Source organism: Cajanus cajan, chromosome 8 (genome assembly GCF_000230855.2).
Source record: "Cajanus cajan strain Asha chromosome 8, NIPB_CcT2T_4, whole genome shotgun sequence".
Taxonomy (NCBI): domain Eukaryota; kingdom Viridiplantae; phylum Streptophyta; class Magnoliopsida; order Fabales; family Fabaceae; genus Cajanus; species Cajanus cajan.
The window spans coordinates 7,258,880-7,330,968 of NC_138524.1; the positions used below are offsets into that span (position 1 = coordinate 7,258,880).

The following is a 72,089-nucleotide window of genomic DNA, read 5'->3' on the forward strand; positions in this document are numbered from 1 at the left end:
AGTAAACAAGGACATGAAAATCAGAATGTATATTATTTCCAGTGACCATCAAAGGAAAGGCATACCACCGAGTATAGTGCTCAATGTGGTACAAGATCATTCATTTCCCCTTAGCTCAGGTATGATTCCTGACCAAAACGCTTGAGGGGTTAACCTAGGTTGTATATTTTTTTGTGTAGTGATCGTGCTCAGATCTGAACCTATGACTTCATGCATACTACTTCGACCTCCTACCACTAAGTCCTACTTTGCATAATATGGTATTGCTCAAGCTGTTCCTTTGTTGGGTCCGTGAAGTATGTTTTTACAATGGTCACCATGCATGCTCACTATTCCATTAATGGGTACAGTCACCAGGCATGCTCACTATTGGGGGACAGGTTTGGAGGGTAGCTCACCCATTTTTCACCAAAATAAAAAGGTAAAAAAAAAAGGCATGCAATCATATGCATAGTACTCCCTCCGTTTTTTATTCATAGTCGTTTAGGATTTTGTACGGGACTTAAGAAAATGATTGATATTTTAGTTTTCAAAAATATTTATTACTTATTTTCCTATTCTACCCTCTATTTTTTTATAGTATTTCGTTGGAAACATATTGTCCTTTTAAATGCAACATTAACTTCACATTGATGATTGGAGAAAAATAGGTAGACATTAGAAATAAATAGACACGTTGTTCAGTAAACATACATTAATTATCAAGGATAAAAATGAGGAAAAAAAAATTAATAAGTCATTAATTTTAGTAAAATGACAATGAAAAAAAAACGACAAATTCTGATAAAAGGACTATGAATAAAAAACGGAGGGAGTAGTAATAACTTTTTCATAACTGTTTATTCTAGAGATTCAGTAAGCACTTTAAATGTATCATTTTACATATGATTAAAGCTTCCAATTTTCTAATATCTTAAAAAAAAAAAAATCAGTACAATGAGACTCTTGACTTATCTCAAATGGGAGTCTTATAGAAGTATTGAATGGGAAAAAGTCACGAGCAAACAAATTAATCAGCTAGCTTCAGAAAAATGTCTACCCATTGAGAGGCATCATTACGCTACCTATAAATCCCAATTTTGATACTTTTAACCAGGTGCAAACCTGAATGGAAATTCACAGCTCTTCTAAAGATAATAAATAATGTGCCACTGAAATATGGAAGAAGGTAATACAAACAAATCCTTGCATAACCGTAACAACACTTGTTTATAGCTAATTACACTAGTCATTCAAATTCTAAGCTACAACAATTTGACAAAAACAAAGATTAAATCAATAAGCAATCATGGATTCTACAGTAAAGAATAAAACAGATAAAGAGATGTGACATACCCATGCAACTAGATTTTGTTCTTTGGGAGGTTTTGTATGGTCAATAGCTTTCCGGCCTGTAATGAGCTCCAAAAGAACAACCCCGAAACTGTAAATATCTGACTTGAATGTCAACTGACCTGTCATTGCATAATCTGGGGCACAATACCCATATGTGCCCATAACCCTTGTTGAAACATGGGTCTTATCACCACTTGGGCCTACTTTTGCCAAGCCGAAATCAGACAACTTAGGATGATATCCCTCTCCTAACAAAATGTTAGAGCATTTCAAGTCACGATATATTACAGGAGGCTTCATTTTATCATGCAAGTACTCCAAACCCCTAGCTGCGCCAGCTGCTATTTTCATTCTTGTGTTCCAATCAAGAGGTTTTACGCCAGGCCGAAGATCTATGACAATGGGGAAGAAGAGATGAAATGAGCCATGATGATTGATAAAGAATGCTGCAGACAATATATGAAAAATTAAGATGATAGAAATGATAGTAGGTACCAAGCAAATGGTTCTCCAGAGATCCTAATGGCATGTACTCATAAACTAATAGCCTCTGCTCTCCCTCAGCACAAAATCCAATCAACTTTACAAGATTAGGGTGGTCTGCCAAACTCAATGTCAACACTTCAACAACAAATTCCCGAATCCCTTGAAGTCCATTAGGGTCAAGTTGCTTTATAGCTACAACCTACACAGCGACTATCAAATATTAGTCTCACCAGTAACCACCTATGAAGCACCGACTCCAACATGGTCACAGATCTCCAATATATATATTAATATTAATATATATATATATATATATATATAATCAAACTGAAAAAAATCTAATTTGAGAACTAAAATTTATATTTATTCACCTCCTAAAAGCAAAGTTGTTAATCTTTACAATTTTCATATGATAATGACCTTCACATATATAATATTTAGAGAGATCATTTCACAATGCAATCTTTACAAGAAAAGAATCCCAAGATAAGAAGATGAATTATATCTCTTAAAACATAATGCAACTAGTTAAGTCATGTCAAAATGAGTCTCACAAAAAAATGCTAAGCGTCTCGAAATATTTATAAGTTGACTCTTCTTTAAAAAAATTTATTAATAGGAGGGTCAAAGAAAAGTGCTTTGCCAAGAGTAGGTATTGGCCCAATCTCTTGTCTCGTGTCCAAATTATGTCCGAGAGGTGTCTAAATCAGATTTTTTTAATTGTGACACCGTGGAAGGGTGTGTTTAGCCAAGAGTAGGTGTTGGTTCAATCTTTTGGCTCATGTCCAAATTGTGTAAGAGAGGTGTCCAAAATGGATCAACATAAAGTGTGGGCATCCAAAAAGTGTCGGTCTAAAGTGTCGATATACAAAAAGTAGTGTTGGTGTCTGAAATGTGTAAGCCACACCAACATGCGGCTCTGCAGATGTGTCTATGCTTCATGGCTCACCACAATTCAAAAGAAACAATAAACATGCAAACTAACATGACTATTCAGACTTATTAGGGCATAACTGAGCAACACATTGACCAGAGCAGGATCATGTTCAAATGCATCAATAATTTCAAATTTTGCTAGTTTTATTCAACAAACCTGGTCTATTCTATCCAGGTGTCCCTTGTAAACCTTGCCAAAGCCTCCTTCACCCAAAAAGCAATCCAACCTAAAGTTTCCTGTAGCAGTTTCAAGTTCGTTAAAACTGAATGTCTGTGCCCGGTTGCCATTATCTTTTCCATCCTCAGAAACCCCCTCTCTCAAATTTAAATTCTTCACGTCCAGAGCAAGTTGATCGCCTTTAGAATCATCTTCTTTATTCCCATTCACTTTGAAATCAACCTTAACGCTATCTATAACACATACAAAACACACACAAGGCAAAGGGGATACACATCAATAAAAAGTAACATAGACAAAATTATTTTAATCCCAGGATACTACAGAACCAAAACAACTGCGCAAAATGACAAACACAACTTCGATCGCGGATCCAACAATTCCAACATCACAGCCAACCAAAACAAAAAAAGAAATTGAATATGGTTAATTTCAATCTCAAGCCACCAAAAATAGAGCGTCCATATTCAAACGCATACAGCATCAAAAATCGCCGGACGAGACGTGACAAGCCGCATACCAAAATTAATTACAATATCGAAAACAAACCAAACAAAACAAAATCCATTTCTTTTTCCTTACGCGTATGCCCGGACCAAAATTCCTGGAAAACACTCTTTCAAAACGGACACAGAAGCATTCGATGACCCCACGTCCCACCCCGAAAAAAAAAAAACGAACTTTGATTTGTTTTTGACATACCCACCACGAAATCTTTACATAAAAACGCAAATCACTAAGAAAACGCAACAATCAGCATGATCACACAAAATGGGTCAGAAAACAATACGAGTGTGTTTGTGTGCGATAGTGAAATGCATTATTAGAGTAAAAAGGTTCAAAATTTAACCTGGGGCAGTGAAGTTGGAGGGTTTCGCGTTGTTCGGGGTGTCGCTATAGTCTTCTTCGGTTACCAATTGTTTCCTCGATGCCCCAAGGCAACAAAAGCAACCCATGTTTTTTCTTTCTCTGCCTAAGCTCCACCGAGAAAACAGAGCCCAGAACAGAGACCCCCTCAGGGAGAAGGAACGAAACACAAGAAAATAAAAAAAATAAAAAAATAATAATAATAATAAAAGAAAGGAGAAAAAGGAAAATAAAAATAGAAAAGAAAAGAGTGACACAAAGTCACACAAACTGTGTGAGAAAGAGAGAGAAAGAGCGAGAGAGGGGTTTCTGATGTGTTTGGGCATTCTCGGTGCGTTAATATATTCTTGGTCAATATGAGGTGGAAATTAATTGTGAACAAATGTTCCATAGTCACCAACAAGCCACAATAAGGACAAAGGAAGAAAGGGATATTTCTGTCATTTTACACACAGGGGAAAGTGACTGTAATCACATGCGCTTGTGTTCACCTGAGGCCTAATTGTACCCGCCCAGTGGCCCCTTTGGTATTTTCCAATGCTTATTAGATTTGTTTTGGATTTTGAAAAGACTCATGATTTGTATTTAAGTGTGATATTTAAAACTGGAAATTGAAAAAAGTTGATTTCATTTAATTCACATTTCATCTAAAATATAAATAAGATATTATTTGTGAATTTCATTAGTTCCACTTAAGAAATATTATATTAGTCATAGTTATATCTGATATAAGATAAAATCATTAAAATAAAAAATAATTCATGTTATTTTTAATTAATTTATCATAATTTTAAATTTTATTATAAATATATTTCCTTTAGACCTATATATATATATAAGTAAAAAAATACTTTAATCTTTTAAATTTAAATATAAATAATTTTTAATCAAGTTAACTTTATTTAATATTCTTTATCCAAAAATAACTCATAGGTAACAAATGAGAACATTGTTATGATAAATTTGATTAAGAATATTTTTGTAAATATAGTGTATAAAATTATGAAAATTAAATATATTTAATATCTTTCTTAATCTGTGTGAGATTAATTTTTTTTCCATTACTATATTTAATGTTAACTATAAATAAATGTATAGAAAATATATTTAACAATAAGTGAAGGGTATGAAAAAAAATTACTTTAAGTAATTTAATATCTAATAATTGTTACTTATAATTAAGATAAAAAAAACTAAAATTTATTATCTATAATTAGGATTAATGATAATATTTATACTAAATTATATTTTAAGTTAATATTTATTTTTAGGATTCAATTTAGTTTTGTTATTTTTAAAAAAATATTCAATGTCATTATTTCATCTAAATTGACATTATTGATGTTAATAAAATTAGATAAAAGGACAGCATTAAACTTTTTTTTTTAAATTAAAGAATTAAATTAAAGATCTTAAAAATAATGTAGTCAAATTAAATATGGTAAATGATTCAATTTAGTTATTTAATTTTTAAACAATATTTAATATTATCCTTTCGTTGAATTTTATTATCATCATTAATATCAATTTGGATAGAATAATAATATTAAATATTTTTTAAGAATCATATAACTAAATTGAACTATTTAAAAATAATAAACTAAATTAAATTTTTAAAAAATATAATTTAGTCTAATATTTATCTGAAAAATAATTTTATTTATGTCGAACTAACTTTATTCAGTAAAGATCTAAAACAATCACGACATGTGTTGTATAAAATATATTTTTTTTTTTTACATTTCAAAATGAATTTAAACTACATTAATCTCTAAACCAAGGAGACACCAACTACCTTCAAAAGTTCACAAGAAAAAGAAAAGAAAAAAGAAGGAAAGAAAAAGCTACCTATAACTATTAACTCTAACCTTTAATGATAAAAAAATGTTAACTCTAACCATTAAAGTTAAATCTAGGCATTAAGAAACAGTAATGACTTTTCTGAAAACATATTTATTATACTTTTATGTTTTTAATATAATAAATGTTTTATCTCTTTAATAAATATTTAAGATTTTTATATGCCTAAGATGAATCTTGAAGTTTTTTTTTGTTGAAAAGTTTAAAAATATTAATAAATAATTAATAAATTTAATTTAATTCGTTTGAAATAAAACAATTTCTTAAAATAAAGTGACAATAGTTATTGTGTAACATTTTTTAAATTTTATAATTTATTGAATGGATTTTTTTATTATTATCTCGCTTTACATTTTTTTAAAAATATATATATATAAACATGCAAGAATGAAAACAAGTCAGATTATTTATTGAGAATTCACAATCCAACACGCATTAAATTCAAAACAAATCAGAAAGGTATAGACCCAAATAAAAGTACAATTATTTACAAAATGAGTTAAGTGAAGATTATTTTAATTTATTGTAAAGTCAAGTTTTAAACTGAGATAATAAGTTATGTAGAGTAAAATTTTACTATTTTTTTCGATAAAAAATCATTATATATAATAAATTTGTTAATTTTTATAATATAAATATTTTAGAAGCTATACGATTCATAATTGTTTCGCACTACATTTTTATTTTATATACATATAGTACACAATCACTAAACCATTTTTAATTGTTGAAAAGTCTTTCTAACTTAACAAAATATATTTAAATAAATAATAATATATGCACTTATGTTGTGATTTTTAACTTTATTATTTATTAAATTTATATTAATTATGAAAAAGAGTTACTTCATATCTTTCTATTTAAAAAAAATAAAAAAAATAAAAATTTATTTAAAAGATGAGATATTTGAAAACTCAACACAGTTAAAATAGAAAAAAAAAAAGAAAATAAATAAATACTATATTCATTTTTGCTTATAAAGTTCAATTTAGAAGAATTATTTATTTCTTTATATATAACTCAGATCATATTATCTCATATATTAATTATTTATAGATTGAAATATCTTAAACTAAAGTATATTATCTTAATTTAGTATGATGCATTAATTATAATTTTTTTAAAGAATATATATTTTAATTGATTAATAGAAAGAAAAGTATTAATTAGAAGAGAGAAATATTATAAGATATGTATTTTTAATTGATTAAAAAAATGAGTATTAATTAAAAAGAGAAGTAGTATGAGAATAATTTTTTAAAAATATAAATAAAATAAATTTATTGTTATCAATTAAATTAATTATTTATATTAATTTAATTAAATTAATTATTAAGTCTTGATAATTATAAAAACAAAATAATTCAAAATTTGTATTAAAAAAATCTCTTTCTTAATAATATAGATACCATATATTTATTATCTCACTATATGACAGTGGTCTGTAAAACAAACAAAAAAATAATAGTATTTTAAACTTATTTAAAATGTTTTAAGTAGAAATCACGTTTTAGGAGTGTTATCGAGTTTGAAGTGTTGCATAAATCAAAACTATTAAGTACGTTTTGAAATGAAATATGAATATTAGTTGGCAACGGTGCGAGCTGGTTCGCAACGTTTAGATATCTTTGTCGTTTCATGAACCCGCCGGTGGCACATAAATCACTTTCTTTCAACGCTTTGACCAAATATCTGTCCGCTTTTCTATAAAAATAATACACTAATAATAATAATAATATTGAAAAAATAATGGGAAAGGTCAACCTCTCGAACAATGCAATAATCGGGCCCACACAGTGACGTAATAAAGTGGGACCCACTTGCTTACGCGTATTCTACTAACATGCCTTCAAATTTTCGTTCCAACATGTACCAAAAATTAAAGAAAAAAAATATAAAAAAACTCTGTTTAGACGGTGATCCACGCGTTCCGTATCCACCGCCGTAACTCCTGACCACGATGGCGAGTCAACCAATCAGGGAGGGGATGTGTTTGGGGATGGCCGCACTGGATCATTGCTCATCAACTATCGTTATTTTTTCTTTTTAGTATTATCTATTACCTATTATAAAGGAATTATTGAGATATATAATTATATTTAGTTTTATTTTTAGTGGTATGAATAATTATATCTAATCTTTTAATATTTATTTATATATAATTATTAATTATATTAAAAGAAGTATTTATTAACTTTCTTAAAAATCAATCTCTTTTAATATTTCGGTGTATTAACTTTTTTTTTTTGGTCAATTTCTATCGAAGTCATTTTTTTTATCAAATTTAAAGCGTAGAGGATTGTAATGCACTATCTTTGCACCATTGTTTACTCATTTTTTATTTATTTATAAGAATGACCAAATATTTATAGTATAGTTTTTCTATTACATAAAATAAAAAGAGTATAAAAGTTCCGTGTTGTATAAAAATAATGTGTTAAAATAAGTATAATTTGAATTTTTTATATAGTATTATTAATTATTTTGTGATTTATACTTCTAATAATATATTTTAAAAAATATGTCGATCATTTTTTTAAATTATATACAGTTATTTTTATAAGATGATTTTTTTTTTACTTTTATTAATTTATTTTATCTATGTAAAAAAAATTAAAACAATTTTGACTCTGAGACGATGGAAATATCAGCACTTCGAATTTGACCTTGTTGGCTTCTTCTATGCCATTTTGGTTTTGAACCATCCATGTTTGACGTAGCCATTTAATATAGGTTTCAACAAATAACCAATTATATTGTCCAAAAAAAAAAAACAAATAACCAATTATACGAAAGTTATGAAAACCATTAAAATAATCTCAATTATGAATAAAAAATAAATGAATTAATTTAGAATGCTTAGCTTATTATACATGTTAAAAGTAAAATAGAAGTTAATAATTCCTTACTTTTTAAAGAACACAAATAAAATAGGATACGTTTTTTTTTTATAAAGAGACTAATAATAGCTAGTGATAGGCATATTATCATTAAAGAAAAAGTTTTAATCATTTTTATAATGTTCTCTTACTAATTTTTCTTATTTGTTAAATACAAATTCAAGTAAAATAAAAAAATAAATAAAAGAGTGGGTGACTATTCTGCTCCATTCTTATTATCATGTGAAAGAGGATAGTAATTTTTCTATATATATATATATTATCTTTATTTCCTTAGCAATTAAGGGTGTAACATAACTCCAAGCGTGTGGTTCAGCGGTAGGAGTTGATCCATGCTTAAGCAAGGTCAGGAGTTCGAATCATGCCTTGTGTATGCAGCCGCGTTAAATATCCCACCCTTTAGTTACTGCTGTCGGCCCTGGATACTCCAGGGACGAACCAAAAAAAAAAATTAAAGGTGTTTATAAAAAATAATTAAAGAATATCTTAAGTAGAATTCACAAAGGAATTATGTTGAGCTGTTTTGGTTCATTTTATCATAAAGTAAATAAATTAGTCTCCGTTGAAACCAGAGAAAAAACAGTTTACAACTGGTCTTAAAATTTAATTTGTAAAATTTGGATTTAAAATTGCTAAGCTATAACTTTTTTTTCCTTTCAAATTAAAATGGATTTTAAATCTATTTTGAAATAGATTAAACTGATTAAAGCCCTTTTCTTTTATGAAATATTTTGATTTTAAAAATGAGTTTGGTTTAATCTTTTATAAAACCAAACCATGCAACTTTAACCCTATTGCCAAATGGTGTCTGATGAATACTTTAAAATGCAGTAACAAAAATTGGTGCTGATTGTGAAGATCAGTATGAAGGAAAAACCACACCTTAGTTGTTCATACCAAGTTTTATTTTTCCTCTGAGCTATGACATGATTCATTTATGAACTACGTACCAAAATAATGCATAGGGAAAAAGACAAACAAACCAGATCGATGCAGTTACTTGAACCAATCGAAGAAAAGAAAGGCAAGAAATGTAGTCATGCATGCTGAATTGGAAAAATAAAGAATATAAATAGCTGTTTCATTTAATTATTCAAAGTGTTGATTGCACAACACATTCATCTTTTCATAGTATTTGAAGTGTGACAAGTGTCAAATTCTGTAACGTTAATTCGTGCATGGTCGGCGTGCCAAGACAACACATATCTAGAAAGTTCCACTACCCAAACATTAACCATAAAAATACAGCCACATCGAGAAAATCTTTGGCTTAGATAAATTTCAAATAATGGAAAACGATAGGTAAAATAAATAAATATGGGAAAGTTTAATTAGTCTACACAGTACACTTGTACGAACAACAAAGCAAACCATGTATTATTAATTTATTATTATTATCTGAGTTAATGATTGGTATTATATTGTTTTAGCTTAATCATAATCTTGCATATGATTTTTGAGTATATAATCATATTAAATATTTAAAATAAGAATTTTATCATCTATTAATTTTATTCAGTTCAAATAAGATTATATCTAATAAATTTTTTTTATTATCTATAAACATATATATACACATATATAATATTTCAAATATAATAATAATTATTATTATTAAAATGATAAAATTGTGTAAAGTAGTGATTTAATTTATAATTAATATTTTAGTATATGCAATGTACATGTTATTTATTTATTATATATACCTAAAATTTAAAATAAATTATATAAATAAATAATATGTTTGAATATATAAATTATATTTAAAATTTAAACAAGTATAGCTTTTAAATATATAAATTATATTTTAGATTGATGATAAATAATTTAAATTGTAACATAATATTATTTTTATTTATTGATAATTTATTTATAAAATATTAAAATTTAATTCATAAATAATTATGATAAGTAAAAATTAAATTATATATTTCATTAAAGAAAAGTAAATACTCTCCTACTAAATAGTTTTTGATATTTTATATATAAAAGTTAATTTTTAATAAAACTTAAGTAGTATAGATAGCTATTAAAATAAATTAATGTGTTAAAAATGTTTGATAACATTATTTTTTCTCAAGTAATTATATATAAGAATTTTATTTTGAAAGTATTCATTTGATAAGAAAATTAGGAGTTAAGTAGGGCTTTTTGAAAGCGACAGCCGAAATAGATAGATGATTAGGTTTGTGTTGAACCATTTTTTTTCTAAGATTGCAATATTTTTCTGTGTATGTATGATGATTACTAAAAGACATAGAATATGACATGATACAAAACACACGTGTCACTAAATTGAAGGTAATGTCTTTTGAGCTGAGATTAATGGTGAGGGATAAACGGTAAGAAAATGAAAAGATAATGTCATCACTTTGAAGAAAGGAGGGTATCAATTTCTTTTGATGATATCTTAAACCTTATTACTATATTTTTGGTTTATGGACGGTCTTACATACGAAGATCACACACATTAACGCATATAGCTACTTCTAGAATATTCGAATATAAAAAAGGATCTCTATGATTTTTTGTATTTTTTATTTACTTTTTGGTTGAAAATTATTTTTGAAAACAATTTCACATTATTTAATAATTAATTCATTGTCCAAAATCTATTAAACTTTGAAAATATTTTTTAAAACAAATAATTTCAAAACTAAAAACAAAAATAGTTGAAAAAATATTTTTTTTCACCATCTTCTTTTATTTTGTTCGAATACTTTGCTAAAATGCTATGGAACTACAACTTTCTAAAAAAAACAAAAAAAAAATAGAGGGCATTGCTTTGAAATTTACTCAAAAAAACAAATTTTTAAAAAGAAAAATTATTTTTAAAATAATAAATAAACAAGGAATAAATCTTTATTTTTCCACGTATAAAGCTCGGACCATTTTCTACAAAAATATTTTTCTAAACTAACTTACGAATCATAGAAAAAAGACGGTCATCATTATATCATAACATATTATGTATAAAATAGTATATGAATAAGCTGGATGTTTAATTAAATAAAAATTAACACGTGATATCCGACAGAATTTGAGTTTAGTCAGTAGTTTCTTGTAACATAACAAAATATGTTTCAATTTTTTTTTTTTACTAAATGATATATTCCCATTTAATGTCTATTCGTATTTTTAGAGAATGTAAGAAAAAATAAATATTTTATGATATGTTCTAATAACAAAAAAAATTGTTTCTACTAGCTTATATCAATGTTTTGAAAAATTAAACCAATAATATTTACGTTAGAAAAATAACTGTCGCAATCAACCTGATTTGATATGGTAGATGTAAGTAAATTATGTCTCTTATATCAACAAAGTTTTGTCTTCTAATAATTTATGCATGGTAAAAAATTAATTATAATAATATGTTTAAAATTTTTAACAATCTATTAATTATGTTGAACTATCATATTTCATTGTCAAAAAGTACTTTTATATGAAAAGAAATATTGTAAAACAAAAAAACTTGTTTAATATTAGACAATCATATCTAATTGTCAAAAAAAATATTTTTCTATGATGACTTGTGAGAGATATTGTGAACTTTCATATTCTAACATTTATCTTAAACACACACATATAAATATTTTAAATATTATATATGTGAATTAATTGACGCAAATTGTTAATTTCAACTTAATTAGTGATATTGAATATGAGGGTTGAATATGTTGTTCTTTAAATGTTTGAAAAAATAATTTTGTTGTTTATAGTAATCCTATTTGATCCTAGCAAAATTACCTTTAATAAAGAATACCTATATGTTCATAAAAAAAAATAAAGATTTTATTCTTATACCTTTTTTTATTATAATTATTAAAATATAAAATAAATATTATTATAATCATACAATTTAAATAAAAGTTAAAATTATACAGTTAATTAAAGTATAATTTATTTACTAAATATCTTATTTTCAAGTCCCATTCTTTATTATTTTGTATATTATTATTTGAATTAAAATATAGTTAATACGCATAAGATTTATTATATGATATGTAAGTATTTTTTTAAAAGGTAAGAGAAGTTCGTAGTGTTTTATTTTTCCTTTTCTTTTTTTCTTATCAATTAAAATGGATAGAGTTAGGTTTAAACTTTTTATCTCCACTTTTTTTTTTAACTCACCTCGTCTTTGACTAAGTAGAGGCGAAAGAGTTGAACCTACTTATTTTTTCTTCTTCTCTATTTTAGTCTCTAATTCAAATAAAAAAATAATCATTTATAAAATATTAATATTTAATATTTTAAGGATTTTGAAAATATAAATATTTAAAATTAACAGAATATAATAATTTTTCTTATATGTAAAATATTCATAATACTTTATAAATGTTGGTAATTTAGTGGAATTTCCACTTTTGAAAAGAGAATTGTATTTTAAAACATGCTTTCTTAGGCTATGTCCATCAAGAGTTGTCCTATGAAAAAACTAGTAGCACTTTAATTATATCTCATACATAAACAAATTAGCCATCTTATAAATCTCTCAATAATTGATCATCAATTAGTGTCATAGTAGAATTGCTCTCCAAACGACAATTGATTTTTACTCGAGTTGTCCAATGAATAAGTGTTGAAAAATTAATTGGATTTGCTTTTCGGAATATCTATATTCTCCCTGGTATGCTGCAACTAAAGAGTAAGGTATTTAGTGTGATAAATTATTTATCAACCCATATAAGTAAATAATTATGCATCTTACTATATTGTGTTGGATCTTGTTTTGAACTTTATTTTACCACACTAAATACACCTTAGTCAAATTTAGTACGGTAAAATGCATAATAATTTACTTATATAGACCAATAAATAAATTATTGTATCAAATTGTATACAATTTTACTAAGAGCTAGACATCTAAATCCAACTCCTACAAACATTGTCTTCGTGACGTAAGAAATTATCCTCCTCTCCCTAATAGTTTAAACTTTAATGATCAAGCTTAAATGTAAGGTATTTTTGTTTTTTTTTTACTCGTCTGTCTAGCAATAATTATAATGTTATGAACAAGATTAATGAGTTCAATGAACTGAGAGATATTATTGACAAGACAAATAAAAAATATTGTTCCTATTATTGAATAAAAATTAAAATTTTATATCAATAATTTGTGTATAATTTTAATGTCAATTTTGATTATACAAATTATTAAAATAAAATTTTGATTTTAATTAACAAACAATATAAAAACACCTATAATTATAATAAATTAATAATGCACCGAAGTTTTTTACAAACTCCAATTTCTTCCCCGTATGTAGTACCTGTACGGCTTTGGGATCATTTTCAAATGGGCTACCAAACACATGTAGGAAAGGGGAAAAGATTTGCATCCAATAAATTAGATGTCAGAGCATAGGTAACCAACCACATTAAATTGAACTTTATGCATTGACAGAATCCAGAAACAATACTATGTCTTATTATAATATGCTCAGGTGTTTCAAATTCCAACATTTTGGGCAACTTAGGACGATGCTCTGTTCATTCAGGTCTTTCTTTCTTCATGTCCTCTCAGCAACCTTTATTTATTATATATTTATAGCTTGAGATTGGGGTTTCTTTTACAGACCCTTCAACAACTACCCAGTTCATAATATGTATCGATTCGTCGGTTAACATTTTGACCACAAAACTAACTTTAAAGGGAGCCTGATATGTTGTACATGAAATGGCGAATTTGAATATTTCGTACCTTAAAAAATGAGATTGACATAAAACAAACACGTTTTTATTATGTTAGAGAGTAATGAAAAAGTAAGGGCATGAGGGCCACGATGTTTGGAGTGGGAGAAAGGAACTGCTAGTGGTAGGGTAGGTCATTTTGAAGAATCCCTTTACCCTATGTCTATTATGTAGGGCATGTCATGGCAAGTAAACTTCTGAATTCCCAACAGTTCATGGCCCTTTGTCATTGAAGGGATATACTTGGAACCTGGTCAATTCAAGCCCCTCCCCACTAACCAATAGGAACGTCCTTGCCCCAAGAAGGCCCTATAACCTATGGTATAGACTATATGTTTAGCATTGGAAAAATCTATTGAGTTCTTAATACATTTTTTTTATGAATCCCTCATTCCCCACGTTGATTTTAAAACTTTTCTATATACGTGGATTCCATGATTAAGGATGACAAATAAACTCGTACTTATGGTAATATCCAAACTTGTCCCGACTTTGACGGGAATTTTATCGGGTACGAGTAGGGGTATATACATACCTGTCCTGTACCCGTACTCGTCTCCAATTGAACTATATTAAAAAAATTTAATATTTTATTATGTGTAATTATTTATTATAATGTGAAACATTTATAGTTGTTTAATTATTAAGAAATTTCTTGATTAAAATATGAGATAGAAAAACAATTTAATTATAATTATAATATAATGAAAAAATAATTTAAAATTATTATGTATTTTTTTGTAAAAAAAAAAAATTTACATATTCGACGGGGACGGGAATGGGGACAATAATTACATATCCAGCGGGTACAGGTATGAGGATGAGTTTGAGTCACAAGGACGGGGACGGGTATCATGAAACCTGTACCCGACCCGTTGTCATCCCTGTCCACAATAAACAATATTTCTTCCTTTTTTACCATATGAATCCGATTCTTTGTATGAATAGTTCTTAGACCATGAATAACATGGAACCGATTCTTATATTTAAGAATACTAACCATCATTGTTCATGGCTTAGGAACCAAAGACAAGGAAAAAATTGAACTGCAAACTATGGATAGGAGGTAGGTAGGTGTCATTGAATATTAGGTCGCGTGAAGAACCCAAATATAGCCTGGTCTGTCTTTAAGTAGGCAACCCAACTCGGTTGTAGACTTGAAGTTCCCTTTTCCACGCTTCAAGGAAACCAATTGGTTACTGCAACTACCGTTTTTTTTGAATCCTCAGAAAAATAAGCAAGAGAACCCCTAGATGTTTGGCACCGTACCAACAAAGTTCGACTGCTGACATTTTAGGTATGCAAACACCAAGGTTATTGCTCACCGAGAAAAAATTATTTATTAAACCGACTATTTGTTAAGTAAATAAAAAACAAGTTTTAATATATTAAAAGCTTTGGGAAAAAAAATCATAAAAATAGTTTAATGTACTAAAAATTTCCAAGGAATGTGTTTCGTTGAATACATTATATTTTTAAATCTTTACCGAGTATTTTGAAGACAATTTGCCAGAATTTACAGATTTATAATTCTACTAAAAAGAGGGGCCTTGATGTTTAGCGCTAGACAGCTGAAACAATTCTTGCCAAACAATTATCATCACAATTAGGGAATGTTACACTAAATTTTTCCATAATATCAATCATGATTCTTGTAGTCATAAATTCAACTAATAATCATAATTTTTAAGAGTAACAAAATCTGTTCAATTAGTTAAAAATGTTTCCAAAAATGTTATTAGATAATCAAAAATCCTTATTATATTAAATAAACAAATAAAATAAGGTGGCATTCATTAAAATTATATTTTTATCTTAAGAATGTTAATTTCTTATCTCTTCCCATAGAACAATTTTATGAAAAATTTATATAAAAACAATTTAGAAAAAAAAATTTCTAATTTTTTTTTAAAATATTAAAAAAAACATGAAAAACTATCATTTCCAAAGTAGATTTTCGATAAACTAATATAAAGTATGTATCTAACACATGCACAATGATTGATTTATGATTGACGCTACATGAGGAGATCCCCACTCAGCTTGTTAGCGTCACAAGACGAGTTAAGGAGAGGAAGCTGTCCCATTTCAAGACAACCGTTTTAAATAAATAGATGAATACGATTTTACCTTTCGGGAGAGTGGAAAGAATTGATGAGAAAAAAATGACACGGAATTGGTTTGAAGTTTTGACACAATCCTTGAGCGTAGAACAGAGACAGGACCATGGTTGACAATTGACACATGATGCATTCCCTGAACTGTCCATGCATCATAGTAATGAAGCATACGAGGCAGAGAAACTCCATTTTCCCTTTCTTTTCACCCAATAAATCAGTTCAAGAAATCTATTCCAGTAGAAGACCTAGATCTCATTAAGCATGTTATAATTCTCAGAAAGGAACCTGTTAACCAGATGTACTCAAAGTGCAAGCTAACATGATAAATTTTATTTCATCAGAGGTTAACCTATCCAAAGGTAACCACTTCCATGGGTCCATTTGGAGTTTTTAAGTTCGACAAGAACCACAAACAGAATCTAGAACATTGTCTCAGTTCCAAATTAAATGTCTGTTTTCTCAAACAATAGAGGTAAAAGTAAACTACTTAATCACAGATTCCTCTAACACAAACCTCCAAGCTCCTTCCTAGGTGAACACGTGTGAAGAGCTAGTCTGATAGCAAGAAGCTAGAGGCAGATACTGGAACGGAATCAGTCAAATAATGAAAAGTATTTTGGCTGGTGTTATTGTGGAAGGTCGCTAGAATTATCCCCAGACATCAGGTTGTCACTTTGTTGATCTTTTTCTTCTTTGGCTTCGGACCTGACAAAATTGGACAGAAGTTAACCCAGCACTTGCATAACGCAAAATAAAAATACAAAATGAACCAGCAACATACACTATTCGTCTGACAAATTGTCCCCTAATACGGGGTCGCTGTTCTGCCAGTTTTTTCCTGCTGTGATATCGAACCTGAAAAATGAATGAAAATTCCAGAATATTGAAACAAGTCAAATTCATGATGACAGTATATAACATCTCGTGATTATTAATGAAGGTGATCAATTCATTGACACAAATATGAACATACAAGTCATATAAGGAAAGTAACTTGGGAAGTAAATATCTTAATTTTAAATAAAGTGGAAATAATTTGATAAAATTGCAGAAATGTAAAACAGCCAGGATGGAGAGCAAGATCACGAGGCAAAAAGATAATGCCAACAGCAACATATTATTTTCATAGGATGCTCTCAAATAAGTAGATTTTATTAACAGCATCATCCATCTTGTTGGGATCTCAATAAGGCATCAGTTCATGTATAGTAAATTATGGGAATACAACGAGCAGGGTATAACCACATTTCATTCCTCAAATTGACCAAATCACAGCCAACAAAGATCTTCAGCGAACATATTATGACCATGTAATTAAAAAATAGATTACCCTTTTCTCAAAGCATCTTTCTTTTCTCTTTTGACGAAATTTGGTCAAGGCGGCCTCTCTCAATGCAAGTCGTCCTTCATCTGCCCCATTCCCAATGTTTTTCCAATCCATGCCACCAGCTCCAATGCTCCCAGCAGCCACATTGCCATTTTCCACATTTCCAGTCCTGATTGTCAAGGTGTTGCTTCCGTCTTGTCCATTGCTCCCATGATCACTGTCCACTGCATTTCCATCTACAGCATAGTTTGCAGCATTACTTTCTGCTGTCCCCCCAAATGCATTTGATGATACACATTGCTGAGCAGCTTTGGTTGCACTTTTCAGTAAGAGATCATGATCTGTTCGGAGATCTACTGCAGCCTTTTGGGAAATGTGATTATAATGAAGCTGATAGTGAGCGTGCTCAACTTGGAATCCATGTTCGGAGCCTCCCACTTGTCCTTTAATGAATTCTGTATATTCTTCCCGGGCAGAAGAATTAAATGAGCCAATCCCTCTAACAAACTCTGGCTTCTTGTCAAAAGCATCGGGCTTGGTGCCAAGATATGTATTAGTGGAGGCCATGTCGTTGATGTTGTTGCTCCCATTAGATTGTTGATTTGGAGGAGTGCCATTTGAATGAGATGGAAAGTTGTGTATTGCCTCTGTATTTGGTGCAGCTGAGCCATTGTCTAGCAGGTAACAGCTTCCAACATTTCCGGTTCGAGCCTGATAAAAAGTACAGAAATCATAATGCTTGCCTCAAAGATTAAGATTTGGTGATAAACACTATTCTCCAGCTAATGGAACCCAGAATTTGCTAGTGAATTGCAGAGAAATAACTAAGAAACACAGTATGTTGCTATCATTTATTCATATTGTATATTAGAATTTTTTTAATGATTCAGTTAATCCCTTTACCCCCTACTTGTTGGCTAGGAAGAAATCCCATATACATTTAGAGATCATTCACACGGGAAAAGACAGACAGATAATTTGATGAGATGAGTGGGATTTGGGATGAAAAATGTAAATGCAAATTACACAACACAAATTTTTATTCCATATATAGTTATTGCCATCAAAGGACTGAAGAACACCTGGTTAGCAGAAGTAGCAGTATTATATCTGCAAAATGAAGAAAAGAAAAAATGAATATGTTATTTATGTAATGCAACAATATTTGCTAGCAATAGAAGGTAGTTAGGCATGCAAATATCCTCGTACTTTGAGAATGCTGACAGATCTGAATGTCTCAAGATATTGCATTCTTCACCTGTGACATTATTAGCATCTCTCACATCTCCCAGCCTTTTCAAAGTCAGCTCAAGGGATGGATGCTGTTTGGAGCAACAGTTTACTTTTGTTTCTGAGAATCCGGAAAACCCATTTGGGGTGTTCAAGTCTCTGCTTTCAGCCTGTGGACTGTTGCTATCAGTAACATCAATAACATTCATAGCCTGATTTTCCTGTGTCCTGGTTTTATCGCCATTGTATTTCAGTAGTCCTTTTTCACAGACATTGTTCTGTCCTTTATCATCTACATCGGACATCTTATTTTCCCCTTTACCCGTTGGATTGCTAGACAGTTCCTCAGGTGGATGTTCTAGTTGCATATTCAAAGATATTCCCATAGCCAAGTCCTTACCCATTGCAACATCATCTGGAAAGAAGGTAACTGAGTGGTTTATTAGGGAAATATCCAAATCAAGATAGACAAATCTAAAAATTACATGCTATCAAGGCATACCAAGATGATCAATAAGTTCATGGCACTCTTTTTCTGTCGTGGGCACCCATCTACTACTAACTTTTTCAGTCTTCGTATGCATCACTTGGGCATACGTGCTATTATCAGGGGCATCAACCAATTGTTTATGAGGTGAAACTGGATGAGGACTGCCAACTTGAACCAGACATTTAGTCCATGAACTCTACATAAAATAGGAGCTTTATAATAATTTTTGGGAATTTAGATAAATAAATAAATAAGGGGTAATCACAATTATTAAAGTTCTAGCAAAAACATTTATAGTTCATTTGTTTAGGCACAAACACTGAAAAGTGAACATTCGAGTCAACTTATGGTAAACTATTTTTTAAAATAGAAAAATAATCTTATTAGAGAGACTTGAAAAAAGCGCAGCAATGAAGTGAAAAGGAACATGAAAAAAATGCAGCAAGGTAAGGCTACCCATTCTTTGTCCCTAGTAATAATTAGTGCATAACAATAAAAGGAAGCAATAAAATCATGATATTCCACAAGAAATGTAATGGTAATCAAATATCCTCAATGATGCATGTGCGAGCCACTACAAGCAAGAGCACCATTGATTTTTCATTAACCGCACACTGCCATAAAATTTAGGCCTCCTTTTTTTTAACAAACAGCTTTATAACAAACCCATCAAAATTTGTCTCAGAGCAGGACATATCAAATGCTCATAAGAGCCCCAAAATGGTTGTTCTCTAGGAAAGTAGATAAGTAACAATGAAAATAAGTGTCCTGCCATTTTTTAACCTGACCTACATATATAACATACTGGGGAGAAAGAGTGGGATGGGGTCAACAAATCTGCAATAAATCAGGACTATTAATCATAATAAATACCAACACCCAAACGAAAGACATGGTTTTAGAAGGAACTTTGAATATTCATGAGAATTTGTCAAGCAGGAATCTAAATGATTAGGTGTGACTTGGAAGCTTTAATAAATAACTCCTAGAAAAAACACCAAACAAAAAGCATAGAATCTCTCTGGTCTCTATCTGAATCGGCAGAAAGAATCTAAATGATTAGGTGACTTGGAAGCTTTAATAAAATTCCTAGAAAACACACCAAACAAAAAGTATACAACCTCTCCGATCTCCACCTGAATCGGCAGAAACAATCTAAATGATTAGGTGACTTGGAAGCTTTAATAAAAATTCCTAGAAAACACACCAAACAAAAAGCATAGAACCTCTCCAGTCTCCATCTGAATCAGCAGAAAAAAAGGTATGGCTGATAAAAAGCAAAGGCATCATAATTCACTAGATTCTATAATGCGCATGTTTTTTCAAGTGAAACTCCCAATTGAGCACCTGTAAAGATTTTTTTTTAAATGGGGGAATTAACCCATTAACCACCCTCCAAACAATGTTAATCATTCAGCAGTAAATTGTTTATAAACTGAAAATAACAAGATGGAATTCCTAAATTATTATTCTCCGTATTCCCTAAATTATTATGCTAATTGCTACAATATGTGATTCAAAATTTTGTGTAGTATGAATTATAAAACAAATAATGGCATGCATCTACTATCCTCAGTTCCATTAACAAGAATAACATCAATGATTGTCATTGAATATGTGGGACAGTGGAATGATGAAACAACTTTAGATAACAAGATGGTTCAGTGACACTTGTTGGCTTGTTGCAATAGGTAATTGTTATGGCAAGTAATTGACACACACAACGCTTTACTAAGTGAAGCGTACGTAGGTTAACCTGATCAATGAAAGACATCAATTATTCTTCTCTTCTTTCTTGATCTCTCAAGTTAACTACCATAAATGACAACTCAGCCTCCAAAAATCCATTTCTTATTGTTGTCAGCAACCCTAGCCCTAAATATTTTTTCCTTCCGATGTTGTTTATTGATCTGTCCCAGTACCTAGCCCCTGTTTTCAAGAACATATGACTTGACTAGAAATTTAAAACCCCTATTTCCTGGCTGTTTAAAATTATCATATTGAATCGCACATGTTAGTCTAGTCGGTATGGAAGAATACATTCCATTACTAACCATTAGTGATGTCAAAACACTTGGTACCTCTATATTTTATTTAAAAATTTTAAAATAAAATAGAAATTGAGGTTAAGTAATGAAGGTGGTTAAAAAATTGAGGATTTGAATGGTTAGAGGTAGTTAACTTATTTGAATGTTTACATAGGTGGTTAATTTCTACTATTATTTTTATTATTTAAAAATCTAAGGGTAAAATCATCCAAAAAAAGTGAAGCTGGAAAACAACTATGAACTGATGTATCCCCTTTATATATAGGTTTAGATTAGGATATCATAGATCTATCTAAAAAATGACAAATGTGTCCTTCAGAACTGAACTCCTGCATGTGTTGAGTTTTAAATAGAAATAATTTTCATTAATGGAAATTTAAAAAAGTAAACAGTGACAACTCATGGATTCAGAAACTAATTTTCATGAGCAAAAAATGATATTGACACAGCATACTGTGGTAATATTGCCATCAGATGGGGACATTACTTATTGGTGATTCAATTAAGAGACCCTTATTTCTGTTACGAGATAAATACAATACCTGAGTGCCACTTCCATTGTCACTTCCGTCTCGAATGCTCAAGCCTCTGCTTCCATAGTCATTCTCATCACTGCTGTCACTATTGTTTTCAGATGCATCATTACTTCTTGACTTTGCAGATTTTCTGGTGTGGGTTGCACTTTCACTCCCACTACCACTAGACTGAGGAAGGGTTAATCAAAGTTGAGGAATTACATTGATTATTAAATAATGAATTTAATGTTTTAAGTTGATAAATGATAAGATCCATAGGATAGAATATCATGCTACAGAAACTATATAAAATAAATTAATTCATTATTGCTTCTTTATGGCATCGATCTCTACGTAAAAGAAACTTCAAATTTGACTGAAAGGAGGTAGTGTCATAATTATCTTTTGAAAATTCCTCGGCTGATCCTTATATCAGTTAAGGAATGATATTCATATTGAAGAATGAACTGATAATTGAATATTTAAGCTAATCAAATATAAGAGCCACAAGATAAACTGTGATGTTGTAGGAACTAGATGGGTTGCTACTTGCTATTAAGTATTATAGTAAACAGTACTGTCTAAGTATAAGTTGTTTCTGTTTTCCTCTGGACGGATTTATTGCTTGGTTTCCTTTTATTAGGACAGATTTGCTTAGTGCAATATAGCAATATTCTAGGCAAGTAATTATTAATACAGGTTTATGTAATGTTGTAACAGTCCCTCACTAGCTGTACTGTAATTATTATTGATATTTACCAGACATTCAGTCTTATTTTAGGATAGAAAAAATTATGCTGTTCATCTATGTAATAGTATTCAGAAAATATTTTGTTATGCAGCACGAGCTTAATGAGTTTATTTCTTCATTCCTTTTTTGTACAGAGTTAGTTTGACTTATTCCTTATTAGGATAGTTTACTCGAGCTTGATTTGATAATCATAATTCTAGCATAGGCTTTTATGACTAAAGCTGAATAAAAAGACCCTCATTGTCCACTGAAAATCAAGAAATAATATTTCAGTAATCTTCATATTTCAAGTTATCTCATTTTTTTTTATGTAAATTACTTTAGTAAAACTGTAATTCATGAAATAATATTAAGAAATTATTCTTTCAAGTATAAGCTCTTAAGGGAGTCTCTTTTCCGTGGATATCAGCCTTCATCACAATAATCAGAAAGCAACTCAGATTCAATTCTCCTTACCTCTCTCTCTCTATAATTCTGAATTATGGTTATTCAACATGGTATCAAGAGCTTCTTGATCCAGCAACAATGGCACCCCAAACCCCATCATTACTCAACAACAGAGGGAGGATCCTCCAACTCACAAATTATTTTCATCCAATCTCTCAAAAACATGATGAAAATAATTTAGGCAGTGAAAACAACAAATTGAAGGCCTGACTAGTGATCATTGTTTAAAAAACATGAGAAACAGAGAGCATGTTTGCTGAAACATTTTGTTTGAAAGACACTATGTAGCTTGATTTATATAGGCTTATTACAACATATACAACCAATTATAGGAGATTTGTTCCTATAAACCAAATATTATTTGTCTATACAATCATTTAATAAATACATAATATTTGAATCTGATTTTCAACACTCCCCCCACGAGCTGGAGCAACTTAAAGGGAGAGTGCAGAAAAATGTTGGAGCAACTTAACTAGATTCCAAGAACATACTAACTAACAAGTTGGAAACGATTGATATCTATTTACCAACTTAAGAGAGAGTGTAGTAAATATCTTTTTATGTATATCTTTGATATTATTTTATTTAGATAAATATTTCATTATTTTCATATATTTCTTTTTTATGTTATTTCCCTTAATAGGGCTAGTCATGAAAGGGAGATTGGTGCTTGTATTCAAAATACACGAAAATATAAAAGTTCTTTTCATTTCAAGTGGAAGAAATAATGTAATTCACTTTGATAAAAACCAAGTTGTCATTTGTTTTCAGTACATGCCCGAGACAGAAATGTAAATCAACTCACACTGTGGCATCTTCTCCAAACGTGCTGCCAGAGGTTTTTAAGTTCATTCCTCCGAATAGGTTTCACTAAAAAATCAACTGCGCCTTTTGACAAACACTTAAAGACTATACCCATAGAATCATGAGATGACATCACTGCATGCATTTGACCATGTGCAATAAACAAAACACCAGATGAGCAACAGTCATCGAAAATATATGTTTAAATTTGGTACAATGTATAACTTTGGTATGCCACTTACTAATCACAGGAATATTCTTCAGAGACTTGTGGCTCATGATCTTGCACAAAAGACCTATTCCAGACAAAATAGGCATAGCTACCTCTGTTAGGACAAGATCAATGTGATTTCCTGGATCTTCTAGGACTTTCCACGCTTGAAGACCATTGGAAACAGCAGTAACTGTAATACCATAGATGAAGAAAATGGATTTTAAGAATTTTGGTGTTCATTGTTAAAGCATCTATTCGCTAGTTACATCAAAATAAAATAAATATAAAGATGCAATTAAAGCCACCCAAGGCCCAAGACTGACTATTATTAACAGCTATGTATGCAAAAAGATTGTAATTAACATCTGTACTGGGAATTAGGAAGCATTATCCTACATTTCAGATTAAAATTTGCCATTAACACAGGATTAATCCCCCTAAGTTATCTATCACGTTTCAATATAATACACACAAGAATATCTCTCAAATAACTGCAGAACAGAGTAAAATGCATGAATTGAGAGGTTGTATACCAATACTGGAACCTCCCTAGTGGATACATAGCCAAGAATCATTCAAAAGTAAAAATAAAGCAAGACTATATAATAAATGCATAAAACAAAGAATCCATCTAAATGTTGAAACTTACTGACTTCATATATATAAAAAAAAAACTACACTTAATAGTTTTACATCAATAGGCTAATTTTTTTTTATCTAGGCAGACATTTCAATCTAAAATCAATTCAAAGACTAATGTTAGGAGTCTCACATTAAGTAGAATATAAAGCTGTGATACTTAAGCCTTGAGGCTCTGCCACCTAATAGACTAGACTTTGGGGTTGGACTCTCTTCATGTGCTTAAATCCTACAATTGGTGCTTTCATTGAGAGTTAGGCTACATAAAAGGCTACCTATAGATTGAATTAAGGTGGAATCTAAATACTGATAGGTGAGTGAAGTCACAAAGAGAAAAGGACTACCATCAGTTCAGTGTCGATAGAGTGAAAGTTGTCATGGATGTTGGCTCTTAAAGGGGGCGGCAATGTTAGCAGTCTCACATTGAGTTTTATATGAAGCTCAATGTGGTACTTAAGCCTTAAGGCTCTCCCACCTAATGGCCTAATCATTTGGGTTGGGCTCTCCTCTTGTGCTTAAGTCCTAACAATTAATTGATAGCAACTACCATTGGCATTGCATATATTTTTTTACTCTCAATCAAAGCCATGACAACTTTGTTAATATTCACACACCCCTCACAACATTATTTCTCTCTTTAATTAATTCACCCCATCCACCCTGCCTATGGGCTCTTTGTAATTATGGGCATAGCTAATCTTGGGCCTTCAGTTATACACTTGAAGGGTGTTTAGGGGCTCTTGGAATTGGGATTGGGTTCAGGTTCCTATCAATTCCACCTCTTATAAATTTTGCCTTGTCCTCAAGGCAAAAGGTAGGAAACATCTCCTTGATTGCCTTTACTTCTTCTCAAGTAGCTTTTTCTATTGGTTGAGTCTTCTAAAGGATGACGATTCAATGACTACCTTACCATTATGCTTACTCTCTCTGGAAGCTAGAACTGCCTTTGAAACAGCTGGATTTGTGTCTTTAACCTCCATCTCAAGGGGCATGGTGGTTTCTACTGCTTTACCTTGATAAGCTTGCTTGAGTTGGGACACATGGAATACCAAATGAACTCTGGCTACTTTTGGCAATTGTAGTTTATATGCTATCTCCCCTATATAGGTTATAATTTGGAAGGTATTGGATTGATCCATTGAGCTACAATATTTTGTTTGTGGCCTCAATTTAATGTACACCTAATCCCCAACAACATATGTCACTTATTTGCGACAAGAATTTGCATGTTTTTTCATGGTTTGTTGAGCTCTTTGAAGATGATATTTCAATTGACGTAAGGCCTCGTCTCTATCAACTAAAACACATGCCACTAACTCAACTAAGGTTTCCCTAGTCAAATGCCTTATAACAGTTGGAGGAGGCCTACCATACATAGTTTCAAATGGGGTTTTTCCAGCTGTTGTATGGTATGATGTATTATACCAAAATTCAGCCCATGACAACCAAAAATGCCATTGTTTTGGTCGCTTGAAAGCAAAACAACGTAGGTAAGTCTCAAGGCATCTATTAACAACCTCTGTTTGGCCACCTGTTTAAGGATGGTAGGAGGAACTCATGCACAACAATGTTCCTTGGAGGAGAAAGAGTTCTTTCTAAAACCTGCTCAAAAAAAGCAAGTCACAATCACTAATTATGGATTTAGGAAATCCATGCAATTTAATGACCTCTTAGGCAAAGCTTTCAGCAACAATCTTGGCAGTAAATGGTTGTTTGGTTGTTTAAGGGTGATAAAATGAGCATTTTAGGACAACAAATCAACTACTACGGTACTACCATATAACTTCAAACCTATGTGACTTTGGAAGCCCAGTGATATGTCCATTGCAATCTTCACAAAATTTCCTTTGAAATTGGAATTGGCCATAACAACCCAGATGGGGACAATGTTTGGTATTGGTGTCGCTGAAATACATCACACCCATGAACAAAGTCTATAACAATTTTCTTTATTCCCATTTTCCAGCCAAGCTTTCATATGTTTTTGTTAATCTGGAATGGCCTCCCAAGTGGGTGGAAAGAAACTATTGTAATAATATAGGAATCAACGATCAACTTTTAGATAACAACTTCCCTTCATAGAAAAGCAACCCTTCCCTCCAGCTATAACTAGGTTTGCCTTGTGGGGTCAGCTTGCAAAATAGTTTGCAATTGAATCAACTTTGGATCTATTTGTATCTCCTCCTTCAGCTTGGAAAAATCCAACCAGCATGGACTCATACATATGGTTCCTAATTCAACAATAGCATATCTTCTTGACAGGGCATCTATAACTTTGATTTCAAGACCAGGTTTATACACAACTTCAAAATGGTACCCCAAAAGCTTTGACAGCCAACATTATTGGTCAATAGTGGTAATTCTCTATCGGGGCAAATGCTTCAAGCTCCTATGATCAGTGAACACCTTGAAACTCCTTCTCATGAGGTAGTACCTTTAATGTTTGACAGCCAGCACAAGTGCCATAATTTTCTTCTCAAACACAGGCTTAGATAATGTTCCTAGTGAAGGAGCCTTGTTAAAGTATGTTATAGGTCTTTGGTCCTGCATGAGGATTGCGCCCATCCCATGACCAGAAGCATCACATTCAACCACAAACTCCTTGGTGAAATTTGGCAAAGCCAATATCAAAAGGAAGCTAAACAACCCTTGAGATGATCAAAGGTAAGTTGAGCCTTTCCCTCCCAATGAAACATATCCTTTTTAGTTAGAGTTAAGGGATGAGCTAATTTCCCATAGTCCCTAATAAACTTCCTATTGTACCCAGTGAGCCAAAGGAACCCTCTTACTCTCGTAAGTCGTAACATCTAGAGGGATCGGCCAATCTAAGACAGCTTAAACCTTTGAAGGGTCCATTTCCACCCTTATGCTAGAACAATATGGCCAATATATTCTATCATGGCTTGACCAAAGGAATATTTCTTTCTATTTGCCACAAACTAGAGTTGGGCCAAAAGCTTGAGCACTACATCTAAATGGAGAAGATGAGACTACCAAGTTGGATTACAGACCAAGATATCGACAAAGAATACAAACACACATTTCCTCAATAATGGCCTTATGAATAGAAGTCATGATGGATTGAAAGGTAGAAGGTGAGTTCATAAGTCCAACGGGCATCATAAGATACTCGTAATGTCCCTCAAGTGTGCAAAATGCAATTTTATGTGTATATTCTTCCCTTACCCTTATTTGATGGAACCTGAATTTCAAATCAACCTTAGAGAAAAAACATGATCCATGCAACTCATCTAACAACTCATTTATGGTTGGAATAAGGTACTTGTTTGGAATAGTTACCTTTCAATTCTCTAAAATCCACACACATCCTCCAAGTCTTATCCTTCTTCTTAACTAGTATCATTGGACTAGAAAAAGGACTGGTTATGCTTGATTGCCCCTCAACCAGCAACTCTCCAACTTGTTTCTCAATCACATCCTTGTGGTGGTACACGTAACGATATGGCTTGACCCTCACTAGGTTGATGTTTGGTTACAAGGTGATGCCATGATCATTGATCCTAGGAGGTGGCAACCCCTTTCGATTATGAAAGACTAATGGGTGTCGGTGAAGGACTCGTTCAAGTTCCTCCTTGTCACAAGAAGAATTATCTTGCAGATTTATCAAATTGTCCTCTTCTTCTATAGCCACATCTTGTATAGTTCCTAGCAAGGATGTATTTTCATTTCTATCTTAAATTTGGTACCCCTTAAGTGTAACCATGTGATCATTCTCCTCAAAGTTCATTGTCTTCCTTCTCCAATTTGTTGTAGTTTTTCACAAGGTTTCTAGCCACTCAACACCCAAAATAATGTTCATTCCCCCATGTCCAACACATATGCATCCTTAACTATATTATATCTTCCCACCTTTACTTCAATAGCCAGGCAAACTCCCCTAGCCTTGCACCTACTTTGGTTTCCAAAACTCACTTTGTAAGTTTTTGTGTCAGCCACCTTCAATCCCAAAAACGCCACCAACTCCATAGCTATAAAATTGTGACTAGCTCCACTATCCACCAATAGTAAAATGGGATAACCCTTCAACAGTCCTTCAAACTTAATGGTTTGCGAATAGGTTGTTTCTCGATCAATTGCTCTACAATCCACCTGAAACACCATAAAATGTTCTTCCTCATCCAATTTAGCTTTAACGATAACTAATGATTCTTCTTGATATTCTTCACCTTCTTAAATGAGGAAGAGACGCAAATGTTTGTCCGAGCATTGGTGAGTGGGACTATAATGTTCCCCACACTTGAAACACAACCCCTTACTTCTCCTTTCCATCAACTCCACATATGAGAAATTGTGTTCCACCTTGGAAACGAAAATTGGAAACTTGTGTTGATCTTGTTTTTGACCCCATCTCATAAGACCCATTTGATCTTGTAGACAGCGCTGATTGAGCTTTGGACCCACTTGCAACTGAGCTAATCAACAAGGTCGTAGCCTTTGTTTGATACATTCCGTGCCACCCACTACTAACATTTCAGGGTGAAGAGCAAGTGAGTTTTCACTTAACCAACAATGAAATGAAAATCAACTTATATCAATTTTGTGGCTCGAAGGCAAGAACCTCCATTCATATCTCTCCCTTCAACCCTCCAAGGAAGAAACCAATGTGTTGCTCCTCAGACTTCGAAGGTACCTGAGCCATAAGCCCTTCAAAAGCTTCCACATACAAACCAATGGTTTTGTTTTGCTAAAGCAATTTAAGTAGGTTAAAAGGATTACCAAAGTTATGATCCCCATATCAGTCCATGAGTGAGTGTTTGAACAATTCCCAATTGAGTTGAGGATCAGAATTGAGTAAAATCTTGAACAAATGCCAAGTTATTCCCTCCATACAGATCTACGCAAGTTGCACTTACATCTCTAGTGGTGATCCTTGCACCGTAAAGTACTTCTTGACCTTAGCAATTCATCCAATCGAGTCCTCTCCATTGAATGCAAGCAATTATACTCGCTTTGTTGAAAGTCAAAGTTCATCTGAGATCATTACAATGGAAAACGAGCCTCCATGTGGTGTGTATGTTGCTTCATACAACAACTTTGGTTCTTATTATTGCCAAAGGAATCCATCTCGCACCTCGGTATGCAAAGCTTTAAAGGACTTGGTGATCTCATCAACCCTAGTCATCAAGGAACCCAACCGAATGGTGTATTCCTTCAATGTTGATTCGTGATAACACACCAACTGGTCTAGTCCCTATAGCAATTCATCCTAATTTTTAAGACTTGATTCAACCCTGACAACTCTCGCCTCCAATGCATCTGATCTTGAAGTCATTCTTGTATGCATACTCCAATCTCTCAATGAAAGCACCAACTGATAGCAAATGTTATCAGCATAGCATATATTTCTATATTCCTCAATCAAAGGAAAGAAAATAACAAAGAGCAGTAGTTCCCAACTAAGAGAAGAATCTCTAGCCCTGACAATTATGATAATATTCACACATTTCTCACAACATTATTTCTCTCTCTTTAACTAACTCACACTATCCACCCATCCTATGGGCTCTTCATAATTATGGGTCTAGCTAATCTTGGGCCTTCAGGTATACACCTAAAGGGGTTTAGGGGCTCTCAAAATTGGGATTGGATTTAGTTTCCTATCAAATTAATACTTTGTAGTAGAAAGTTCTACCTCAAATTTATAAAAGAAAGCTACATGGTATAGCAAGATTTTTTCCAATAAGAAAAATATACCAAATTGTAACAAACAAACCACGTTTGTTTGACTTTTTTTTTTCCAAGGGGAGACTTGTAGTAAGCCTTAAAAGGAGGAGCGGGAAAGGGGAATAGTAAAGGTGCAGAGTACCCAAGCACTTGTGATTATGTATGGATTTTGTATCACAATCACATTGGTAGTAGTTATAACTTATAAGTTGAAAAGATAGCATTCAAATGCTAAGCATAGTTACTAGAATTTTACAATTCAATTTAAATCAAATCCGATGCAATTTAGCAAGCTGCCAATTCATATCACAAGATGAATCTCAAATAACTTTGAATCTTATGATACATGAATGAATTGGTGCAATTTCGTATCATCAATACGAATTACATGATTCAACAATTCAATACTTTTTCTTTTGTTTTTACTATACCTTCACCAATTATCATGAAAGGAATCGAAAAGTCATATAAGCACATTAAATGAAAAGGAATTGAAGGAGCACACTTGAACTTATTCTATTTGATTATTCCACTGCTTTATTTGTCACTGACTAATCCAATGCATGGACTATATTTGGTTGTTTGTTTCATCGCTTCTTTTCCAAAATAAAGGCTTCACAAATTCAAATATAAAAAATAATTGGATTTTATGAGAGATATGATTGGTTAAGTTGCTTTATATATTTTTAGTTTAAAATTATTACATTGAATACTATATATCAATATCATCTATATGATACGATTGAAGTTATTTTTTGTTGCTTATGAATCACAATTCAATAATTAGATTAGCAATTCACAATTTGAATCTCAATTTGATAACCTTGGTGCTGAGGCATGATTGAGCACAAAAACAACATTAATACCTTCATAACCACAATTCCGTAACAGAGCACGCACAACATGGCGTGTTGAATCGTCATCTTCCACCAGCAAAACTTTTATTGATCTCACAGGAAGAAATCTCTCCCAGCATACGACTGGCCCTTGAGGTGGTGGTTGTGAAGTCTGCAAACTCCCATGGGTTTGAATAAGACCCCTCAACCCATTGTTTCCATCTTCAGCCACCTTATTAAATCTTGTGTCACCTTCATTTGATGATCCAGAGCCTACCCCTCCATTGTTCAGACTCTTTTCGTCAATAAACATGTGATTTTGTTCTGCCAAACCTCTTCTCCCTTCCCCAACATTATTGTTCATTGGACCAGCCTATATCAACCACACTGAAAAAACATTGTGAGGAATTAACACACAAACGCAATACCCTCGTCAAGTGAGCCATGGATTCTCCATATCTCAAACACTTCAACTATCAATTTCTGCAAATACAACCCTATCCATCAGTCAATTCAGCACTTTGAGAATATTCTGTAAAATGAAAACACCCTATACCTGAGAATAATCCAGCCCAAACAAATTTATATATACACACACGTCATGGGGAGTAAAATCAGTAATTGTTAACAGAAATAAAAACCTAGACTTGGCAATAAAAACATAGTTGTGATTTGAAGAAAAAAAAAAGTTGAGATAGAAAATTATAGATCCATACCTCCAAACTCCAGCCCCCAGACAGAAATCAAAAGCTCAAAAACAAAAAATTCATAGCAATTATGAAACGGAACAACAACCTGTTCCTGAACCAAAGAACCCTCAAAGCTTCTGTCTCAGCACAAGGTATAACTCCCCATTCATACAGATCCTGAGAAATGAATATAATAACTAACCTCACATACCATCCTTACAAAAACTGTTGATGACAAAATCTGAATAGACAAGCATAAATAGAGAGATACTCCACAGATTATTTTACATGGAGATATCAGCAGACTTCATAAATTCGAATAGTGAGCCAGTCATATTATAAGACAGCATAAAACACACAAACTCAAAACTATAATCTAAATATCATCTTAGTTTTGCTTCTTTTTTTAAAAGTAATTTCTATACAATTTACATAATCATTTTTGCTTTAATCTTCATGAGAAATAACTATAATTACAAACAATTTGATGCAACAATTATATTATATTTTACACGAAGATATTAGCAGAGACTCGAGAAATTAGGAAATGAAACCAAACTCAACCCTAAAAAGGGTTACTGTCTCATACAGATATAGCAATGAAGTTTCTACTCGTCTATACCAAACAGAACAAAAAAAAAATCCAGAAATCACAACCTAAAATCGCGTTTTCTACCGTTCAGAAAAAACCATAACACAGTGAAACAAACCTTCAGAGCTTCACTGACAAGAACCAAACCTCCATTTGCAAGCTCGATGCAGCAACTTGGAAAAAGTAATCCAAAAAAAAGTATTAAAAAAACACACAATAGTGAGAGCTCCAATCCGGTTTCGATAACAGCGCAAAATAACAGAAAAAAAAAAATAAAATAGAATCAGCGAAACAAAATCAGCAACTAAGGAAACAAGGTTCTAACATTTCTATTGGAAGCTTTGTTTTCTCTCCTAATCCGTTTTCCTTCTGTTTGGTTAATATTCGGCGAAAATCAATTTTGTATGGAAAAACACTTGACTGGCAGAGAAATAGCGAAGCGAAAAGGTTAAGAGAGAGAGAAACCGAAGGAAGGGAGAGAAGATATTATTCTGGGGACGCTGACGTGTACAAAATGAAGGCGTGAATGGCTCGGAATTCCACGTGGGCCTATGGGCCCACCGTGACGTGGCGCGTCCCAGACGCGTTGATTGTGTGAGCTGGACAAAATCAAAAGCCGCGAGGTTATGTAAACCCTTTCGAATCTAATACGATCTCCAGATCTGGATCCCACCACGTGGCTCACTCGCCGAGAGTATAAAGGTTCTCCCTTCAAACCCACAAGCCTAATACGCTGTCGTTTCGGTACATACATTACATCTTGATGCTCCACTACAACTATCTTTATGGGTGAGAAAGATCCGGTTCACTAAGCCAACTTGACCTATTATGTTTTGCCACGACTTTCAATTTTAAAATTAGACTATCAAAATTTTAAAATAATTTCACCTTATCTTCTCGATTGTCTCAACCTATTATATATTTTTAAAAGATTTAAATTTTTTATATAAATTTTTTAAAAGTATATTGTAAAAGGAATTTTTACAGTTACACGTATTTATTTTTTAGTTGGCATAAATAACAAGTTACACATTATTATTTTTTATTATAAAGAAATATAGCTCATTTTTATCAAATTAATTTTTATCATAAATAAAATGATATCTTTAATCGCAGTTGTATATTTAAGTTAGATCAAACATGATCTATGATTAAAAAATTTCTTGAATTAACTACTTTTAATAAGTTACACATTATAAGTGTATTTTAAGGAAATTATAATTATAACTTTCACTTAATTTTTCTAAAATAAAAGTAAACATATATTAGCAAATTTCACAAATATTTACAAATGTACAGTCACATTATTTTAATTCAAGTTAACAAACTACACAATAGATATATATCTATAATAATAATTAAGATCTTTTTTTCTGTACATATTTTTTTAAATCATTTTACTCTTTTATAAATCCTTTCAACTCAATCACATATATTTTATTTTATATTTTTTTTCCATTTCATTAGTAATCACCTCTATATTTTTAATAATGATTTATATTTATTATTTTTAAAAATAATTCACAGAAACATGCTTTTGTACCTTGATTTTAAAATAATTATAGTTATAACGATATCTTACTCAAAATTTTATATATTCTTTATTCTATAATTTAATTATATATAATATTAATATTAATAATTTATATTAAACTAATTTAACTTTTTTAATTATAGTTTGATAATTAGATTAATAATTTTATATATAATTGTTTTAATATAACTAAAAATTTCACATTGTTTAAAAATAAAATTAAAAATATTTTATAAATATTTTATTTTTTAATCACTAAAACTTCGAATAATACTTTAAACATTATAATCTTAACAATGTCAATAAATTTACGATTTATTTGATCTCGTCTCATGTGAAACTCATGTATCATTCAATCCTACTTGCCTTTGCACTCACTCTGCCTTAAACTTTTTCCAAAACCTGATTTTTAATATATCCATTGAGTACATGGTTAGGTTTCAATTATATAAAGATTCATTCATTCTAAAATTATTAATAGAAAAATATTTCCTACCATACTTATCCGGATAGCACTAGCTGGGTAGTTCCTCTTTTGGTCCTTCATGCTATTTCAGTTCTATCTGTTATGCGGATCTAAAACTATAGTGCTTCTTGTAATGTAGGATATTATATTTGTGCACATGAACTTAAGCAAATTTTGTTTGATGTGTTATTATTAAAAACTAAGCACTGATTGTGAGGGATGAGAAAAATGACAGAGTGATGATGTTACCATACTTTTACATTAGAGGAGGAGAATGAGAAGTACATATCTTTATTTATTCAAATGGTCATAGGGAATTTATCCTAGGTTTGAAAAGAAGCTATAGTTGAAATTCTACTTTGAGGGAGTGTCTATTACTATTTTATGTGTCAATTGCTACTTTATGTGTTTATCGTTTTTTTCATTTGATTGTTCACACATTGAATTTTAGGTTGATATGAAGTATGTTGGACTAAGGTCATCAGGATGTATGGCTGATTTTGTTCTATAAATAAAATTTTAAGACCTTCTGTTTATTTTGCTGATAAAATACACGCTTATTTTTTTTTAATTATAAGGGATGGAAATTTATATTGAAAAAATTATGGTTGATGTTCGATTATATATATAGAGAAAGGAGGGATTTACTTATTTTAAGCGGGGCTTTCTGTATATTTACTCTACTAAATAATTTATGTTTTATATTAAATTTTAACGATTTAATTATTGAATTAAAAATTTTAATAAATAAACAATTTTATAATTTTTTTAAAATTTGAAAACTAATTTATATTTTGTTTCATTAATTCAAATTGATAGATGATTATAAAAATATTTGATACGTTAGTTTAGATTAATATAACAAAGTATTATATAGTTTATAATTTTTTTTAAAAAAATCACAAACTTAATTTATACATTAAGAATCTTTAATCTAATAATTAACTTATTGAAATTTGATATAAAATATAAGTTATTAAATAAAATAAGTCTACTAAAATATATAATAATAGGTTTCATCTCTTTTTTTTTCTATGGACTACACATCTTTTTATTTTAAAATAATTATGTTTAAACAAGATTATTACTATTGGTAGCAAAACTCTCCCTATTATATTTCACAATTCGAATCCGAGACTTTTAGCTATATCAAAATAATTTTATGCTAGTTAGATAGATGTTTGATCTCTTTGTCTATGTAAAAGTTAAATCTTTAAATAAAAGTTAATGTCTCAAGAAATGAGTCATTTGTTTAAGTAAGAGAAAGTGAGTGAAAAATGAGTCATGGTTATGTGTGAACTCAGACAAATCTAATTGATAGTAGTATGTAGTAGTATAGTGGTTGAGAAAGTGAGAATCTTCTCCAAAAGCAGACATGACGGGGGAGGCAGGGAGCTAGTTGAAGTTGGTTGAAATTAAGGAAGAAAAGGGCATTGTGTTAAATAATTGAGGATGCGTTGTCGGAATGTACACAACTTGGGGTTTCACTACTGAAATCATAGTCTAAGCAATTTAATTATAGTTATGTGGTATTTTTTATTATTATTATTTATATATATGGCTTACACAGTATTTTAAAATTAACAATTTAAAAACTAATTTATATAAAACATGACTTTCGTTAATTAAACAATATTTTAATAATAATAAAAATTAATTTAAGGAACATTAAATCAACTCTAATGCCTTAAAATAGGCCTTAAAATTATTGGACCAAGAGGGTACTTAGTCGTTATGGTATTTTTTAAATACAAGTTATGAAAATGATCAAAGATTAACATAACGGGTAAAAATGAGATTATGAATTACCCTTTTTTTTGTAATTAAAACAGATGAAAAAGGGAAATACAGATTCTAGAAGCTGTAATCTTGCTTTGTCACTAATTCTGGAATCTGTAAAAGTTAATGTTGAAGAATGCAAAAGAGAGAAAAAAGTGGAAAAACTACAACACTAAAAAATCGACTAGGACCATAAGCCATAGGAATTGGGATTCTTTTCTGTCTTAACTTGTTTTAGTTGTTACCTTTTCAATATCGTGTCTGTCTACTTTACTAGAATAGCATATTGTTGGGGTTTGTAATATGTAACCAAACTCCAGAACCACATATTTGCAGCAACTTTCCATGAGGGGATTCTAGTTGTACATGTGGATGACCACATCATAGATAAAGTTGGAATGAACAAATGATAGACAGCCTTTAGGTCTCGCACGAGGGGTATGCCCCATGGAATTTTTAATTTTATTATATCATGGTATAAACTATCCAATTCAGTTTTGTACCATGATGACCCTCTATGCTGGATGAACTGCTTCCCTCTCATGGTTTTCAATTTAACATTGGATAAGGCCTAGTCAAAAGTGTGAACCTTTTTAAGCAAATGATCAAATTTTAAACATTAGCCAGATTTTAAGAGGACTTTAATTTTTATGTATTGTTGTGGTGGAATTTTGTGGGCTTGTTGTGTCGTTTGCTACCTTTAATTCACGATAAAAAAAAATCAACTATTATTTATATATATATATATATATATATAATTAATTAATTATGTTTATTTTTATTCATCTCGTATACACACTAACTTTATTAGAATATTTGTGCATATTTTGTAAATATCACTTTTTATCAGTGGATGTCGTTACTTATCGGAACCTTCTCTTCATTCTTTTAATTATTGAATATTCAAAAATATTTTTAAAATTATTAAATATTATCTTATATTAATTTTTAAAATTATTAAATATTTAAAAATGGATTAATATTTATTTTTATAAAATTTAATTTAAAAATCTCAACATATAAATATATTTTTAAAATCAATTTTACTATGATGGAATCAAATTATCATATTCAACCTAACAATTTAAAATTTAAGAAATTTGAATTGACTCATCCAAACAAAATATTTTAAGAATGATAGAAATTGAAATCAAAGTAATTCAAATACCAAGAATTTAAAATTCCTCATCCAAACACACTATAAGAGTATTTACAAGAGAGGAGAATGAGAAGAAAAAAAAATAATTTTAATAAAATAAAATTAATTTGTATACAAGTTAAAAAAAATAGAAATAAATATGAGAACATATTTTCTCTCTTATATTTTATAATACGAGAAAATATTTTTTCTCTTATTTTTCATGCACATGTACTAGTGATCTCTAAATAAAAATTGTTTCTCATGGTTTTTATTTCTATGGGTACATGTAACTACATCTAATTTGCTTTCATGATGCAAACACGGATGTCAGCATTGGATTCTCTCTAGGTTGATCACTATCCCTACGAGGTTAGAATTAAGGCAAGTGCTGAACGAGCAAAGCTTCTACTAGTTGTGTTAAGTGCGCTAAGGTTAGATTTGTTCTTTAGGAGGAATTGTTAGTTTATTTCTTAAAAATTAATTCGCCTTCAGTTATAAAATAATCGTGGTCTTAATGTTTGAATGTTTTGTGCAAATATTAAAGAAATTCAAGGAAGAGTAAGTTGATTTCACTAGAATACCCTCTCAATTTAGATATTACTCTCTCATTTTCACTTACCCTGTATTTGAATTTTAAAAAAAAAAATAGACATAGCTTACCTGCCAGTTTTAAAATAAGTTTAATAGTTATTAATGAGTAATAGCATGTTTGGTCAATTTTAAATTTAGAAAAATGATCACTTATTTTTTAAAAACTCTCCAAAATTAGTAGAAGCAAATAATTATTTCTAAATTATAAGTTGAATCTTCTTGCACTAAGAACCATTTTAAAAATTTGTGAAAATGTAAAGATTCCCGTTGTGTCCTTTTAAATTATAAAATATATTTTAAAAATAATACAACTAGAGAAAATCATTTAACAATTTGGTATGATTTTTAAATTATTTATTATAAAAATTTATAATTTTACCTTACACAATTAGTTATGATTAGATAATCAGTGATATTAGATAACGATATGAAATTACTATATACCGTTAATGTATGACGTATTTTCTTTTTATTTTATGATGTAAACAAATACAGAAAATGAGTTGCATAGATTGTTATGTCTTCCTCGACACTTTCCAAAACACCAAAATAGGAACAAGTTTTTATGTCTTTTCCCCGGGCTTGCAAGTTTTCAATTGCAAACACAAGTTATCTTTCAAAGTGGAATTGCCAAATCACACATGGAACTTCCAAGATAGTAGGACTGCCAGAAATCTGAAGTTTAGGTATCAATGCCCAGAGCAGAGTCATTTCGAATCGAAATTGAGGCCTAAAGTGCTTATTTGAATGTAAAGGTTACTGAGCACCTAACAAGAATCCAAACTTTAAAAACCACAACAGAAGTGTCTCCAAATTTCTAACTGAAAGACAAATAGCGACAACAAAACCACTATTATAATTTATAAGCACCCAAAAATAAAAACCACTATATTGTGGCTTATCTTTAATAACTTCTGTATAACTACTATATTTGGATATTTATACAATAGCCAAACAAAACGGCTTGGAGGCATATGGCATATGCCCCTCTTATGTAACAAGCACCAACGCTTTGTGGGTATCATAATCCTCCCTGGAAATAAAAGAAAAGGTAAAAAACATTGCCCCCTCAGGACAACGGAACTGGGAGAACCTATCTCCCTGATCACTTTGATTACAGAATCATATGCAGCACTTGCAACTCCAAACCTCTAAAGAACAATTCATAACATGTTTTATAAAACTAAAACCACTTTCCCAACCAACTCCAAACCTGTATTATGAAATTCCATAGAATCTAATGATAAATCATTTTACTACGGCTATTCCAACATTTGATCCTGGCTGAAGTTTAGAGACTCCTTCCATATGAGATCCTTTATGTCTTCTTCGTTGAGAACTGTCTGTTCGAAATCAAAGATGAAAGGAATTGGGCAAATGGGCTCCTCGTTGATCTCATGAAGACTTGCCATGTATGGGTGATTCAGTGCTTCCTCGACTATGCAATAACGCAGTCACAAAAAAAAGAGTAAAACTTACAGATAAATGAAAGTGAGTGATAAAAAAAAAAATATATCCTTTAATTTATTTTTATAGACATTAAAAGGTAAAATTTATAAAATTATAAAAATTATAAAGAAATAAAAACCGTATGTATAGGAGGTAAGATGAACTATATTTAATTAAAAGAATTAAAAAGCAAAATTTATGAAACTATAAGGATAAAAAAAAATTAATCCTAAAAATTAAAGATGTATCAAACATAAAGAGACGTACCAGTTATGCGCTTGGAGGGATCAAAGACCAACATTTTCTCCGCAAGATCAATTGCTAACGAGGAAATCTCAGGAAACCGCTCTGCAAAAGATTGCTTTTCTACATGGGGGAGTTGTTTAACATATTTCTTTGCATTATCACTTCTCAGGAATCCAAGATCCGAGTCATTTGGTGAACCTAATAACTGTTATGAAGATAATAGTGAGGACTTTGTTCGTCAACCTTTCATCATTTGAAGCTTGCATTTACTAATTCCTACTAATTATAATTAAAAGAAATTTCAGAAGACAAAGATCCTAGCATACAATGTTTATTCCAATTCAAAACACAGCTAGTGTTAGAGAGAGGGGACAAATACCTCAGTTATAAGGGCCAACTGCTGGACATAATCTTTACCAGGAAATAAAGGCTCCCTTCTAATTATCTCCATCAAAATGCAACCAACCGACCAAATATCAATGGCTGCAGTATATTCTGAACAGTTCAGTAGCAATTCAGGGGCTCTGTACCAACGAGTGACAACATATTCAGTCATAAAGTCGGTCTCTGAGGTGGTTCTGGCAAGCCCAAAGTCACATATTTTAAGATCACAGTTTGCGTTGAGAAGTAAATTGCTTGGTTTTAGATCTCGGTGCAAAACATTTGCAGAGTGAATGTACTTCAATCCTCGCAAGAGTTGATATAAAAAGTACTGCAGTGATGATGAATAATGAATAAACCACAATTTCCTTGTTACAAATCAAATATATAGGTTTAAAATATAATGAATTTAAATTTGTAAGCTGGTGATTAACTATCAGCTTCAAGGAAAAACATCAGATCATCTGAAACTGGTCACTGAATAATTATTTAAGGTCCTCACCAACCCAGAGATAGGATTATAAACAGAGGCGAGTTTCTAATATCACTCAAGTAGTTAGGTTCCTTTTTCTTTTGTCTTAAATCCTTCATATCAAGAAGTCACTTCAGATTGTAACTATCTGAGTAGGACAATTGGCAAATGGACTCACTTACGTGATAAAGTCATCGTATTCGACTATTCGTAGCACCTATTTTCTCTCTTCAGACTAAACTTGAACCCTAAACTTTATTTAAAGAAAACCAAACTTCCTTACCATTTAGACTAAGTCCATGTTTGGATTAAAATTTGCAAACTCAAGTTTGAATAAACTACTAGTGTATTTGGACTGGTGGTAGTAAATTACGGTGAGTGTAAAATTATAGTGAAATTATATATTTGCTGCCTCAGAAAAGCACAATGAGTGCAAACTTACCATGTTACCAAACATGCACTACATTTTGCAAAATCAACCCTCCATTTTTCTTTCATTTCAAACTGAGTTTCAAAACAAATTGAGGCAAAACACAGTTTACAACCAAAGACAAACTGAAAAGCAAACAAGTGACTTAAAGTTTTTACTTTTTGAACTTATGTTAGGGACCTCTCAATTAATACCAAACATAGCCTAAACCGTTGGAGGTAGTTGTATTACATTTACAAATGAGAAGATACATTCCATAAAATTGCGTTCTTCCCCTATACCATCAAACACGGTGATCTAACCACCACTGAACAAACAGCAAAACATTCACATATCATAATATTCAATACAAAAAACAAAAACAAAAAAATTGGGGGAGGGAGACGTTGAACTCAACTTCATTGCTCTACAGTGTTCCCTCACGTACATTGCTCTATATAGTAAGTTTCGGCGTATCCTTCACACGATACGATACCCGTTTCCCACCTCACAAACTCTAGTAGGCACGACAGATGCGTATTGTGTGGGAGTCGTAACAACCCACAATAATTCTAACAAATATGTCCACATTATCCATTAAATAAGGAAAGAAATCCACTAAAAAGAATAATTAAATAAACTCTCAATGTCCTATTACTATAAATACCTCACCATAGTCACAAATCAAACCACTCATGTCATTCCTCTCTCTTCTCATACCAATCCAATGCAAACATTTGCACACATCATGCACTCAATCCCATTCTTTCCTTTTGCATTTTAATCTATTTGGTACAAATTTAAAAGAGCTTCTCTAGTATAAAAACTCTTTTCTTTTTTCTGGTATAAAAATTTTCAAAAATTCTTCTAAATTTATATACAAGGAGACTCTAATACTCGCACTAACTTCTCGCATTCTTTCCTTTTCAAAGGCTCACAAGGGTCAGAACATGCCTAACAACTCAAGAAACACTTACAAATATACTTGTAGATTACCCAACAACGACATCATTACATTACATTACATTAGCTGCGATATTTAAGTTCACCTTGTAAGATATGTGTCTTATCCATATCCTTACCAATTAAACCAAAAAATCAAAAACCACTTACAACTATACTTACAAACGGCCCAAAAATATCAGCATTACATTATATAGCAACAAGATTCAAACTCAACATTTTGTGGGATGAGTCTTGTCCAGAACCTAACCAATTAAATCAAATATACTTAAAGATTCCACTAACTACATCATTATATTATGGGTCTGGTTGACTACAAATTAAAAACACTTTTAAAAGTTTCTCAAATAAAAATAAGAATATTTTCTAGTAAAGAAAACAAACTCTATATCAGCAACGAAATTCAAATTCACATTTTTGTCGAAAGAGTCTTATTCTTATCCCTACCAATTAAACCAAGCATTTGACTAACACTTACACTAACTATCACGCACTTCCAGACACTCGAACATTCACCAGCACGTGCACACTTACATTTCTTCTATTTAGCAAACATTCCAAGCAATTAGCAGCATTTAGCAATAAGTAAAATCACGCACGCAAGCAAATGCTTACCTGGCAGTGCTCATCCGTGAGAGCTTGATTAGACTGTATAATCTGATGCAGGTCGGTGTCCATCAATTCGTACACAATATACACATCATTGAACTTTTCCCTTTCCGCTGGCCGAATTATGTCCTTAATTTTAATTATCTGCATAACATAAACACCAAATAGAGCAGCCACGAAAATGCACAAATCACTATTCATTTCTATAAATCACAAAACAGCGCTTGCTTACGTTATCATGCTCCATGTGACAGAGAAGCTTGATTTCCCTGAGCGTCCTCTTGGCGTCGATTCTGTTGTCGAAGGCGTTTCCGATCTTCTTTATCGCAACTCCCTCTTTGGTCTCGGAATTCGTGGCGCAGCTGGTGAGTAAATTGTTGCCGATTTAATTTAAATAGATGAATGAATGAATGAATGAAAATGAAAGTGAAAAGCGAGTGTTGAGAGAGTAACCAAACGATGCCGTATGCGCCGCGTCCAACGGGTTGAAGAGGAGGAGCGTACTTAGCATAAACTTCGAAAAGGTTGCCTAAGACGTTGTAACGCACGTATTTTCCTCCGTGAATGGGGATTCCTTTCCCTTTCGTTTTCTCTGATTCAGCGTTATTTTCCATTTCTGATTTCTCTCCGACACAGCGAAGCGAGGAAAGTGAGGATTGAAAGAGTTTGGGTTTGGAATTAGGATTATTATTATTATTACTATGCTCGCTCGCTCGCTATAAAACAAAGGGTGCGTGTGGGTCACAGTGGCTGGCTTTTGCTTTTTTGGCGTTTGGATTTTTCAAATTGAATTTCAAATGTTCAAATTAATGCGTTCTTGCACTTGTCATTGCTGATTAGCGGTGAAAATCGCGTTAGTGGACTAAAAAAGAAAAACCGAACAAGTGTGAGAATTTTCTTTCGAAATTCAGTGGCGTATGAGAAATCCCGCCTTCTTTCTTGCTGCCATATTTGGGCTCATGGAGCAACGATGTCTACCCGAAAGCCCATAGGGCCCAAGGATAGGCCCAAATACAGCAACAACATGGCCTTCTTGGTAGCTGCTTCTATAAATGGAAAACAAAATACACCTCCATTATATGATCAGAACACCTTTTTTTAAAAAAAATATATATTAAAATATTTTTTATTTTTTATTTTTTGGTATCTAATATTCAAATTAGTATTTTTTTATTATTTACATACATTTTTTTTCTTTTTTTGTTTGACTCATGATACACATATATATATATAATATATTATAAGTACATCTCTTTTTTTTTTAATAAAAATAAATTCTTAAAATATCATGAATCTAAAAAAATAAGGAGAAAATTATAAATTAAACAATAAAAGAGTAAAATTAAAAAAAAATACAGAATAAAAAATTAAAGATATTTAAAAAAATAAATAAGAAGGTGTACTTATAATAAAAAGGTGGTGTATATATGATGAGCCAAACGAAAATCCATCTTGTGGGCCTAAGAAGGAGAGCCCAAACTAGAGGGGCTTCTCCAATTTATTTCGAGGCAATACTTTTGCCATTCTTTTCTTATTTATACGCTCTGCGTTTTCGGTATTTTTTTAAAATGTCCTTTTATAATTAAAAGTTATCATGTATTTATCATAAATAACTGAAATATTATATTAATGGTAATTTTTTAATAATTGACAAGATAAAAGTGATTTACATTAATAGTAATGGTCCTTAAACCTGTATAGTATGATTGACCAAATCATGTATATTAAATTAGAAATATCCATAATGCTATTTAGATTTTTTTAAGTAAATTTTTTAAAAAATTTATTTTAAATCAAATACTAATTTATCTTCCATAAAAAAATACTTATTTATCTAACTTCAAATATTTCTATATATGTTTTGAATTGTTACGTCAATTGATAATGATTTTGTCTTGCATTTTACTTGCTGCCACCATGCGACAAAACAAAGCACACTCGTAAGCCTCACCTCACTGGCTAACTTCATCACTGAGTGATGTATAACACGTGTGAGTTGTGACGCGTTCATAGCAATTTCTTTGTGGGAAAGCAGCACGAGACTGGACTTGAAGTTTTCCAAGTGTGTTTGAGTTGAAATTGCTGAGAAGTGAGAACATGAAATTTGTCGCTATATATGAAAACGCAGTTGACATTGAGCAAAAAAAAAAAAAAAAGATTATAATATTGTCAAATTAAAAGCTTGGAATCTTCCTCATGCACTTGTCAAAGGTTTCACGCATCTAAAATTAATTTCAAAGAGATATTAATTATAATTTCCACATTTGGTATAATGTCAAAATGGTTAAGTGACCGAAAATTAGTTTAATTTGTTATTCTAAATTAAAAGATCGGTAATAAAAAAAAAATTGTTGAGTAAATCATATAGAAAACAAGAAAGTGATAAGAAAAAATTAGACAGATAGATATTTTTTTCTCAAGTCGTTATAATAATTCATATCAACCAATGTTGGTTGTAGAACATCTTCGGTCCATCCAATACATTTCATTAAATTAAAAAGTAAATTTTACTAATTTGTCTACTACGAAATTGCGTAGACATTTTGTGAAAGATAGATTGCATTATGAATTGAACCACATCGCACCTATTACACAACCATTAGTAATTTCTTAGAATTTTCTCCTTGATTTAGGTTGTCTCATGTTCCACCGTTGCATCAATGTACCAAGCAATTTCTTCTTCTTTTTTTATTTATTAAGAGGCTAACCAAAGGTTCGAAGTTAATTTGAGTAACATCTCATCATTCATCAACGCCATTACTTCTGTGTACACGTGATGATACGTCTTTCTTTTTTCTTTTTTTTTAATTGTCTTGTCTAGAAAAATTAATGTCGCTAATTAAAACTAAATAGAAACTATAACTTTGGATTGTTTAAAAAAATTTAGAGACAAAATTAAATACTTTAAAAACAAAAGAATGAAACTGAACCAATTAAATAAATAAAAGTGATAAGAAGAATGATATAGTATTTTTTTTTCTCTCTTCCTATTATATTATAATTATATTATCCATCATATTTATATTTTTCTCTCATTCATTATATATGTGTTAGAATTATTATATTATCCATCATATTTATATTTTTCTCTCATTCATTATATATGTGTTAGAATTAGTATTGAGTTGAAGCTCATAATTTATAATATTGTATATAAAAAAAGAGATATTTCTTTTGGTAATTATTTTGGTCTACTTTTATAAAAAACTATTTTATGTTTTTTTAGTTTACTTAAAATTTGAAATCACACTTCTCTTTTAATATTTTTTTGTCTCAAATTGCTTATCTTCTTTAAATAATTATTCACTTTATTATTTATTTTATTTTTTAAAATTTTATTTTAAAAAATAGAGGCCTAAATTCCATTTTTACCATAATAATTTTTAAAATCAACAAATAAAATAAGATCATGATGATTTTTTTTTCTAGGTAAAAATGCATAATATTAAAAAAGGAGTATAATGAATACTCCAACTAATACAAAACTAAAACTTAACCGAGTATATTAGTAATAAATCAGCAATTTACCGAATACAAATTATTAAAAACAAATCGTATCCCTGCAACCCTTGTAAGATCATGATGAATTGACCATAAAATTAACTAGTTATTTGTAAAATTTATAGTAAGCTTAACTCATCATCAATTTAAACGCTCCCCAAGTATCGAGTAACATTTTTAAGTCTCTTCCATAAAGCTTCATCTTTGGGTGGCAGTGTCATGGGAGGCTTTTAGATGCAAAAACAGTGTTGATAAAACATTAATGCGGGTAGGTATAGCCCCAACTCTCCCAAAATAACGTGTCAGGTAAGGGGTTGACCTATTATCAAAGAGGAAAATTATATTTCTGTAATAATTCTATAAAATATTATTTCTTTTATCTATCTTTTTCACTCACATGACAAAGAAAAACAGACAAAAAAATGTTTATCAAATTATTATATGAATAATTGTATATCATTGTTTTAAAAAAAAAAGGAATTATAAAAGTTAACTCATTATACTCAAATGGCTAATTATTTTATTTCCTTTATATTTATTTTTAAGATTCAATTTAGTCACATTATTTTAAATTATAAAATTTGATCTTTTAATTTTTTTAAATTATTACGTTGTTTTTTGTTATCTAAATAGACATTATAACAGAGTTAACGAAATCAAGTAAAAAAGATAACACTAAATTTAAAAAAAAAATTAGATGATTAAATTGAATACTTTAAAACATAATGAGATCAAAATGAATATTTTAAAAAATAGAGTAATCAAATTGATAATAATTAATAAAATAGGTAAAATATATATATTAAATAGGTAAAAGAAAACTTAAATTTAACTATAAATTTTTTTTAGTTAAATTATTATTTAATTTAAGTTTTCTATTTTTTGAATGTTCAATTTAGTCTCAGTTGTTTAAAATGATTAAATTTGATCATTTAATTTTAAGAAAAAAAGTTGAATGTTGTCCTTCTATCTAATTTTATTAAAAGTTGTTAGTGACAATTTAACAAAAAGATAACATTAAACATTTTTTAAAAATTAAAATATTAAATTAACCATTTAAAAATAGTCTAATCAAATTGAATTTAAAAAAAATAAGAAATATAATTCAACCTACTTAACAAAAATATTTTTTTGTTAACTATTATACAATGATAATATAGTATTATACTATCAATCAATTAATATTCTCCATAAATTGATTTTTTAGTTATTTATTATAAAAGTCAACAATTAATTATAAATAATAATTTATAATTATATATTAATATAAAATTACTTTATACCCTTGTGACATCACCTATTTTCTCTCGACTACAAATAGCACAAAACAACGATTAATAAAGATGAAACCAACGAGTAATTTTTTTTTAACAACCATACAAGTAAGAAACAAGACAAAAACCATCTCTTTATGAAACTATTACTTTTTTCTATCAAATATTTTCGTACTAGACAAAACGTCCATCCTACAAAATTGATCAAAAACAAAATAGTTTCATTATTAATCTATTCCGACCCGATCCATGAGCTCAGCACCCAAAAATCAAGGAAGCACAATCATTTTATTATTATTAGCAAATATTTGAAGCCCACTCATCGTAAAAAGTGCTGCCATCAATTGGTGAAAGAAATTCTCGTTTTTCCATCTCTAAAATTCTTCACAGAACCGGTCAAAGTGGATTCTTTTTAGTTTTCAGTGCGACCGATTAGTCAACTTCTTATTAATTCATTCTTTTCAGCTACAATTTCTGACATCTAATCATTTTTTTTATCATTTGAATGAAAAATTATATTTTTTGGCATGCAGGTATCATGTTGCATGGGATTATTAATTTCGGCACGCAAATGATACATATAAGGGTTTGTTTTGGTCCCCTAATATAGCTCAATCATGTTATTAAACATTAAGGTTTAAGGTTTAAGGATAATTCAACTTCGAATATGACTCGTCAAAAAGAAAAAATAGAAAGGTAGTTCAAATACGTCTATGAACTTTATCAAAGGTTTAAGAAAGGTACTCCTTTATTCGACAAGAAGATCAGAACCTGAAGGAAGTTATATATATTGTTCCCGAAAAAGGAAAAAAAAAAAAAAAAACTGAATATAGGGCAAAATTTTCCTTTATGCTTTAGAAAAGCTTTATTGAAAAATTGAAGTAATATGCCATAACAGAAACTGACTAATGATCAGTGATAGAAAATCGTGTAGGCACCGATCACTAAAAAGTTGACACAAAACATATCCACATACATAGGTAAAAAAACAAGAAAATTTTCCTCCAAAAAAAAATAAAATAAAAATAAACAGATCAAGCATTTGCTTAGGACAAGGGAATACTTATCCCCAAATTAAGTGGGTAATTAAGTTAGAGAAATTAAAAACCGCAACCCATGTCCTCATCGTAGAAAATTCGTCAAAATCGTGGTTAGATAATGCGAAAAAAAAAATATATATATCATACATGAATAATTAATCATATACATACACACATCAATGTCTCTGCAAATATATTCCCATCCCATAGTATCAATCAATATATACGCATAAGAAACTACTACTACCGAACATGGTAATTCCCTCTCTCTTTTTTTTGTTTTGTTTGTACTTTGTATAAAAGAATTTAAACATAAAAAATAGTAAAACGAAAATTTTAATTGAAGACGCCCGGCAGAGACTAACCGGGATCCGAAGCCGGTAACCGGTTAGCCGGGTCGGGTCGAGCCGGCCCGGCTAGGGCGAGGCATCGGAGTTGTTAGCACTGGAATGGGTGGCGTAGAAGAAGTGAGAGAGGTTCCGTTTTGGGCTTGTCCGTTAGCGTTTGGGCGTGCAAGGCGAGCAGCAGCGGAAGACGCAAACGCCGTGACGGAGTTGACGAAACCTCTGAGAATCCTAATCATGACTTGGCCTCTCCTGGGTGGGAGCGTAGCATAGCCGTTGGATGCGGTGCGGTCCATGTGGGTAGGAGGAACCGGAGAGAGAGCGAAGGGTAGAGAAGAGAGAGGGTACGGTTAGCAAAGTTCTCGCTTTTGTTTTCGCAGTGGGTGGAGAAGGAAGTGAGAGTGAGAGGTATTATATAGACGCGCGTGGGACGGTGGGAGGCATGTGAACGGAGTTTTGGTTTCTTTGAATTGGTGAGCCGAAGAAAGAGAGGGTGCGTGATAGGCACATGACCCTCCAGTTTCCGCAAATTCCACACTTTCAAAAACGCAGAAACTTCGCCTCCAAGATTCGTTAAATTCATAACACAACTTAAATTCACTTACTAAAATGTTCATTAAAGATTATAAATAAATAAATTTTAAAAAGATGAAAAAAAGCATTTTACACGAATCAATTTCAAAATATGTTTATTTTACAAGGTCCCAAAATAATATTTGTTACAAATTTTAAAAGAAAAAAATTAACAAAGACTAACATAAAGAATTGTTTGTTTTATATAAACTGAAAACATATTTAACTAATTTTTTCACAATTTAAATTAACAGAAAAGAGGCATTTCATGCCTCCTTGTATATTAAAAAAAATTAAAGTTAAAATAATTAAAATTAATCATATAATCATTCACAATTAGTAATTGAAAAAATAATTTGAGCGGTTTTTGAGTATTTATAAATAGAGGAATAATATAGAAGTTATAAAAATAAAATAATTCAAAATTTATTATATATATATATATATATATATATATCCCATTTATTATCAACTAGCAATGAAAAGAGACATTTCATGCCTCTATATATTTATTTTTGAGAGAATTTTAAAAGAAGATTGTTAAATCTAAGTGTAATAATATTCAATACAAAAATAAAAATTAAAATGGTGGTTACCATTACCAAGACCTATCCCTTTATAATAAGTATAAATATAGGTATAATACTACTTTTAATTAGAATATATATGTTATCATGTCAACATAAATAGAAAAAATTGCTATAACTTATTTTGAAGTTTATCAAAATGAAACTTATCACCCTTTTATTTTATTATTAATTGACATTTATTTTCCTTATATTATAATTTAACTTTCACCTGTTACCCCCTTTTTTCAATGTTAGTTTATTTATATGTTAAAACTTTTTTTTTTCTATTTGTACTTTTTGCTATTGATAAAAAGTGCACAAAATCATTAGTGTCATTCATTGGTGGATTATACAAAGACACAAGTGATCAATTATTTTACCTACATAATTTTTAACATTTATTTATAATTTAATTGAAGTTAAATAAAATTAACATTAGAGAAGTTCTTTGTTTTTTCAAGAACTAGAGAGATAATTTATGTTATTTTGGTTATCTTTAAAGGAAGTCAATGCAATTTTTCCTTATAAATAATATCAAGAGTTTCTAATTTAATTTGTTAAATAAGATGTATGAGTGTTTATAAATTTCTTTGCTACTATGTTTGATTTTCATAAATAAAAAAATATCAATGTGAATGATGAAACTTTATGTTATAAATTAATATAAGCTACTATATTTATTTGTTTATTATAAAAGATAAAATATTTTATAGATCAAAATTATAATAAATAATATTTTAATTAAAATTTATAATAAATAAATATCTTTGGATATATAAAATTATATTTTACATTTATAGATTATGATACGAAGTCATTTTAAAAAAATATATATTAAAATTTAATGTATAAATAAAAATAAAAATGATAATTTAAATTTATTAAGAGATAAATATTTACATAATTGCGAGAGTAGAATGTGAAATATACATCACATAAGAAAAATTAAGACTATTAGAAATACCTAATTAAGCCAATAGACACTCTTATTCTCTAACTATATATTATAATTTATAATATATAAATAAATAAAAATGAGATAAATTTTAATTTAAATAGTAACATTAAAAATATCTTAAAACTATATTTAGGTTTTGTGGTTAATTAAATGCATGTTAACAAAAAAAGATTTCAAAACAAAAAATGAATTATTTTTTAATGATATATTTGTAAAAAAAACCTATTATTTTCAATAATTGAAATTAATGTGTATATAAGGTTTTTTTGTTCGTTTTATATGATATTATAAATTTATAAAATTGCTTGTTATCAGTACCATGAATGGTTGCAAATTCTGTCACTATTAGTATTACAATAAGGAGATTCCATTCCAGGGATGAGAATTGTGAGTGAAATGCCTTAATTAGCAAGAAACGCGGAATCCAACTGCGTTCTTTGCTTTTATTTTTTGTGAGTAAATTAGGTTCCCATCTCTTAGGATTATAATTTATAGGATATAAAAGTATTATTATTTTTTAATGTTAAAATATATAATTTAATTTAATATATTAACATAATTTTTTTTTATGAGTGATATAAATATCACACTATCCACTTTATATATGTTAAAATATAAGATAAATAACACTTATCCCCTTAAAATTTTAAGTATCATATTATCATTCTTTTATTTTAAGATTTTTAAAAATAATTCTTAAATTAATTATTTATAAAAAGTTATACTTTTAATTTAATTATTCATAAAAATATAATTTTAATAGAAATGTATTTTAAAACATTTATAAGTTTATTGCCATTCATTCATTGAATTAAGAAAATTGTAAAATATTTACCTAAATTTAAATTATTTTATTAAATTAATAAATAAAATAAAAACTATAAATTAAATTATATATATATATATATTATAATTTTATATATATGTCAATATATAATATAAATTAATATATATATATATATATATATATATATTTTTTTTTTGAATTTTAGAATAATTATATTTTATTTAATAATATATTTTTAATATAAATATATTTATATAAAAATTATGTATTTAATATACGCATTTTAAAATTACATTGATTAAATATAATAAATAATAATTTATCATAAAATAATTTATTTATATATTATTTAAATATTTTATTAGTAATATCAATTAAATAATATATTAACTTAACACATATATAATTAATATTATATAATAAAAATATTATTATATTTAAATTTTTATAAAAATATTACATTAACTATATTAAATAATATCTTAACATTTGTATTTTATTTTATTATATTTATATATATTATTTTTATTTTGATATGTAACTTTAAAAATATTTTGTAAAGATAATAATGAAAATATTTATTTGATATATATATATATATATATATATATATATATATATATATAATTTTGGTGAAATTTATAATAATTTTTAAAAAGTAATTAAATATATAAATTAAGAGATATATTATTAAAGTATAGTATGTTTAAATTTTTTTAAGGGAGAAAATGTTTATAAGAAGGGAAGATGGTGTAATATTTATATTTTTTTTAGGAGATATTAGTGTAAATGGTATTTTGAAAATAATTTTTTTGTAATGAAAGTTAATGAAACTTTAAAGAAAAATTTAAAAAATGGATAAAGTGTTATAATTAGAATCTATCAAAGAAGGATACTGTAATTTTTAATATACGAGAGCTCTCAAAGAAAAAAAAATGTAATTTATTTATTTTTTATTCAATTAATTAGTATTTATCAACATTTTTTTAGTAATGTATTTATCAACAATTAAAAAACTATAAAATGACCCTTTTAGTAATATTTACGAAATAAATACAGCGAATAGGATTCTTTGTTTTACATTATTTTTCGGGACTTCAAAAAATGCTAAATTAAATACGAATGAGTTATTTTTTTAAGAAGTAAATTAGATTTGTTTCTTAATAAAAATAATATTTTATTAAAAATAAATTTAAACAAGCAGACCTATAATATCTGCATTTAAAGATGACTTCTCAAATTATAATATCTGCATTTAAAAGATGACTTCTCAAATAAAAACATCTACTGTGCGTAAAAGTTTTGAAAGTGATACGTTTATATGTGCAAACTATTATTAAAAATATCTTTTGGATTTAAAAAGTTATGTCAAATTTACCGAAAATCTGTTTGAATGTAGGTTTGAAATTTTTTTTGAGGATTTTCCTATTGAAAATACTCTTTATTTTTAATAATAAAAAATCTTAAAAATATTTGTAATTTGAATTTAATCATACTCTTAATTAATAATTTTTAGTATTTTTCAACTATGGTTTTAGGACCTTGGATCAACCACTAGCAAATGCAATGAACTAAATTTTGTTTATTTTTTTAAATATTTATTCTATAATTTCACTTACTTTATTTTTTAATCACTATAACTTAAAAAATAAAATTTTCTAATTCTTATACTTATCTTCTTGATTATTTTTAGTTTTATAATTTAAGATAATTTTTTGTGTCTCTTTATATCAGTTTTTTAATCATTTTTATTTCTATCATTATTTTTTTTTAATGTTATATGTTTTATTTTAATGTAAAGTTTTTGGTCTTCAATTTTGTAAGAGTAAAAAAAAATATCTTCACAATTTGTGATAAAAAAAGACACAAACACATTGAAAAACCTAATTTAGAGAAATTTCAACAAAATAAATTCGACATCAGACACACAAAATTAAATTAATATATTTGTTACATTAATATGAAAGAGATCACGTTACAAAAAGATTAACGACAGAAATTAAAAGAATTAAAAAAATTACAGATATAGACAAAAAAAAAATTCTTAAACTATAATAACTAAAAAAGGATTAAAAAAATAAAGATTACAAAATTTATTTTAAACTATAGAAATCGAAAGATAAAATAATAAAAAGTATAAAATAAAAAAATATTTCAACCTATTTCATTGCATCGATTAATACCTAGAATATTCGACCAATATAAAGACTTATTAGAATTATAACTAACTAAAGTTGACCAAAATCCAATTTAAACACTCATTAGTATTTATTTATTTTAGTTACTAATTAGCATCTTTCGTTTTAAGAAATGACTTGTCTCGATAAAAACAAATGAATAAACAAATGTTTCTATATATACCAATAAAAACGATACTAAAATATTACTACATTGATTAAAGTTCTATATTATACCGGGGAGGAAAAACTTCAAGGAAATAAGTACATTTTAAAATTGTATTTTTTTTTCTTTTATCAATTTTGGGGAAAATATTTAAAATGCTGGAAAAGTGTTTTTTCAAAAAAAAATAATTAAAGATGAGCTAAAAAAACTTGAAAAATGTTTTTACAAAACTTATTCGAACTTATAAAGAATTGTCTTGTGATTCTTATAAATTAATTTTGAGTAATTCTGTAACATCATTTCGATCTCTCACCAAAGAGATAACCACCTTTAGATTCAACCTGCTACAACTATAGATGTCAGAAACTTCACCAATCATAAACTCTTAGTACACTCAATATATCACCTCCCATCCAAGGTTCTAATAATTCGAGTTGGCTAACACTATCATGATTATCATTCCTCTGATTACAAACTAACTTAACAATCTCAAACTCAACAATATCAACACAGGACGAACATCATCATCATAGTACACAACAAACAAGACATAGTCAGAGTACACAACAGAGTCATGATAAGCACATAACACACACGGTTGATAAAATCAACCTGGCTCTGATACCACTAAATGTGACAAACCTCTACCCCAACATAATTACAATAGATATAAACCATCTATATATAAATTCTTTCTTAGTCTAATATAAAATAATTATCTCAAGTATCATTGGGTAAAAGGTGCACATTCATAGTTTTCAACTGTAAGTATCAAATTATCAAGAAATAATAAAATAAAGATTATAGATTAATTCCAGTAAAGGTGGCAGGGCCTCCTAGTTAGGAATTAACTTATAATCTTTTAGTAAAATTATAATATGACAAAAATACACACTTTCAACATAAATAACATAAAAATTACAAAAGAAAAATAATAATAATTTAACAATAAGTCTAGCTAATCCCGATGTCACATCCTATCAGAGCGAAACCCAAACAGAAGCCTAAGCTTCACCACCAACATCCTCAGCCTCATGCTAATTATCTGCATCATAATTTAAATATACACAAAAATGACAAGGGAGTGAGAAACTTCTCACTCAGTTGCAGATATAGAAATAAAAGTTAAATAGCACACACACACGCAATATAATTCACATATATAATCAATCTCACATATATGCTTATGTATAATGATTTTCTTGACTTGACTCACTAATGTATGCATGTGGCGCCATACGGAAGTTGCAGAATTCATCACTGGTGACCCGAAGGCACACCTATACAATTGTCGGTGACCCTAAGGTACACCTATCATTGGTGTTCATACACCTCATTAGCATATCGTGGGTGACCCAAAGGTACACCTTGTTAGTCGTGGGTATGCGGCCTCAGCGGCACACCTGGAGTAATATGTGCATATGATGCATGTCATACATTCACAGACTCAACCTTTAGCATGTTACACATATCATATTCATATTTCATAATTAAGAATTATTTCAATAATCCAATTTAATAGTCCAATAGTCCAACAGTCCAAACAGTCCAACAGTCCAAACAGTCCAATAGTCCAACAGTCCAACAATCCAACAGTCCAGAGGTTGCTTAGGTATCATATTTTTCAATAATAATATATTAAGATCTTTTAAGTAAAGTAGGAAGCTTAAAAGGTAATATAAGATAATAAGGAGGCTCAGCCTTCCATTTAAATAATAGATTACAAATTTATAAATACTTAGGAGGCTTAGCCTTCCATTCAAATAACAGATTCTAATATGTAAATAAATAAGATATAAAACAAAACACATCAATAATACATATTCAAAGAAATAAACAACAGGTAAGGGATCGGGAGCCAATCCAACAAACAAACTATTTAACAATTATTCCCACACCCCCAAGCGAGGTTTCCCACTCCCCCCTTACCTGGATAAATAGGAATTTGGGCAGAATCTCCTCTCTTTCTCCTTAAACCGGAACCGGAACTAGAGCAGAACCTTCTCTATTCTCCTCCTCTTTTCACAACCTAGGCAGAACCTTCTCTCTTATTTTCTCTTTCTATCTCTCTAGAATTCCTTCTCTCTAAACTTTTCTTCTCTCTAGTTATGAATTTTCAAAATCCTTAGGTCCCTATTTATAGAAATTTTGAAGTTACTATGCACTATGCACTATTCATTAAAATAATATTATAAATTACTATGCACTATGCACTATTCATTATTATATTCAAATTAATTAAATTTTTGAAACGGAAAGAATCCGCAGCCCACGTTTCAGCCGCCCCTTCACTGTGCAATTGCATAGTAAAATACTATTCATACATACGTATTCGTAAATAGTAAAATACGTATACATAAATAGTAAAAATACGTATACGTAAATAGTAAAATACATAAATAAAATACTTATTCACATAATAAATACATAAAAAAATATTTCTTTTCATTAAATAAAATTTGGGATGTTACAAATTCTCACAATATTTTTTTATTAATTTAATTGATAGTATAAACTTTTTAATTTATAATAACAGTTTTTACAAATTTACGACATAAGGACTCAAATGAAATTTTTTTATTAAATAAGCATTTCAATATTTAAAATTATTAAATAAGCATTTCATCATTTAAAAATATCATACTTCTATATTAACAATAATAATTAAGTAAAACATGACATTAATTTTTTTGACGATAATAAATAAATAAAGCACGACATTAAATTTTTTAGTACATAAATGTCGACTTAGTTATATTAACAATTATGATAAATTATTACATAAAATGATGTTATAAAACTTCAACTCTCATAATCTTTTACTTATGAAAAAAAAAAATCTTTTACTTATAATTTTTAAATGCTTCCATCAATTTCTGAAAAATGATTTACATAAATAGTATCTTATTAAACATAGAATAATTAATGTTAAGTTCGAAAATATCAATATTTTTATTCTAAATTTATAGTATATATTTTTTGTCAAAGCTTTATAGAATTTTTAAATTAATTATATTCCCATCAACTAAAAGATTATCGTTTCTTAGCTAAATAGTCAGAATTGGAAATCCACGTAAAAAAATCAAATTGAAAGAGCATGTCTATCCATTAGGTGCTTGTTAAACCCCGATTAGTTTCCTGTAGTTTGACATAGATACTCCTTGATATATAATGAATTATAAAGAAGAATAAAGTTGTAGTTTCTTAGGTATAATTAGTGTTATTCTCTAATTAAAATTAAATTTTTATCTTAAAAAGTATGTTTAAATATATATTAATAAAATATTTATTAAATGTAAATATATTATTAAGATAATATTTTAATTGTAATTAAATAATAACACCAACTGTTTTGTCATAAAAAAATTCACTCCCTCTATTCTGTATCATAAACATCAAAATAAATTCACATTTTTTATTTTTATATAGAAACATATTTTAAATTATTTTTCTCTCATTTAGTGATATTTTTTTTATAAATATTATTCATTTAATATATGACCTTCTAGTTACATTTTTTTTAAATATTTATAATAAAGATAATTTAGAAAAGATATTATGAGAATAATATTAAAAGAGTTAATCACCTATACACTGTCAATGTAAAAATTTTTTACACCGACAATTAATTATATATTTTAATTGTGTCATGTCACTGTAAACACATTTATTTTTAACAGTGACATGTCACAATTAAAAGATATAGTTAGTTGTCAGTGTCAGTGTAAAATTTTTTACACTGGCAGTGTATAAGTAATTAACTCATATTAAAATTAATACGGTTAACTAATTTTTTTAATACATATGAAATTAGTTTTTTTTTTAATTTAATATAATTAAATAAATATTGAATATGCAGATGCCGTATCGTATGTAATCTCTCTTTCATTGTTTGTTTTTTATTTTTTCACGTTATTTATGGGTCAACAGGCACTTCCAGAAATTTACAAGCAGGTCCGTCACCCATTTTTTCTCTTGCCCAAGTTTTATTTACCAATATGCCATAAATCAGACAATCACATAATAATTCTACATTTAATTAAATGTATATCTTGAAGTTGAAAATTAATTTCTTTTAAAACATAAAGAATTAATTAAAGTGATTTTTGTAATGATCGGGCATGTCATTACATTTATTAGTAGAAAAAGAAATTGATGGAGAAGCGAAAACATGCATCAAGTAAAATATATGTGATATATACAATGTATAAAATCTAGTACACACTACAAAAATGTCTTTTATACGGCCAATTAATGACTCCCAAAATATGACTCACATATTAAGTATGGTCATGATAATTCCAACCATAAGGAAAAAAAGAGTATCCTTACGAAATAAACAACATACAATAATACAATTAAAGTAACAAAAACATAGATCGACAATAATACAACTCACAACTTATAACATGCTCAATATTTATCAACTTATTCATAATCAACATCTCAACATACATATATTAATAACTAATGTATCGTCACACATGTCAATTAAGGAGATCTCTTATAACTGAGGTAAACAGTTTATTAAGTGACTTGTCCCTACCAAATCATAGCATTAGACCTATCTCAATCAATTCAAGTATAAGACAGTGTTAAAACTCATAAGAGAGTCAAGTATGGATAGTTTAGTTTGATTTCTGAGGCTTTGTCACTCAAACAATGAAGTATGATATTATGTCAAGATATAACAATTTGAGTATGAGCCTACCACGACATTAATTAACTCAACTACTTCATCTATGGGATTAGTCCGTTGACTATTATCCAAATATCACAACCTCCAATGCTATGTTAGGAATTTTGACCCTCAATTTTATACTTTACTCAATTAGTCATTTAACTAAGATATGGTTCGACTACTTCCATACCAAAATCTCATAGACCCTAAAGGGAAGCAACTTAGAAAAAAATAATTTAATTCACCTTTAACATCTATGTATCTCAACTTAGACATATATCTCACCACATGTTCACAATTTTACCACTTTATACAACATAACTTTACAACTTTCAACTTTAAATAACTAAACAACTTAACAACTGAACCAATATCAATCTCAACTTAACAACTTCAATTGCAACATAACAACTATACAACATACAACTTACAATATAACATCATTAATCCATCTATCAACTTACAATATAGACATTCATCACCATATATCACAATCAAAGCAACATGCAACAATACATCAAGAATTCACCATGAGCTAAAGATTCATAACTTCAAAACCTTTTTTTAATTTATTCTTAATGTCATCAAGAGGAACATGGGAGAAGCAATAGAGGATTTGTTGCTCAGCATTAGGAGCAATGCTTAGTCCCAAATTCTTTGTCAACCCAATGCTCAGCATCAGGAGCAATGTTCAACATCGAGAGCAATGTTCAACCTTGAGTCCTTTATCAGCCCAATGCTTAGCATTGAAGGCAATACTCAACATCGGGAGCAATGCTCAATCCCAAATTTTTTGTCAGCCTAATGCTCAGCATCAGAATCTTTGTTAGCCTAAATGCACAACATTGAAAGCAATGCTCAACATCGAGACCAAATAACTACTTAATCATTTAACTTCAAAACTTCAAATTCACACATGAAACTTAGAAACAACTACATGCAACATCAAATTTTACATATATGCAACATTCTCAACTCATTTTCAACCAAACACAACACATGCAACAATCAAGACATCAAAATTATCTATTTTTGCTCAACTCACTCAAGAGAACACCAAAATTCCAAATTCCCTTCGTGACCCACAACTCAACCAACAATGAACCCAACAATTAATATAACATGAAATTGGAGATTTTGAAAGGTATCAAACAACATGCATACCACACATGGACAATACAAACTTTCCTTACTTATTTGGAGAATCAAAATCTGTCAAGTAGAAAGGGAAGAACATGCTCCGCACAAACTCGAGCTTAAGTTTTAAGAGCTTCACACACAACCCATACCCTCCTTAAGCACTAATCAATTATACTAAGAACAAAGAATTTAGAAAAAAATCAAAGAGTCAACTTCTCCTACTCTAACTTTACTATTTCAAAAACAAGCTTATAAAATCTCTTTTATAAGCCTAAGTTTTACAGGTTTTGCTTCTATTATTTCTATATATAAAGTCTAAAAATTAAATTTCTCTTAGTAAGCTCAAAGAACTCAATTATTTACTTATCTTTTTATTCATTTTTTTTATGTTTAAAACTATTTTTTGAAATGTAACAAAATGAGAAAATGTGAAGAAAAAAAAAGTGTAAATATATAAAATTGCCCTAAATCACTAGCTCCATCATTGACTGGTATAGCAATTTCTTGGTGAGATGAAGAAGCACGAGATTGGACAACATGGACCTTTGTTTTAAGTTTTCAGCACTGTTAGAGTTGAAATAAATGACTTGTACATTGTTTTTCTGCAATAAATTTTGGCATCATATTGTAAGTGTAAACGCAGTTGACATTTTATGAGTTTCTCTTCACAATGAATTTTCTCAATACAGCTGTTTAATTTAAGCATGCATTTATGTGTCAACGTCATAATGTCTTCATCTTTTAACAGAGACGAACATGATCCACAAAGAATTATAGTATATGGTTTGACTTCTGTCGTCCGTGAGATTAAATTCATTAGAAAAAATCAAACCAAGATGGTGACAAATTTTATTGAACTCACTCCCTTTCGTGGAATATCACTATGATAACGTGGTGGCAATTGACAAATATGAATGCATCTTAGTCCGCGTTAAAAATGTAAATCGATTCGAATTCATTCATGATCGGTCTGATTTATACTAAATAAATTAATTTATTTTGAAAAAAAATTGAAAATCATCTAATTTTTCAAAATTTATTTATATTGTTTGATTTATTTTAACAAAATTTGATTATATTTTTTAAAAACTGAAGTCATTTACTTTATGAGAAATAAAATGATTAATGGATCCACTTTTATAAAATGAATTGATTTTATTTATTTTAAATTTTTTAAAAAATCTGATACAGGTCATTTTTATTTCTTTCGCCTATTTTCTTATAACACAAATAATAAATAGGGTTGGCATGTCAAAAATTTACATAAAATAATAATTATAATGGTATCAGTGGAAAAAAATGCATGAACCTAATTCATTTGATGGGTCGTTTTGTCTTCTTTAATTTATTTCTTAATGTCCTTCTTCCAGTTGCTGCCTGTTTATGGGCTATTGGCTAACAGCTGGACAACTTTACCCACCAGACCTGAATTCAAATAATTATTTTCAGATTCGACAAATTTATGATGTGGAAAAAAAATAAAAGATTAAAAAAGTTATACGGAATTTATTTTATATACTTTTTCCTTGTGTTTAAACTAAATTCTATTAATCACTCGTCCTAAGTTTATATTTTGTTATTGTTACAGTAATTTTTACAAAATAAAATTATTTTATTTTATTTTCTTATTCTCTAATTTATAAATAATAAAAATAATAACAAATTCAACTATTTTCTTGGGAGAAAAAATATTCATTTTATGTATAATCATAATTTTTAACGGAAATTAGTTTTTGTTTTTAATGATAAATAATTCATGTAACGTCCTATTTTTGTTAATTATTATTTCTTATCAATAATTATGGTTGTAGAGATTTGGCGTTTATTGTTAAGAAATTTTCAGGATTTAAGAATTTTTGTGAGTTTAGATGATTAAGAGTGTTTTTTTCGACAAATATTCAATTTGATCTTAAGGAAAAGGTATATAAAGTGTTTATTTTTTTTTTTTTTTAACTTGGGCTTTATAAGTTAATTTCTCGTAAAAATTTAGAAAGATAGTAATGAAAGGAGCTCTAGAGCTTTAAAGATATTCCTTTTATTCTATTTAGCTTCTGAGAGTCGTAGAAGTCCATTGTTGAATACTAGAGTAGTGATCTAAAGTCATTAGTTGAGGGTTGGGGTGGTGTAGAGCTTCTCGACGTGTGCTCATAATTTCTTGCCTTCGTCTTCCCCTTTTGATGGAAGAAGGTAAGGAGGAGTGATGAATGTTCTTCTCCTTAGATCTCCTTATGCACGGATCTTTTTCAATGGAGATGGAACTAAGATGTTGAACTCCTTGGACGAAGTTCTCCAGCTGAAGACAAGGTCAAGACCTTGAAGGAAGTTTCAAAGCTCAAGCCTCAAGGGATTGCACACTTCAAAGTGTAGGAAACTAGGGTTTTCCTAAGAAACTATGAAGGCACTCTCTATAGCTCTCTCTTGGGGAATTCGGTGACTTAAGAATTGGTTGAAGTAAATTCAGATTATCATATATTCAAAAGTGATTACAATGTGTAGGAGAAACACTTAAGTAGGGACAGTTTTGAGTGGCATTGGCGCCTAGACTAAGCTACACAAGTTGGCGCCTAAAATTTGAATTCAAATTGGAAATTTGAATTCAAATTTTGGTGCACATGGGTGTGGCCGTGAGTTTAGGTACCTAATGTGCATCTAGGTCTGATTTGAGAGTCATTTAGGGTTAATTTGAGTGTCACATGTTCGGCCACCAATTGGTGCAAAACATGTGACTCAAATGTAACTTAAATGGCTTCCAAATTAAACCTAATTTAACCTAGTTAACCTACTTTAGTATTTCTTGTATTTTCCTAATCTAATGACCTAAATACAATGGTCAAACAAATACAATGGAAAGGAAAAATTACAAGAATGAAAATGAGCCCAATATTGGGTACCAAAAGCCCAAAGGCCCATGAAGCCCAAAACTAGGCCTAACTAGCCTAAAACCTAAAATGCTATTCTATGTGGTCCAAAATACAAGACCAAAATATATGATACCTATACTAACATCATGTATACAAAACATATGAAATTAGCTATAACAAAATATGGCCCATGAAAAGTTCAACTTGGGCCTTCCCAGGCCCATCGGGCCCATTGGGCCTTGACTGGCCCACACCTTCATGTTTAACCAACTCCTCTTGGCTCCTTCAATATGTCACCTCTTGCCTTCCTAGGCATGATTCCATCATCCTCTCCCTCTTGAAAAGGATTTGTCCTCAAATCACGAGGATGCATGGAATAAGAAACATCACCTACATACACAACAAACCATGTATAAGAGGTGACATGTTTATGATGAGAAAATGGATTATGGATCCTAAGAGGAGTCCTTATATCTAGCCTAAGAAAAAATAAACTATCAAAATTAGACTCCCTAAAAGTAGAAATAGGCTCCTCTCCTAAGCATAACCTAGAAGTAAAACCTAAGAATGTAATAACACTATGACTAAGTGATGAGCCTAAATTATACTTGTTTTTATACAAGATTTAATGATCAAATTCTTTCATTCTTTGTATCATTGCATTTTAATTGTTCTCATTTTGGTTTCTTTTGTATATGCAGGTATTCAAGTAGAGAATTGAGGAAAAAAAGGGTTAAAGGAGTGGAAAACCTAAGAAGCTAAGGAGCAGAGAAGAGGCTCTGCGCCGGGCTCAATATAATCTGCGCTGGGCGTGACAAAAACAGAGTATTTCATCTCTGCCAGGAATTAAGCCGGGCGCAAAAGGAATTAAGCCGGGCGCATTAAGCCGGGCGCAAAAGGAATTAAGCCGGGCTCATTAAGCCGGGCGCAAAAGGAATTGCGCCGGGCTTGTGTTGAGACAGAGAGTGCTTGACTTCTCTGGAAGAACTTGCGCCGGGCGCGAAGAATTGTGTGCCGGGCGCGGAACCCTAATCTGATCTCCCAGGCTCGTATTTAAAGCCATTTTCGGGGTTCTTCTCCCCCATTCGCCCAGGGGCGCCTCCAGGAGCTCTGCAGGAGGGATTCTCAGGCTTCGGAAGCCTCCCACGGTGGATCATTCCTTCGGTTCTTCCTTTCCTCTTCCATCTCTATTTTAGTTTTCCCCTCTTTGTTTTGAGAGGTTCTATCCATTGTATTGGGGTTTTGATGTAACCAACAAACTCTATTGTAATCCCTTTGTGTTTAATGATATATATGTTTTGTTTCATTCCTTGTTGTGTATGATTCTATGCTTAATGCTTGCTTTGGCTTGATCACCCTTTGCATGATTTAAGGTTTCATTGAGTATTGGGAAATATCCTTGAAACTAGTTATGAACATATGCCTAGTGGGAATTGTACCTAGGGATAGGGCTTGACCCATTAGTAGTCTTAAAACCCTAACCGGTAATGCGGGTAGAGGTATTGAGTACTCAAGGGATTGATATTCAATATTTTACACCTAGGCTCTTTCTCTAAGGAATTAGGTCTGAGTAAATTTATGGTTGACTGAACAATGGTTGTAACAAGAGACATAGGATTCACTAGTGTTTGTTTGGTGAAATCAAACCCCCACAACTTCAAGTGTCCATTTTACCATTTCTCACCCCATTTCATTTCTAATTCATTTATTTGTGTTTTAACAATTCCAGTAGTTTTGTTCTTAAATTCATATTCATATTTATTGGGATTGTTCTCAAGTCACAAGTAGCCAATGAATGCTTAGTTTACCTTCTAATCCCTGTGGATACGATATTTTTACTACTTGTACGGCCGGTACACTTGCCGTGTTTGAGTCCGTTGAGGGAAGTAACCTAATCTATAATTATAATAAAAAGTACTTCAACGGAAATCTCAACAAGTTTCTCGACGTGTGCTCATAATTTCTTGCCTTCGTCTTCCCCTTTTGATGGAAGAAGGTAAGGAGGAGTGATGAATGTTCTTCTCCTTAGATCTCCTTATGCACGGATCTTTTTCAATGGAGATGGAACTAAGATGTTGAACTCCTTGGACGAAGTTCTCCAGCTGAAGACAAGGTCAAGACCTTGAAGGAAGTTTCAAAGCTCAAGCCTCAAGGGATTGCACACTTCAAAGTGTAGGAAACTAGGGTTTTCCTAAGAAACTATGAAGGCACTCTCTATAGCTCTCTCTTGGGGAATTCGGTGACTTAAGAATTGGTTGAAGTAAATTCAGATTATCATATATTCAAAAGTGATTACAATGTGTAGGAGAAACACTTAAGTAGGGACAGTTTTGAGTGGCATTGGCGCCTAGACTAAGCTACACAAGTTGGCGCCTAAAATTTGAATTCAAATTGGAAATTTGAATTCAAATTTTGGTGCACATGGGTGTGGCCGTGAGTTTAGGTACCTAATGTGCATCTAGGTCTGATTTGAGAGTCATTTAGGGTTAATTTGAGTGTCACATGTTCGGCCACCAATTGGTGCAAAACATGTGACTCAAATGTAACTTAAATGGCTTCCAAATTAAACCTAATTTAACCTAGTTAACCTACTTTAGTATTTCTTGTATTTTCCTAATCTAATGACCTAAATACAATGGTCAAACAAATACAATGGAAAGGAAAAATTACAAGAATGAAAATGAGCCCAATATTGGGTACCAAAAGCCCAAAGGCCCATGAAGCCCAAAACTAGGCCTAACTAGCCTAAAACCTAAAATGCTATTCTATGTGGTCCAAAATACAAGACCAAAATATATGATACCTATACTAACATCATGTATACAAAACATATGAAATTAGCTATAACAAAATATGGCCCATGAAAAGTTCAACTTGGGCCTTCCCAGGCCCATCGGGCCCATTGGGCCTTGACTGGCCCACACCTTCATGTTTAACCAACTCCTCTTGGCTCCTTCAATATGTCACCTCTTGCCTTCCTAGGCATGATTCCATCATCCTCTCCCTCTTGAAAAGGATTTGTCCTCAAATCACGAGGATGCATGGAATAAGAAACATCACCTACATACACAACAAACCATGTATAAGAGGTGACATGTTTATGATGAGAAAATGGATTATGGATCCTAAGAGGAGTCCTTATATCTAGCCTAAGAAAAAATAAACTATCAAAATTAGACTCCCTAAAAGTAGAAATAGGCTCCTCTCCTAAGCATAACCTAGAAGTAAAACCTAAGAATGTAATAACACTATGACTAAGACAATGAAAAGAATGATTTTTAAACACTACAATATCTTGCCTAAAATACCCTAAATGGTAGCCTAAGCTTTTCCTAAAATATAAAGAAAAGAATACTAGAAAACGTCCTAAACAATTTTGAATCATATTGTTTGGTAGATAAAATGTCTTGGGGAAAATCTTGAAAACTCATATAAACTATTTTTGTCTTGTAGGGAATGGTGCAAATTAAGTTCAAATAAAGATGAACTTCCCATAAGATCAAAAATAGAATATGAAATATGACAAGATGTATCTATCAAACAATATATTCCAAAATTTGGGTGCTTTATTAGAACAACTATGGTAGAAGGATTCCTAAATAGAGGAAGGCTATCTTCCTTGGGCACCTCCAAGGAAGTAGCACAAGAAGTGGAACTAAATGTAGTCCACTCCTTCTTCACTACATCTTGAAGTTGAGATTCATTTTTCTTTAGAATGATTTGTTCTTGAATCTCTACTTCATGACTAGTGGTAAGATTAGGGTAAGAGTTAAGGTCTTTATTTATGAAGAGAGTATTTTGTAAATGATTTTTAGTAGTAGAACAACTCTCTTCACTCACAAGTCCTTTAGAGGAATTATTTTCCTCCTTACTCTTCCCTAAGAGCAATGCCTTTTTTCTTTCTTTTTCTCTTGTTTTTCTCAATTTTTCTTTTGCTAAAAGTTTTTCTCTCTTTTGTTTAATAATGTGAATTTCTTCCTCTAAAATTGCAATTTGTGCTTTTTTTTCAAGTTTTTCTTTTTCCTTTTTTAAAGCTTCTTGCTTTGTCCAAGGTGTTAGTGATTTAAGCCTTTGAGTAGAATGTGAAAAACCTTTTGGAGAGCTTAATTCACTACCACTTGAGAAATATTTTCTCATGATTAAACAAAAGAATTTTTTTGTATATGCTATGCAAAAAGTTATAAAATGTTTTTGGTATTTTCTAGGAATGAAAATAACACTTGGAAGTCTAAGTGTACAAGTTGCACTATCAAGGGAGGTGAGCTACAAAGAGCCACTTAATAACCAAGCCTTTTCAAGTGGAAATCACTAAACTCCTTTGTGGTACTTCCAATTCCCCAAAACTTTTCACAAAAATTTTGAATGCTTTTTCACAATTTGTTTGTTTTTGAGACTAAACTAAACGTGAGCAAGTAAAACTACACAATTCTAGACTTTTCAAGGCAGCAAAGTAAACAAAATTAAAGTTCAAACACTTGAAGGAAGCAAGGATAATCAACTACTCGGTTTGCCCTAGGTGGAAGCTTGAAACATATAAAATTTTCAAGCCACTTCCACTAGTACTACACGTGAGAATGCTAACAAGGAGTTAGATATACCTGACCAGCTTCTTAATACTCCCTCCAAGCTTTACAAATTGATTTTAAAATACAAGAGAGATTGCAAAATTTAAACTAGCCTAGAAAGCAATAAATGGCGGTTTTGGTGACCAATTAGTGACGGTTTTTGTGTTCAACTTTTCTAACACTTGTTTAAGTGTCTTAATCCGCCACTAATCCTTCAAATTTGATGCTCCTGGACCTGCAAAGAATCACAACAAAAGAGGTTAATGGTGGCTGCCTCACAAGGTGAAAGGAATGGTCAATCAAGTGAAGGAAGTTTAGGAGAAGTTTTGGTCACTAAATTAGGTCAAATTTTTAGGTCTTAGTGTCCAAACTTTTCCTACTCTTTGTTGAGCAATGCTTGATCCTTGAGCAAGGATTTGAGGCCACTTCCAGCACAGGGAAATTATTGAAAGAAAACTAGACAAGCAATAGAAGCACAATTTGAAAAGCTTATACCAAAAGTTAAGAGTAATATGTATATATGACAAGACTCAAAGAGGTTCAACAAGTAAAACTGGAAAATAAGACTCCAAATAAAGCTAGCACTCAGTTAGGAATGTTCCTAGATAGGTACTAGAGTAGATGAACAAAACAAAACAAAATTGAAAGCAATTGGATAAGTATAGCAAAAGTAGTAGTCAAAACAATAACAAGGAATCAAGTGAATTTTCTATCAATGAACACCTCTCGACTTTTTCACTTTAAAATGCTTTCTCTATTTTTTTTAATTATTTCTTTTTCTATATTCAAGTTAAGAGTCCAGAGAGTATATTTGCCTTTTGTTTCAAATTTTTCTAAGATTCCAAGCTATAGAAACCGAGACTACAAGTTAGCCAAAAATTAGGTCAAAATTCAAGTAAACTTGAGAAACTAGTGCACTAGTCTTTAAGTTTTGGTTTGGATTCCTTTTGAACTCTTTTTCTTTTGAACTCTAGGTCTTTTCTTTTGTTTTAGGCTCTGTTTTATCTCTGTTTTCAGCCTCTAATTTTTTAAAATTGAATCCACAAGAAAGAGTGCACTAGAAGTAGAATTAAGCACTTGAAATTTTGAGTCAAAAATTTTTATAAGATTTTCAATGGAAAGTGATTTGAAAACTTAAGAACACAATGGAAACCTAACTCTAAAGAAACTTGCTAGGACTAATAGCAAATTATGAACACAATAAGGTAAAAGAAAAAGCACATATAGGTAGGCAAAAGAGAAGCAAAACCGAGAGCAATATGTAGACACAAATTCAAAATAAAACTAGGTTAAACATGCTATTCAAGGAATTTGCAACATATAAAGACTAAACACAAACTTCTAAGACAAAACATAGATTCAAAACCAAAATCTAAATGCAATGCATGAGGTCCAATCACGGACACATACAAGGAATGGAGAGACTCAAAATAAAATAAAAAATAGCACAAGCAAATAGTTCCTAAACAAGTTTATTGAAGAAGAAATTAAAGAACAATCAACAATGGATCTATGAACACAAGAACATCAACAATATAGATCCGAAAATGAAACTCAATTAAGACAAACAAGAACAGCAAAGACAACACAAGACACGGACACAAAAGTTTGAAGAACTTATCTCCTTGAAGAACCTTGCTCTTGATACCAAAATTGATGGAAGAAGGTAAGGAGGAGTGATGAATGTTCTTCTCCTTAGCTCTCCTTATGCACGGATCTTCTTCAATGGAGATGGAACTAAGATGTTGAACTCCTTGGACGAAGTTCTCCAGCTGAAGACAAGGTCAAGACCTTGAAGGAAGTTTCCAAGCTCAAGCCTCAAGGGATTGCACACTTCAAAGTGTAGGAAACTAGGGTTTTCCTAAGAAACTATGAAGGCACTCTCTATAGCTCTCTCTTGGGGAATTCGGTGACTTAAGAATTGGTTGAAGTAAATTCAGATTATCATATATTCAAAAGTGATTACAATGTGTAGGAGAAACACTTAAGTAGGGACGGTTTTGAGTGGCATTGGCGCCTAGACTAAGCTACACAAGTTGGCGCCTAAAATTTGAATTCAAATTGGAAATTTGAATTCAAATTTTGGTGCACATGGGTGTGGCCGTGAGTTTAGGTACCTAATGTGCATCTAGGTCTGATTTGAGAGTTATTTAGGGTTAATTTGAGTGTCACATGTTCGGCCACCAATTGGTGCAAAACACGTGACTCAAATGTAACTTAAATGGCTTCCAAATTAAACCTAATTTAACCTAGTTAACCTACTTTAGTATTTCTTGTATTTTCCTAATCTAATGACCTAAATACAATGGTCAAACAAATACAATGGAAAGGAAAAATTACAAGAATGAAAATGAGCCCAATATTGGGTACCAAAAGCCCAAAGGCCCATGAAGCCCAAAACTAGGCCTAACTAGCCTAAAACCTAAAATGCTATTCTATGTGGTCCAAAATACAAGACCAAAATATGTGATACCTATACTAACATCATGTATACAAAACATATGAAATTAGCTATAACAAAATATGGCCCATGAAAAGTTCAACTTGGGCCTTCCCAGGCCCATCGGGCCCATTGGGCCTTGACTGGCCCACACCTTCATGTCTAACCAACTCCTCTTGGCTAACCAACTCCTCTTGGCTCCTTCAATATGTCACCTCTTGCCTTCCTAGGCATGATTCCATCACCTTCTTCTCTTTTTTGGAGTGATTGTTGAGGTAAGGAAAACTAGGACTTGATCTTTGTTGATGTTTTGTTATCCATGTTGAATCGTCAGTTGACTTACATGTCTTGATGGATGTTGTTGAATTGAGGTTTGGATTTTTGGTTTATGGGGGATTGGTGCTTTGATGAAGATTTGGAGAATGTGAGTTGTTTAATGGTTGCATGTTGAATTTTTGCCACGTATGAGTTGATAGTAGTGTTTACATATTGTTGGATGTGTTGCATGTTGGATTTCTTGATTTCCAAGTGAAGGGGGTGAAATTTTGCAAATCTACAAGTGCAAAATTCACCCTAACATCGGGCACGCCATCATGGCGTTAGACATAACTCAAATAAAAGGTTCTTTGTCTTACTCGCCCTTGACAAAGGATTGGTGGCGTCGAACATGAGAAAAGGAAATTGCCTTTAACTTGGTCACGACATATGTTAAGTTGAATGGCATTGGATGTTAGTAAATGGAATCCTCTTTGCATGAATTGATGTCTGATGCTAATGGAGTGACATTGAACGTGAGTCAATTAGAAACTCTCTATTTGAAATAGGATCAGACGTGAACTTTGTCACACCAAGTGTGATAAGGGTTTCCTACGTCATCCATGCTAAGCGTGGGTTTAATCATGTTGGAAGTGGGCGAGACAAAGAACACGTGTCTTAATGGCACTAGGCGCAAGGCATATGGTGTGGGGCGTAGATTTCCTTGTGAAAAACTTGTTGTTTGTGTACTAAAATTGTGAACATTATTAGGTTAGGTGAATCTAATTACTTGATGTATGATGATAAGTGTTATTGGTTCTATGTATATTGATATGGGATGTTGTGTGTGTGTATATATATATGTGTGTGTGTGTGTGTGTGTGTGTGATAAATTGCTAAACTATTGAGGTATGATGCTTATAATGTTTTAGGCATGATATGTTAGTTTACTGTTGAACTATTAAGGTGTTGATAATGAGAATGTTTTAGGCATTTAGGCACATTATGTTCGTTGACCTGGGATTAGAGGAGAGTGTGTTTTCAAAAGTTGGATATTCCATTGTGAAGAAATTGGAATAGGGTTATACAAGTCTAATTGTTGAAAATTCTTATTGAGTAGTTAACTCTTAAAATGGATATATGAGTCTCCTATACGACCTTAATTGATGCAATATGTGGGTCAGGTAAAAACATATTGACTATAAAGTGGCCACAATATAGGGATTAGGTTGAGCTACATTATTATAAGTGACCAATGTTGATCTGTATGTAGGCACGGTCAAGACATATGTGTATAAAGTTACCAATCGAGTAAGGTACAAGGTCAGAAGCTTAATCTCTAACTGAGTATTAGAAGGACGTAGTATTTGAATGGTAGTTGTTAGGAATGGATATCCCAATTTGGCTATTAATCTAATAGGTGTAAAAAGATTGTGTAGTTTAATAGGGTCAAGTTACTTATACTGCTCACCTTTGTTGTAAGAGATATTTGTAGGTAAATGTGTAACAATACATGTAGTTGAGATGTTAAGGATATGATGTGTTGTTTGTGATTGTGGTGTTGTTCATATGTTTGTTAATGGTGTTGTTGAATGGCATTGATTTGGCAAAATATGAATTTTCATATGTAGTTAAGTGGCTTATTTTGTAAGATGTAACATGTCACGTGGAGGTGATTAGTTGTGGTGATGAGATGTAGACCATGATATGATTTTATTGTATGGTTTACATGTTAATATTGTTGATAGTGTAGTTATTTTACTTTTATACTTTTTGCATGATTACTCTTTTGTATACTAGTTTATTCTTTAATGTTTTTTATGACTAAATTGTGATGATCATATTTAGTATGAGAGTAGAATATGAATAAATTATAAATAAAAATTTTAAGTGAAGCCATAATGGTGATGATGGTAGTAATCTTTTTGTACTTGTCTTATGTAGCTCTTGATAATTATTCCTCAAACAACAACTTAATTTAATTTAATTTAATTTATAATGTTGAATTATTATATATATATTATGCATATATTTAGATATTGTGATTATATTAATTATAAAAAAATTTAGTT

General features: G+C 30.3%; 3 protein-coding genes across 5 annotated transcripts in view; all 3 read right to left on the bottom strand.

Moving 5' to 3' along the window:
• The window catches only part of LOC109798738 (putative serine/threonine-protein kinase PBL5), a 5,071-nt gene extending 950 nt beyond the window's left edge, over positions 1–4,121 (bottom strand). Inside the window, exons 1-4 of the mRNA XM_020359117.3 lie at positions 3,786–4,121; positions 2,915–3,168; positions 1,831–2,020; positions 1,336–1,727 (exon numbers count right to left, since the gene is read on the bottom strand). Coding sequence (XP_020214706.1) covers positions 1,336–1,727; positions 1,831–2,020; positions 2,915–3,168; positions 3,786–3,891 — 942 coding nt within the window. The 5' untranslated portion in view covers positions 3,892–4,121. The remainder of the gene's footprint in view (positions 1–1,335; positions 1,728–1,830; positions 2,021–2,914; positions 3,169–3,785) is intronic.
• Positions 4,122–16,684: 12,563 nt separating this feature from the next.
• Positions 16,685–33,124, bottom strand: LOC109798815 (two-component response regulator-like PRR37). Of its 3 annotated transcripts, none has more exons than XM_083061785.1 (12): positions 32,972–33,123; positions 32,765–32,819; positions 31,396–32,231; positions 24,234–24,395; positions 23,993–24,126; positions 22,014–22,175; positions 19,436–19,619; positions 18,913–19,348; positions 18,786–18,813; positions 17,707–18,414; positions 17,158–17,231; positions 16,685–17,081 (listed from the first exon to the last, which is right to left on the bottom strand). In XM_083061785.1, exons 3-12 carry the CDS (start codon positions 31,727–31,729, stop codon positions 17,003–17,005), a joined length of 2,301 nt encoding a protein of 766 aa, XP_082917911.1. In that variant the 5' UTR covers positions 31,730–32,231; positions 32,765–32,819; positions 32,972–33,123; the 3' UTR covers positions 16,685–17,002. The 3 variants fall into 3 exon arrangements, with proteins under 3 accessions (XP_082917911.1, XP_082917910.1, XP_082917912.1); XM_083061784.1 differs by having other exon boundaries at positions 18,913–19,363; XM_083061786.1 differs by lacking the exon at positions 22,014–22,175 and having other exon boundaries at positions 18,913–19,363; positions 32,972–33,124.
• Positions 33,125–38,990: 5,866 nt separating this feature from the next.
• LOC109799035 (mitogen-activated protein kinase homolog NTF6) lies at positions 38,991–43,453 on the bottom strand. Its single transcript, XM_020359512.3, has 6 exons — positions 43,140–43,453; positions 42,919–43,048; positions 42,693–42,830; positions 40,232–40,564; positions 39,874–40,057; positions 38,991–39,595 (listed from the first exon to the last, which is right to left on the bottom strand). The coding sequence occupies exons 1-6, from the start codon at positions 43,298–43,300 to the stop codon at positions 39,420–39,422; spliced, it is 1,122 nt and encodes a 373-aa protein (XP_020215101.1). The 5' UTR covers positions 43,301–43,453; the 3' UTR covers positions 38,991–39,419.
• Positions 43,454–72,089: the final 28,636 nt, after the last annotated feature.

Excerpts from the sequence above, each read along its gene's own strand:
- LOC109798815 (XM_083061784.1), bottom strand. The coding sequence starts at position 31,729 with ATGAACAATAATGTTGGGGAAGGGAGAAGAGGTTTGGCAGAACAAAAT. Across the intron at positions 22,176-23,992 it reads TTTGGAGAAGATGCCACAGT|TCTAGTGGTAGTGGGAGTGA; the intron begins GTGAGTTGATTT and ends ACCCTTCCTCAG. Across the intron at positions 18,814-18,912 it reads GATCTGTCAGCATTCTCAAA|ATATAATACTGCTACTTCTG; the intron begins GTACGAGGATAT and ends TTCATTTTGCAG.
- LOC109799035 (XM_020359512.3), bottom strand. The coding sequence starts at position 43,300 with ATGGAAAATAACGCTGAATCAGAGAAAACGAAAGGGAAAGGAATCCCC. Across the intron at positions 43,049-43,139 it reads GGCGCATACGGCATCGTTTG|CTGCGCCACGAATTCCGAGA; the intron begins GTTACTCTCTCA and ends TTTACTCACCAG. Across the intron at positions 39,596-39,873 it reads TCCCTCCAAGCGCATAACTG|TCGAGGAAGCACTGAATCAC; the intron begins GTACGTCTCTTT and ends GTTATTGCATAG.